Source organism: Etheostoma spectabile, chromosome 12, assembly GCF_008692095.1.
Source record: "Etheostoma spectabile isolate EspeVRDwgs_2016 chromosome 12, UIUC_Espe_1.0, whole genome shotgun sequence".
Classification (NCBI taxonomy): domain Eukaryota; kingdom Metazoa; phylum Chordata; class Actinopteri; order Perciformes; family Percidae; genus Etheostoma; species Etheostoma spectabile.
In genome coordinates this window covers 23,312,288-23,384,376 of record NC_045744.1, presented here as the reverse complement: position 1 = coordinate 23,384,376, position 72,089 = coordinate 23,312,288, and the positions used below count along the sequence as shown (strand labels likewise).

At 41.5% G+C, this 72,089-nt stretch overlaps 2 protein-coding genes across 2 annotated transcripts in view; one reads left to right on the top strand and one right to left on the bottom strand.

The window, feature by feature from the left end:
• gtpbp4 (GTP binding protein 4) overlaps nt 1-20,050 on the bottom strand; it is a 26,684-nt gene extending 6,634 nt beyond the window's left edge. Inside the window, 15 exon segments of the mRNA XM_032531537.1 lie at nt 1,477-1,674; nt 4,125-4,225; nt 4,321-4,372; nt 5,476-5,553; nt 5,641-5,723; nt 5,726-5,750; nt 6,870-6,959; nt 7,195-7,260; nt 7,612-7,803; nt 9,120-9,212; nt 9,346-9,446; nt 11,503-11,639; nt 17,520-17,623; nt 18,669-18,839; nt 19,907-20,050. Coding sequence (XP_032387428.1) covers nt 1,477-1,674; nt 4,125-4,225; nt 4,321-4,372; nt 5,476-5,553; nt 5,641-5,723; nt 5,726-5,750; nt 6,870-6,959; nt 7,195-7,260; nt 7,612-7,803; nt 9,120-9,212; nt 9,346-9,446; nt 11,503-11,639; nt 17,520-17,623; nt 18,669-18,839; nt 19,907-19,954 — 1,539 coding nt within the window. The 5' untranslated portion in view covers nt 19,955-20,050.
• A 2,341-nt stretch (nt 20,051-22,391) lies between these two features.
• Nucleotides 22,392-60,240, top strand: larp4b (La ribonucleoprotein 4B). Its single transcript, XM_032532205.1, is given in 17 exon segments — nt 22,392-22,984; nt 28,928-29,061; nt 39,359-39,512; nt 45,423-45,605; nt 47,354-47,432; nt 48,468-48,604; nt 49,615-49,718; nt 50,506-50,616; nt 51,506-51,559; nt 53,383-53,589; nt 53,951-54,057; nt 54,368-54,631; nt 55,205-55,250; nt 55,562-55,729; nt 56,482-56,663; nt 58,231-58,330; nt 58,876-60,240. Coding segments are annotated over 16 exon segments (2,580 nt in total). The 5' UTR covers nt 22,392-22,984; nt 28,928-28,980; the 3' UTR covers nt 59,479-60,240.
• The last annotated feature ends 11,849 nt before the right edge of the window (nt 60,241-72,089 follow it).

The following is a 72,089-nucleotide window of genomic DNA, read 5'->3' as shown; positions in this document are numbered from 1 at the left end:
CACCGAGGACGCTCTACAACGTCCCTGTTAGTGATGGCGTTGCTAGTCTGTCCACCAGAGGACGCTCTACAACGTCCCTGTTAGTGATGACGTTGCATAGTCTGTCCCCCAGAGGACGTCTCACAACGTCCCCGTTAGTGATGGGTTGCATAGATATGTCCCCAGAGGACGCTCTACAACGTCCCTGTTAGTGATGGGGTTGCATAGTCTGTCCACCAGAGGACGCTCTACAACGTCCCTGTTAGTGATGGCGTTGCATAGTCTGTCCACCAGAGGACGCTCTACAACGTCCCTGTTAGTGATGGCGTTGCATAGTCTGTCCCCAGAGGACGCTCTACAACGTCCCGTTAGTGATGGTGTTGCATGATTGTCCCCCAGAGGACGCTCTACAACGTCCCTGTTAGTGATGGTGTTGCATAGTCTGTCCCCAGAGGACGCTCTACAACGTCCCCGTTAGTGATGGCGTTGCATAGTCTGTCCACCAGAGGACGCTCTACAACGTCCCTGTTAGTGATGGCGTTGCATAGTCTGTCCACCAGAGGACGCTCTACAACGTCCCGTTAGTGATGGCGTTGCATAGTCTGTCCACCAGAGGACGCTCTACAACGTCCCTGTTAGTGATGGCGTTGCATAGTCTGTCCACCAGAGGACGCTCTACAGCGTCCCTGTTAGTGATGGCGTTGTATAGTCTGTCCACCAGAGGACACTCTACAACGTCCCTGTTAGTGATGGGGTTGCATGTCTGTCCACCAAGGGACGCTCTACAACGTCCCTGTTAGTGATGGCGTTGTATAGTCTGTCCACCAGAGGACACTCTACAACGTCCCTGTTAGTGATGGGGTTGCATAGTCTGTCCACCAGAGGACGCTCTACAACGTCCCAGTCAGCTACACTGGATTTTTTTTTTTTAAGTTGTTGTGTTTATGTTCAAATGACTTTAAGTTTCATATCTTAATATCTTAAGTTTGTATTTCTATACATTTTATTTATCCAAACTTTAATATAAGGTGATGTTTCCCTGCTCTGTTGTGACAATTAAAAAATTATCATATTGTTATAGTGAGAATTCATACATAACTACAAATAACTAATGTTTGGGAAATCTCGTTTCTGGATTTAAAAAATATATATATATATATATATATATATATATATATATATATATATATATATATCGGCCGATATATCGGATTTTTAAATAACCAAATATTGGTATCATATCGGTCTTAAAAATCCTTCATCGTTCGGGCTCTACACAACACATCTGGTATTTAGGAAGGAGACACTCTGAACACCGGTTAACTTAAGAGTAGGACGGAAAACAACTGACACATTAACTAATATAGTTAATATTATGAGATAATTATGAAATGACACCAACATTTACATAAACTAGAGAATGCATTGATGTTTCCTGGATGGCTGAACCTCTCCATCGCCAGAGGTCCGGCTGATGTAGACTAACAGGATCCTCACCTTGGTGGCGGTCCTGGGCATGCGGGGCCCGTGCACATCCTTATCCTTGGACTTCCGGACCATGAGCTGCTTCTTGTCGCGGATCTGTTTGGCCAGGATGCGGATCTCCTGCATCTCCTCGTCCTCGCTCTCGTCATCGGAGTCGTACTCCCCGGCCTGCTCCTTCAGCTCCTCCTCCTTCTCCAGGAGCTCCAGTTTCTGAGAGAGAGGGAGGGGGAGAGGGAGGGAGGGAGGAGAGAGAGAGAGAGGGGGGGAGAGAGAGAGAGGGGGAAGGAGGGAGAGGAGGAGGGAAGGAGGGGGAGGGAGGGGGATAGGGAGGAAGAGAGGAGGGAGGGAGAGAGAGAGAGAGGGAGGGGAGGGAGGGGGAGAGGGGGAAGGGAGGGAGAGAGAGGGGAGAGGGAGGGGAGAGAGAGAGAGAGGGGAGGGGGGAGAGGGGGGGAGAGAGAGGGAGAGAGAGAGGAGGGGAGGAGGGGGAGGAAGGGGAGGGGGAGAGGAGGGAGGGGAGAGAGGGGGGGGAAAAGAGGGAGGGGAGAGAGAGGGGGGGGGGGAAGAGAGAGGGAGGGGGAGGGGGGGAGGGGGGGAGGAAAGAAGAGGGGAGGGAGGAGAGGAGGGGGAGAGAGAGAGAGGGGAGGGAGGGGAAGAGAGAGGGAGGGGGGGGGAGAGAGAGAGAGGGAGGGGAGGGGGAGAGAGGGAGGGGGAGGGGAGGGAGAGAGGGGAGGAGGGAGAGAGAGGAGGGGGGGGGGGAGGAGGAGGGGAGGGGGAGAGAGGAGAGAGGGAGGAGGGGAGAGAGGAGAGAGGGAGGAGGAGAGGGGGAGAGAGAGAGGGGAGAGAGAGAGAGAGAGGGGAGGAGAGAGAGAGGGGAGAGAGAGAGAGAGAGGGAGGGGGAGAGAGAGAGAGGCGAGAGAGAGAGAGAGGGGAGAGAGAGGGGAGAGAGAGAGAGAGAGAGAGGGGAGAGAGAGAGAGAGGGGAGGAGAGGGGGAAGAGAGAGGACGAGAGAGAGGAGGGAGGAGAGAGGGAGAGAGGGGGAGGAGAGGAGGAAGAGAGAGAGAGAGAGGGGGAGAGAGGGGAGAGAGAGAGAGAGGAGAGAGAGAGACGGGAGAGGGAGGCGGAGAGGGCGAAGGAGACGGAGAGAGGGGAGAGAGAGAGGAGCGAGGAGAGGAGAGAGAGAGGAGAGAGAGAGAGGGGAGGGGGGAGAGAGAGAGGGGAGAGAGAGAGGAGAGAGGAGAGAGACAGAGAGAGGAGAGAGAGAGGGAGAGAGGAGAGGAGAGAGGAGAGAGGAGAGAGAGAGGAGAGTCAAGACGTTTAGAAGATGGAAAAATAAATACAAATGATCCTTTCCAATTCTGTACTTCGCTCCTCTAGAATAACCAAGGAATCTAGATCGCTTTAGTTTTTGTTTAATCTTTGTATTACCAGGTACGCCTCAGTGTCCTGGTCACTCTACATATCTTCATTATCTGTATTTATATTTTTCCATTACAAGTACTTACTTTTTCAATATTATTTATGGACACAGGTGAATGTAACTTATATTAGGGTTACCTTCTTTTGCACTGCAATATTGTTTGTTTTTTTTGTACTATGGCAACTTTACTTTACAAAACCTTTATTTGACGCCACTTTACTTCAGTCTACCTTCTGCTCATTGTCTGCTGTTTGCCTGTTTTTCTTGTGTGTTTACTTGTTTTTTGCTCTTATTGTAGAGAATGATACTGTAACAAAGGAATTTCCCCGCTGTGGGATGAATGAAGTATCATCTCATCTAATCTAATGTAAAGCCATAAACACAAATTGACAAAAACAGATAATTTGAAATGGGGGACCTCAAATATTTACAGGCCGAGCACCCCTTAGCTGGAGAGAGACAGAGTGGGGAAAGTACAAGAGCAACGCTTGTCCGTCCCTCACCCCACCACCGAGGTGCTGCCAGGTCTGGGTGTGGGTGAGGACCCTGGCGACAGAGTTTTGGACTTTCTGGAGCCTGTCTAGGTCATGAGCAGTCCTACTAATTACCACTACTTCATTAATAGGACCAATGTTAAGCTATCTCATACAGCCAGGAGAGAGAGGGAGAGAGAAAGTTTAAGAAAGAAGAGCAACCCCCATAAAGACAAGTAATGGAGCCGAGTTACTCCACTGGTGCATTTGTTAAAATGGACGCATTCCTCATCTTAACACCATGATATAGATTTGTAGAAACGGCTCTGTGTCACCAACATGTTGTGACTGTTGTATACCAGCCGGTCTGTTTCCAGTTGCTAATATGAAATGGATTTTATTAACGATTTCAAGAAGATCGGCCTCAGAAAAACACAACATCCTGTCACTGTAGACAGCTGTATTTTGTTTCAAGTGCTTATATTATGGTTTCTGGCTTTCCCCCCCTTTCCTTTATTGTGTTATGTATCTTTTTTGTGCATGTTATAGGTTTATAAAAAAGCCCAAAGTGAGATGTCTCACTCTGTAGGTAAAAGGGAGCTGAAAAGAAGATCTACAGCAATGTGCAGTACAACAAAAATATTGTGTTGGTCAACCACAAAAACCTATTCTGGTACCACCTCTAAGCCCAATAATGAACCCCAACATGAAGATTATATGAGCACTTTAACTGAAATAGGCCAAGTTTCTTTCTAACTGCGGCGACTCACCGTCATGATTTCAGGATCGATGTAATCGGCGATGTTGTGGCCCTCCCACACCTCTGGGAGCCTATCGTTCTTCTCCTCTTCATTCATCAGATCCCAGTATTCTTTATACAAAGAAAAAAAAATATCAGCATTGCAGATTGAAGCATTTACTTTCTACGTATTCATAGTGGGGGGGAAAAATGAAAGCTCGGCTTACTCTGTAGGTCCAGAATGTAGTCGTCGCCGAGCTCAACCTCCAGATCCCTCTCCTGTGAAATGAACAGTAAAATGTTTAATGACACAGCCATTCATAGAGGTTTTATTTTATTAAGAGACCCGCTGTCCCTTTGACCTCATGCCTGAGGCTAACTCAGGGTTTCTGCAGGTCTCAACAAGTCAAATTTAAGACTTTTTAAGACCTTTATGAATGAAATTCAAGACACACCATGACATGAAAGTAAACCCCAAATTCTACTGGATGCGTCACGGCTGTGGATCGGCTCCGTGCTCCGCCGTACGTCAACACCCACCAGGTTCTGGATTTGTTGCGGGGGGGACGGCTGGAGCCATGACGGACAGCTGAAGACACAGGGACCCACGAGATCTCGCGAAATCACGTAGAATAGAACCACAAAACCAACAACATCTCCAGAGGAGTAGAGGGGAAACAACTCTAGTGCAGGGAAATATGATCCGACGTGAGCACAGTCTATTTTATTTTGAAAATTAACCGGATGTTTTATTTTGTATCTGTCCTTGACTTCCTGTCCCGCACCATCTGCCGTGTGCCGAGCGGATCCGCAGGCGCTACGCATCCAGTGGAATTTGGGGGTCAGCAAAACGCTGAGTCACAAACGTACTTGCAGAGTGAATAAATGTATTCATATAGAATAAAAGTGACAGAGAAAAGAAATATTCATCGGAACATAATTACACAAAAGAATGAAAATAAAATTGAGCATTGGAGACGTTACTTGGACGTAGGAAAATTAAGACCTGCTTAAAAATTGGGCGCCCGGATGCTCAGTTGGCACACACACACACCACACACACACACACACACACCACACACACACACACACACACACACACACACACACACACACACAACACACCACACACACACACACACACACACAGGTTTAGTCCTTGACGCAGTGGCCGCAGGTTCAACTCTGATCTGCGTCTTCAGCTGTCCTGTCAAAATACAGGCCAAACTCGCCCCAACAATTATAATATTTAAGTGTATTGATCTAGGACCCAATACTTTTAGAGATTTAAGACTTTTTAAAAGGCCTAAAATTTAGATTTTGAAATTTGAGACTTTTTTTTTTTAAAAGCCCCCGTGGAAACCCTGAAACCCCGGACGTACCGTTTTGCGCTTGGGTGCGTCCACCTCCATCGCCTTCTTGCGCAGCACGGCCCCCTCAGGGATGAACGGAGGCCTCTCCTGGAAACAGCAGACCTGAGATCAGCACTCAAACACATCAGCTAGACACGAGAGGAGGTGGTTTTCTGACGGTTTTAGTGCGTTTACCTTGTCGTCCCTCTTGGCGGGCATGGCCAGGTGGAGTCTGTTGAGGACATCGTGGACCTTCTTGCCCTTCATCTTGTTTTCACCCGATGGGAGAGGAGCCTGTCGCAGGCCTGACAAACAAACATGGATGACAACAACAACCATGAACCACGACAACAACGCTCACTCACAGCAGCAGCAACAACAACAACAACACTATGTTCCTTAACCCGTTTGTGCCGGATGCTTCTCGCCGACACATCTACCGCCGGTTACTGCGTTGCGCCACTCTGAACCTCCTGCCGGCACAGCATTTTATATTTGTCGGTCTTTTCATGACGCGTGCAGCAGAGAACGCACCGTCATTGGTTCAAAATACACATGAGGCGGGTCTTGTTGGCTATTTAAAGCCACGTGACCACCAAAATGTACCGTAGTTCGCTGAAAATCACGTCAATCAACCAGACACACGTGCGTTTGTTGATGAATTTTTGAGAGACGAGCGAGAAAACTGCTCAGACAGAGGTTGTAGTAGTGCTCATGTGCCCGCTGATAGCGACATATCAAGCTATAATAAGAAAACAACAACGCTACTAACACATTGCTATGACGATGCAGATGCAACTTGGCTTTTATTTGCCCTCCGGCACCGCTGCCAGACAACTCTTTTTAGAGACGTGTCTCGCTGATTGATCGCCTTCCATTTACCCCGGAGGACGTCCCACGTCTTGTGGTAACTTTTGTAGCCCATTTCCTTCACAAGTTCCTGATAAATTTGGGCATTTTTCTTTCATTTCTGCTATCTAAAATAGCCGTTATATTTTGCTCGTAAATTAAATTCAAAATGTCTCTCGTCCACTTCCATCTGTCTTTGTTGACACCCATCGTGTGTCCAAACAGAACGGAAAAAGTGGACAGAAATGAACTAAAACTTCTTCATTTTGTGGCGGGTTGCAACCATAAAATGACCCAAAACTTATTCGCAATTCATCATAGCGTTTATCGCATAAGCCGTATTTTGATCAGGAGAAAATCCGATGAGACCGAACGCATTTCCTTTGAGTCGATATTCATGAAAATCCATCAAACTTTACCGTTTCCATAAGGCATTTTTCATTCGATATCACTTAATTTGGATGAAAACGTGGGATGGAAACATAGCTACAGACACCGCGCACAAGTATAAACCTCAGGCCTCTTTCGTAGGCAACGGTAAAAACAAGCTCTGCGTGAAGTTTGCTGCGGCTCACCTCGTTTTTGACCTGCATGACTCCCTCCTCGGTCAGGGTGCTGGTCTCGATCACAGAGATTCCCTCGGTGGTGAGATCTGCGAAGATTTTCTGACAGCACAAACACAACGGTCAGAGAGATATATATTTAAAAAAACATGTTCTAATAAACAGTCCCGTTTCTGCAGTTTAATATTCAGGTTGCACTAAAACCCACCAGTGGTTCAAAGTGTTTAAAACTAACTCGGCAATTCACGCCTACAAATGCATCTCCAGATCACCTCGTCCACCTGATTCTGGGACAAACATCAGAGCCTTTGAGACATTTCGAAGGTAAATCCCCCACCTGGCTGTCCTCGGGCAGCTCGTTGATCTTCTTCACGTCACACTTGTTGGCCACGACGATGAGAGGCTGCGGGGGGGGGGGGGGGGGGGGGGGTGAGACGTCAACATCACTTTGATTACTCGCACTCTCACGCATGACACTGTCAAACCAATGCTCTTTCATCTTTTACTTATGGTTGGAAATTATATTTCCAATTCAGTTAACTTTTAGAACTGAATTAAAGTAGGGCCAATAAGGCCCTAAATTAAGGCAAAATTCTCATTTCCGTGATCCATGACTCTGTTAGCACAGAAACTATTGGGCTCTGCATGAATGATGCCCCAGCTGGGGCAACTTCTCTGGGGGGGGGGGGGACCCTGTGTTGTCTCTGCCCCCCCGCTGCAGAACACGCCCCCTGTAGCGTTGCAGGAGTCTGACCTTGTTGGCGAACAGCGGTTTGATGCTGTTGAAGAGCTCCAGCTGCTGCTGCAGGTTGTGGCCGCACTGCTCCGACACGTCCATGACGTAGAGGACCGCCGCTCGCAGGTGGGCCAGGGCCGTGATGGCCTGCATCTCGATCGTGTTCCTGTCCTCCAGAGGGTGGTCCAGGATACCTGGGGTGTCCACCACCTGGACACACACACACACACACACACACACACACACACACACACACACACACCAACACAACAACCACGACACTCCACACACTAAAGTTGACTAACTCATGTTGTCCTCAGGTCAAATTGGCCCACTTTCCTTTATCAATGTTTTTTTTTTAACTACCCAATTCCCCAAAATAACATGATTGATTCCACACAACGCTCTTTGCCAAGTACAAATCTCTACTTTCACTACTTTCAGGGCGTCTTATTCAATTTTATAGCATTTGAAAAACAAATGGAAGTGTTTTTGAAATAGTATTGAGTAGAAGTTGACATATTCCAGTCTGTGATTATCATCAACATCCATTCCTTTAATTTTAGTCTCAATAATTCCTAATTTCTGCTTTTTTTACTCAAACAACATTAATTTCCAATAAATGAGGTATATTGACCATAAATGCCAAAAAATAACTGTAAAACCAAAGTTAATGAGTTAGTGTTACGTTGTGTTGAAAATGTCAAAAAAGTGTCAAACCTTGAAGAAAAAAAGCGTTGAAAGTGATGAAAAAAGGGACAAAAACATTGATTAAAAGCCTCAAAAACAGTGTTGATTTTCTTTTTTTTTTAATGGGAAGACCACACAAGGGTTAAGAACAGTCTCGCAGTGCCAGACCTTCCTCCACAGCGCTGCAAAAGAAGGTCTGGTTAGCGGACACAGTGACTCTGCAAATTCTCTCTCTCTCTCTCTCTCTCTCCAGTTAGAAGGCGTAGAGTTACTGAATGCATCTGCCAGACCATTAACCCGTTTGTGCCGGATGCTTTGCGCCGACACATTAGATCTACCGCCGGTTGCTGCGTGGCGCAAAGGATCATCCAGCACTTCTTCATCATCAATCATCATCACCACCATCTACCACATCCTCCCTCCCAAACTCCTCACATGGAAGTGGACAACGGGTTAACCTGCACACTCGGCATGCGTTCTTTACGAGATGTGTAATAGTGATCTAGAACAGTACAGGCCGTTTTTAGGCAAAATTAAACCTCTTTAAAAACTCATTTTTATCCATCTGAATATTGTCCTCACTGTCTGTATCGTCTCGTTGTCGGCTTCAGCGAAGAAAGAAATAGTTCGCCACCAAAAGTTCAAAATTCAGATCCGCAACTATTTAAAAAGCTCCTTCAAGACAAATGAATGGACTTGCAGAGTGACACGAAGACATGAATCAGATGCTCAGAGAACGACAGGCTATTCCAATGACACCCCCCCAACCCACCCCCCCCCCCCCAGCCTTGCCAAATCCCGGATCCCTTTATGTGGTGTGAGCTGCGGCGTCTCACCTGCCAGCGGAGGTACCGGTAGTCCATGTGACCCACGAACAGAGACTTGGTGGTGAAGGCGTACGGCTGCACGTCCACATCGGCTCGGGTCACCTGGCGAGGGAACACCATTTACACAACGTTAACGCAGCGTAACCAAGGCGACGGCCACCTGAAAACATCCTGCAACCAATGGCGTGTACGAGTCTGGACCGTCGCACAAATTATTTCCCAGAGAGCCGTTCACCTTGTTGATGAAACTGGACTTGCCGACGTTGGGATAGCCGCACAGGAGCAGGGTCCTGGTGTTGGGGTCGATGCTCGGCAGACGGGACAGATGCTGGCGCACTGTGGGGGGGGGGGGGGGGGGGAGAAGGGGGGGTATTTGTACGTTAAAAAACAGAAGCGTGTTTATCGTGTGATTCCTTATTTTAAATTACAAATGCAATAAGGTGCAGTATGGATTGAACTGTAAAAACTAACAATTCCTCCTAAAGTATTGTTTATTTATGTTTATTATTTATGTATTTAATTTTCTTGAGATTCCTCCCTACGTGGATGCTCGTGATTCCAGATTTTTTTCTGGTGTTTGTTTGCCGAGTTGTGAAACATTATTTTTGATTTCGGGACAAAGCAGCTGTGTATAATACGTGTGAAGGAACAAGTGTTTACAACAAGCTTTAACCCCTATGTTGTCCTTTGTTGACCCGTTGTAAATTTGTTTTTTAACATTAAATTAACATTAAAAATATGAAAAACTTTGGAGAAACAGAAAAAAGCACCAATAACATTGAAAAATTGGCAAAAAAAAATTGGAAAAAGCAATAATAATGTTGAAAAAAAGTGACCGAGACGACACAAGGGTTAAAAACGTCTGTTGTGCTGAGTAAATAAAGCAGAATTTGATGTGATGCTTTTAGATTAGATTAGATTAGATTAGATTAGATTAGATTGAACTTCATTGTCACTACACAGGTACAAGGCAACGAAATGCAGTTTGGGTATGACCAGAAGTGCAACAGCAGCAGGTGCAGGAAATATAAACAGTGGTTCCATAAGTGCATAAGTGAATAAATATGGAAATGAATAATATTATAAACAGAATTTTACAGATGGGTTTGTCCTATGAATATAAAAATATAGATAACAAGTATTGTGAGCAAGATTTACATCTGGATATGTACTGACTATAATATACATCTGGATATGTACTGACTATAATATACATCTGGATATGTACCGACTGTAATATACATCTGGATATGTACGACTATAATATACATCTGGATATGTACCGACTGTAATATACATTGGATATGTACCGACTATAATATACATCTGGATATGTACGACTGTAATATACATCTGGATATGTACCGACTATAATATACATCTGGATATGTACCGACTAATATACATCTGGATATGTACCGACTAAATATACACATGGACATGTACCGACTATAATAGTACATCTGGATATGTACCGACGTAATATACACTGGATATGTACCGACTGTAATATACATCTGGATATGTACCGACTATAATATACATCTGGATATGTACCGACTGTATTATACTCTGGATATGTACCGACTGTAATATACATCTGGATATGTACCGACTGTAATATACATCTGGATATGTACCGACTGTAATATACATCTGGATATGTACGACTTATATACATCTGGATATGTACGACTATAATATACATCTGGACATGTACCGACTATAATATACATCTGGATATGTACCGACTGTAATATACATCTGGATATGTACCGACTGTAATATACATCTGGATATGTACCGACTATAATATACATCTGGATATGTACCGACTGTATTATACATCTGGATATGTACCGACTGTAATATACATCTGGATATGTACCGACTGTAATATACATCTGGATATGTACCGACTGTAATATACATCTGGATATGTACCGACTGTAATATACATCTGGATATGTACCGACTGTAATATACATCTGGATATGTACCGACTGTAATATACATCTGGATATGTACCGACTGTAATATACATCTGGATATGTACCGACTGTAATATACATCTGGATATGTACACGATAAATTACATCTGGTATGTACCGACTATAATATACATCTGGATATGTACCGACTATAATATACATCTGGATATGTACCGACTATAATATACATCTGGATATGTACCGACTATAATATACATCTGGATATGTACTGACTATAATATACAGCTGGATATGTACTGAATGAGCCATGTGAAGCCAACAAATGACCAATTAATCTACAAAAAAACCACAGATTATTTTAAATTTTCTTAATTTAAATAAAGGAAGAAAAGGCCCTGGTTCCAGCCCTCCAGCCACAAGCCCTGTAGCCCGTTCATTACCTTGTTCCAGATACTCCAGACTGGACTTCTGCCGTTTCAGGATGGTGCACATCCGGCCCAGAGCGGCTCTCTTCAGCTGCTTACACCGGTACAGAGAGTCTCCGTACTTCATCAGACGCACGTAGTCTTTGGCAACACTGGGGGTGGAAAGAGAAAAACACAAAAATAGAAATGTTACGAGTCCTCTTTTATCCCTTTCTAAGTTATGTTAAATTGCAGGTTGCGACAGTTTGTCTTTATTTATTTTGCTGCTCTTGTTTTTTTTCTTTATTGTATGTGCCTTTCTTGTTTTTTACTTTTCATATGGTTAACTTGAATGTTATGTTTGTCTGTGACCTAATTGGTAAAATATGTCTTGTCTCCACCGTGGGATAGAGGGAAACGTAATTTCGATCTCTGTGTATGTCTCGACATGTGAAGAAATTGACAATAAAGCAGACTTTGACTTATCCTTTTTATGTTGTGTTTTTTTTAAATGGTCAAGGGGTGCCAGCCGGGTCTCTCGTCTGACGTCGAAGGTAGTTTTAGTCTAGTCCAGGTGTGTATTGTTTGTGTTTTATATGTAGGATAAAGAACCAAACCACACAAGCGTGCACATACAGAAATGTACACCCTAAACAAGCAAAAAAGAACAAACCCTGCAAAACACCACACAGTTCGAGAATCCAATCCAATGTTCATGTGTTTAAACAGAAAAACGTAAAACACAAAACACTCAGAAAAAGTCCCACAGAATAGATGTAATGTCCAGTAATTCCAAAAATAAGAAAAATGCACAAAAATCCAACGAAAGACTCCACCTCTGGTTTTCTTATATCTTAGTTCGTTTGTGCAGCAGAACAGAAACATGAATTATTTGGGCTCAAGGCATCTTTTTAGTCCTAATCCAACTGTACATGCAACCCAAAACATGATAGATTAGATCTTGTTGCAGGCACATTTGTGTATATTAAATGTGAATTGACTGTTCTTATTTTGCGCTTTCCTAGTCTTAACGACTACTCAAAGCGCTTTTACACAGTACAGGAATTACTCACACAGTACAGGAATTACTCACACACACACTCACATTCACACACACTGTGGCCGAGGCTGCCGTACAAGGAGCCACCTGCTCTAGAGTGCGGATCGGGCCGGATTTTTCTGTCCGAGCCCGGCCCGCGTCCGACAGAGCAGTAACCGAGCCCGACCCGAGCCCGACAGGCATTAAGGTATTTCTGTCCGAGCCCGACCCGAGCCCGACACAGTTAAAATCACATTTGTTTCTCATACTAATGACACATGTACGTTTGTTTGTGTGGAAAGCCGTTTTATTAAGCAAGTGTAGGAAGGCATTCGGAAATGTCAACAGATGAGCGCATCAATGCACACGGGGCAACAAGCGCCATTACCTACATAATAAGCTGTTTTAAATTCTAAATGTTCAATGCCTTATCGCGCTGATGTGACCGAGCCCGACCCGAACCCCAGCATCCTTTCTAAAAATCTGTTCCAACCCGGCCCGGCCCGTCGGGTACCGTCGGGTCCCGTCGGGCTCGGGTCGGGTATCCATCCTTAACCTGCTCATCAGATACACCACACATTTACGATGGCGCAGCATCGGGGGGGCAATTGGGGGTTCAGTGCCTTGCCAAAGGACCCTTTTACATGGGACTGCAGGGCCAGGATCGAACCACCAACCTCTACCAGTGAGGAGTTGTTGTCCGTTAATAAAAGTGTATTAACAGACAAAGACACCTCAATAAGCATTGGCTGGCTTTAGTTTTCCAGCCAGTTTTACCAGCCTGTATCCAGTCGGACAACACAACAAAACTGCAACCCTCATTTTAAAAGTAACGGATGACGGGGATTGCTGTGGTTGTTGACATCTCATCATCATCATCATCATCATCATCATCATCATCATCATTCATCATCATGCTCGCATTGCTTCACTGGCTTCCGGTAAAGTATCGGATGGATTTTAAGGTTATTCTAATTGCTTTTAAATGTATCAATGGGCTTGCCCCAGAGTACCTTACGGACCTTGTCAGGCTGCATAGGCCCTCCAGAGACCTCCGTTCAGCCAGTCTGATGGTCCTAGAGGTTCCTAGATCCCACCTGAGATCCAGAGGTGATGGAGCCTTTCCAGTGGCTGCTCCAGCTCTGTGGAGCTCATTGCCTGCAGCTGTGTGGACTGCTAGAAGCTCGTCCACTTTTAAATCATTGCTGAAGACTTATTTATTTGAAAAAGCGTTGGGCTCAGGGGAGCCGCCTTGATTATTGTTGTGTTCTATTTTCTTAGTATTTGTTATTTGTTGTGTCTTCTATTGTATCTGTTTCATTTCAAATTTTTTTTTGTGCTTTTTACTGTAAAGTACTTTGGTAGGCCTCGGCCTTGGAAATGTGCTATATAAATAAATATGACATTGACATCATCTGTCTTCCAGCTGCCAGGCTCAACTAAATGTCCGTCATGTTGGGGTGCCCTCTAGCTCACCCAGTAAGAGTGTGCGCCCCATGTGGACCGAGTCCTCTGCAGCGGCCCGGGTTCGAATCCGATACGCGGCCCTTTGTCGTCTTAATTTCCCGTCTATTTACATCTGAATGAAGGGAAAAAGCTCCCAAAAAATAACCTCTAAAAAATGTGTTTTTAAAAAAAGCCATCTAGTTAACCCTTGTGTTGTCTTCCCGTTAACCCTGAACTTGCCCTTCCAGGTCAAAACTGAAAATGAATATTTTTTGGTTCTTTACCAATGTTTTCGTTGCTTTTTCTGATTTATTTCTCACTTTTTCCAGCTTTTGCCACTTTTTAAAAAACAACAACCCTGAGCTGGTTTAATAATTGGTTTTACACTTTTTCTTGGAATTCATGGTCAACAAACCTAAGTTATGTCAAATTATACATGATTGTTTTTAGTTAAAAAGGCAGAAATTAAGAATTATTTTGACTAATAGTTAAGATCAGAGGATGTTGAGTGGATCACAGATGAGTAAATGTCAAAGTTTAGTCTGCACACTGTTTGGAAACACTTAAAAAAAGAATTCAAATGCTATAAGATTAAATAAAACACCCCAAAAATTCAACAAAAGTAATCATTAATGTCACCTAAAGAACATATGGAATTATTATTATTATTTTTTTAACAATTTGGTTGAAAGAACCGAATGTCATGACCGAAAGAACGAGATCCAGGGTACAAGCGGCCGAAATGGGTTTCCTCAGGAGGGTGGCTGGGGTCTCCCTTAGAGATAGGGTGAGAAGCTCAGTCATCCGAGAGGAGCTCGGAGTAGAGCCGCTGCTCCTCTACGTCGAAAGGAGCCAGTTGAGGTGGTTCGGGCATCTGGTAAGGATCTCTCCTGGGCGCCTCCCTAGGGAGGTGGTCCAGGCACGTCCAGCTGAGAGGAGGCCTCGGGGAAGACCCAGGACTAGGTGGAGGGACGTCCAGCTGGGAGGAGGCCACGGGGAAGACCCAGGACAGTGGAGAGTCCAGTGGGGGGAGGCACGGAGACCCAGGACTAGTGAGGAGTCCACTGGGAGAGGCCTCGGGGAAGACCCAGGACTAGGTGGAGGGACGTCCAGCTGGGAGAAGGCCCCGGGACTAGGTGGAGGGATTATATCTCCAACCTGGCCTGGGAACGCCTCGGGATCCTCCAGTCGGAGCTGGTTGATGTGGCTCGGGAAAGGGAAGTTTGGGGTCCCCTGCTGGAGCTGCTGCCCCCGAGACCCGATACGGATAAGCGGATGAAGATGGATGGATGGTTGAAAGAAATCTAATATTTCTGAATATAAAACACTTTGAAACGGGTCAGTTTGACTTTCACTTTAAATACGGATGTCTATACTTTGTACTCCTTCCAACTTTATGTACCCAGTAGGGGTGTGACGAGACGCTTACTCCACGAGACGAGACACATCACGAGATTGGGTTCACGAGAACGAGACGAGATTAAAAAAAAAAAAAAAATTTAAAGAAATCCTCGATGAAATAAATGAATGGAAAATAGTTTTTTTATTCAACTGAAAAATCACAAAATGCAAAACAATTTAGGTGCATTTTGAAATCAACTATTAATGATGAATGTTATTTAACTTTTTTTTTTTTTTTTTTACTATTTTAATACCATTTTATGGCCTCATATCAGCTGCAATGAAATCGCCCATGTCCCTCGTTATTGCCGTGGCTCTTGCACTTACCGGTGGCAGAGATGCAAAGGCTTTTAGAGTTGTTTGCCCTTTTAATGTTCTCGTCGCGGGGGCAGTAGTTAGTAGAGAGCTGTGGTGGTGCTGGAAGTGTGTTTGCATAGTGCTCGTGTTAGCCGCGGTATACGGCATTTTTTTCTTACAATGTTTACATATTGTGTTCGTCTTGTCTGTCACTCTTTCGCCGTTTATCATTTCCGCAGGAAAACCCAAAATGTTGCCACACAAATGATTTAAAAGTGGCAGGGGGATCTTCAATAGTAATTTCACGCTCCATCACGCTGACGTCACATCGCCTCACGAGACAACTTTTCACCTCGACGAGAAATCTCGTCACGTTTTAATCTCGCGAGATCTCGTCAAACGAGATCTCCCGAGACACCCTTAGTATCTAGTATCTCGATATTTATAGTTTTCTGTTTTTTTAGGCGCTATATATTTATATTTATCACTCTACATGCTCTGCACACCCATAGAAGCATATAAATAACTAGACTTTTTCACTGTGTTTTTAATTGTTTCTGTGCTGTATTCTTTTTAAGCTGTGAACGTAATTGCACGTAATTTCGTACTACAGTGTACTGTGGTATGACTAAAGAAATCTTGAATCTTGGACTTAAAGTGCCTCAGTGTTTTCCCTCGCTTTGTGGAAGATTTAGGGGTGCATGTTTGGGCGGGAGGGGGGGGGGGGGGGTTAGGAGCCATTCTTCAGGAAGGTGTCACATTTTTCAGTAACATTAAAAAAAAAAGCTCCCAATGCGTGTTGTGTCTCTTTGTGGGGTTTTTGTGCCTCATTGTAGTCGTGTTTTCTCTCTTTTTGGTCACTTTTGTTTTCTTTGGGGTTGTTTTGAGTCTTTGTCGTGGTAGTTTGTCACTTTTTTTTTTACACCATTTTGCACCGTTGTTATCACCATATCTGCTTTTAAAACGTTGGGAAAGCTAGAGAAGAACGTAAATAACACCGGAAAAGCTTAAAGATGAAACTTAAAGCTAAAGAAGTCCAACTGCAGTCATTAGATCTACGAAAAGTCTTTTAGTTACATTCATTCGGCTTCAGGTGCTGAGCCTAAACCTTCTATAGCAGGAAAACCCCGACGGTCTTCTGGTTAAACCTGCAACTAAACCCTCATGTTGTCCTCGGGTCAAATTGACCCGTTTTCCTATATCAGTGTTCTTTTTAATTCCCCAAAATAACATGATTGATTTCAACGCTCTTTGCCAAGTACAAATCTCTACTTTCATTAATTTTGGGTCTTATTCAATTTTATAGCATTTGAAAAACAAATGGAAGTGTTTTTGAAATAGTATTGAGTAAAAGTTGACATATTCCAGTCTGTGATTATCATCAACATCCATTCCTTTAATTTTAGTCTCAATAATTCCTAATTTCTGCTTTTCTAACTCAAACATTAGGTATTATTTCCTATAAATGAGGTTTATTGACCATAAATTCCAAAAATAACTGTAAACTAAAGTTAGTAAGTTAGTGTTACGTAGTGTTGAAAATGTCAAAAAAAAGTGACAAACATGGGGGGAAAAGTGTCAAAAGGTGTTGAAAAATGGGACAAAAACATAAGAAATAGCGTCAACATCGATAAAAAACGTCAACAAACGTGTTGATTTTGTAATTTTGACAGGAAGGCAACATGAGGGTTAAAAATGTCCCTAACTCGCAGCTCTTTCCTGTCAGATTTTAACATGTCCATTTCTTTTAAGATCATTAGAACAAAAACGGGATTGTGAGCATGAACTGAAACAGAAAAACTGAAAGACACACCACAGTAACGGGCAACAATACGCAAGACATTAAACATCAAAGTTCAGACCCACTTACTTGTCAATTAAATTCTTGGCGATGTTTATCTGTCCCAAGGCCAACTTATAATGGTCTTTGTCATACAACACGTTCATCAGGTCAGCGTAGAACGGATGGATGTCCTGAAGAGAGACAACTCATTATCACATGTCACAAACGGATTAGACAACGCTGCATTACTGGTGTCAGGCAAAAGGAATCAATGGTTATTAACCCTCTGAGCCCGAGACACTCGCCCACGAGTAAAAAAAAGTACCTCTGATTCATAGTTTAATAACTTTTGAACCATACAAGCGATTTACTCACTTTCGGTTTTGTTTAAATCCTGACGTTTTCGCGTTTACGGAGGTCTTTTCCGGGTCTTTCTAGCCTCTACAGGGGATTTTCTATCCAGCCTGGAACTTCAGCCTCTTTGGGCTTTAAATCCATACTGTTATATCCAAGATTGATCCACTTTATGTCCATAATTCATCGCGTTTTGGCTCATTTCTGCCGCTGGCTCGCTCCTCCGTCTCTCTCTCTGTCTGTCCTGTTTTTTTTCCAGGAAGTGCATGCCCATATATGGGAGATAAAGGCACCCCTCTTGTATGGAAGGCCAGAGGGGACAAAAATGCCTATATACTCTATGGAAGGCCAAATAATGCACTATTTAGACACATATCTGCTTGTATAACATTGCTGTGGGTGTAATATCAATAAATATGACATTAGTATTTTATTATTGGCGTAAGTAAATGTCATGAGAGCAAAACGTCTTGACTTTTTTGGAAAAAATGCATGTATTTTGTCAACTGTATAAGTTATGATGATTATTTCTTCACAGTGTGACTCCCAAGACATATGAGAAGTGTTTTAGAGGTTTTACTTATATGTCTGTGATATCAATACATATCTGGAAGATTCATTTATTTATTTATTTATTTATCTTTAAGGCCCTACAACCATTTTTAACATGCAAGTGACCTCACTGCAACCCAAATATTCCAATAACCCAGTTTGTCCTAAAAAAAAAACAATGATGTTCATATCTTGACTGTAGACAACAGGGTTGATGTTTTACAAGCTTTTTTATGAAAAATAAATTCAGACGGAAATTAAACTGTAAAAATGCCCTCAGGGCCCCAGGGTTAGAGCACGCGGGACACTTTTCGGAGCATCTTGACTTACGTCGAGCTTGGGGAAGTCGGTGAGGATCTGCGAGAGGCGGTCGTGGTAGTTCTGCTGGGTGAACTTCACCTTGCGCATGTAAAAATGTCGGATGCGGTGGATCTGGTAATGTTTGTGTACCACCGTGGGCGTCTTCCTTTGTGTTTTGGATAAAGTGATGTCGATGAATTCCTGCAAAGAGGGAACACGTATGCAAGTTATTAGTGAAGGAAAAACACTTTTGTTTTCTTCAATTGGAAACTAGACAAACGTTTGTCTCAAAAGCTTATGATTGTTTTTCCCTTAAAAGAAGTTAGTGGATCTTAATTATTTGCCTCATTTGTAGTGTCTTTGGCCTTTATTGTCTTCACTTGTACTTACATAGCATATTACTAGTTACAGTTACTGTCATTTTATTTGTATTTCATATGTATATCCATACTGTAGCATGCATTGGATCCATAAAATACATTGTTTTCCTATACTTCCACTCAGCAAAATCTTCGGCAAACGGTTTTCCCGAGTCCTTCCAAACTTCATTAAGAAATCTATAAGTTTAATATATAATCGCTTGAAAGGCAAAAGCTGTCACCTTATAAGAACGTTTTGTGTTTTGTCCAAAATAATCCGTGTCCTCTTGTTAATTCGGCATACAAGTCATACAGATAGCAGATTTTCTTCTTCTGAAAAGAGGGACTAACTTTTGTGACTAAAGGTCGTTGTTTGCGACATGGTTTGTAAACCCACAGGAACTAACTTTTGTGACCAGAGCTCCCTGTTGGCGACATAGTTTTTAAATGAAGAGACATTGTTGGAGTAACAGTGAATAAGCACGAGTTTAACTTGATTTAATACGAGCTAGGCCTACTTGATGGATAGCGGATCCATGCTCACAGGATAATCATATATCTCTTAAATGTCCAGGCTTTTGAACGGAGTTTGGTGCGTGACATATCTTGACTCACGTCAACTGGACTAAAAAGCCTACTTATAGCCTAATACCGGTCAGATCCAAAGTCAAATCTTTGATCTCCTTTTATACTAAAACATAAGTTGTAAACACAACAAAGCACGAGGACATAAAGATAATTTATTAGAGAGCAGCTGCCTACGTTACAGCAGCTCAGCACGTGTTTTCCTGCCCAACAGAAGCCACCATGTTTGTTTTTTTTACATCTTCCACTGTCTCTTAACTCTTAATAATACGACTGAGAAAACGACACCCGGTTAAAAGCCTAAAGACGAGGAACACAACGTACCTTCGCGGTGGGAACCACCATAATCTTCTTGAAATTATAAAGTGCCATTTTGTCGCGACACGTTGTAGTCCGCTGACGGCACGGGGAAGGAAAGCACCTGGTTCCGGTGGAACCGGAAGAGACGCTGAAAAAAACACTTGGGCACCATTTCCTTCACATCGCCCCCTTGTGGCCGAATTCAGGTATAGCAAAGAAAAACAATACGTATATTTTTTATTTTTTATTTTATTTTTATTTATTAACAGATAACAATACAAACATTTAGACAACGCAGATCAAAAAAAGGAAGATCACATGGAAAAGGGATTGCAAGTTATATGAATCAATAAACAATAGTAATAGAAATAGTACAAGATAACTGAGAGCATGGAGTAGACAACAGCAAAATAAAAAAATAAAAATTAATAAAAATAAGAATGTGACAGATTTGCAAAGGTGTATCAAATGTGAAAACAGAAGTATTTAATTAAATAGATTGGGGTATGTATCAAAAATAAATCTAGCTTTTTTATTAGTTGGGAAATTAATAGACTCAATATATGTTTCAATTTCAATTTGGAAAAAATTTAAAACAGGGTGTAGAGTTGGAAAACTTAGATTTGTGAATGTGAAACTTCCCCAATAAAACAAAGAGATGAACAATATCACATATATTTCTATCTTTATAATCAAACAATGTGATGATGTGTTTCCCCTCCAGTGTGATTCTATGTGTTGTTTTACACAACATATAACTTTCTAAACTTTTCCAGAATGCGATACTAAAAGATCAACCATCAAAAAGATGGATTTACAGAAACTACAATACTTGTCGATGCAAAGAAAAACAATAATAACAACGTGTCACTCTGTTGTTGTTACACATTACACGCGGGCCATGCACTGAATGGACAAGGGCCAGGCCCAGGACGCGAACTAGCATCTCTCCAGGTCCGTATGGGGACTTGAACCCATGGTTTGGTTCAGGGCGTTCAAGATTGGGTTCCAAACCCAACTCCCTACCCCCACTCCCACTAAATGGAGAGATGTCAGAGTGGGGGGCTGAGCAGTTGGGGGTTTGGTGCCCAACCCCAGGTCAGTATGGGGACTCGACCCAGCGACCCTCCGGTTCCCAACCCAACCCAACTCCCTACTGACAGAGCTCCTGCCACTCCCACTAAATGGAGATGTCAGAGTTGGGTGTTTGGTGCCCAACCCCAGGTCCGTGTGGGGACTCGAACCCACAACCCTCCGTTTCCAAACCCAACTCCTTACTGACAGAGCTCCTGCCACTCCCACTAAATGGAGATGTCAGAGTTGGGTGCTGCCCAAGCAGTTGGGGGTTTGGTGCCCAACCCCAGGTCTGTATGGGGACTCGAACCAACAACCCTCCAGTTCCAAACCCAACTCCTTACTGACAGAGCTCCTGCCACTCCAACTAAATGGAGATGTCATAGTTGGGTGCTGCCCAAGCAGTTGTGGGTTTGGTGCCCAACCCCAGGTCCGTGTGGGGACTAGAACCAACAACCCTCCCAACCCAACTCCCCACTGACAGAGATACTGCCACTCTCACTAGATGGAGATGTCAGAGTTGGGGCTGGCCAAGCAGTTGGGGGTTTGGTGCCCAACCCCAGGTCCGTGTGGGGACTAGAACCAACAACCCTCCCAACCCAACTCCCCACTGACAGAGATACTGCCACTCTCACTAGATGGAGATGTCAGAGTTGGGGCTGGCCAAGCAGTTGGGGGTTTGGTGCCCAACCCCAGGTCCGTGTGGGGACTCGAACCAGCGACCCTCCCAACCCAACTCCCCACTGACAGAGATACTGCCACTCCCACTAAATGGAGAGGGGGAGAGTGAGGGGGGGGGGGGGGAGCTGCCCATGGAAAGGCGCCCCAAGCAGTTGGGGGGTTTGGTGCCTTGCTCAAGAGCCCAAGAGGTGAACTGGCACCTCTCCAGCTACCAGTCCACTGCCATACTTTGGTCGGTATAGGGACTTGAACCAGCAACCCTCCGGTTCCCAACCCACCTCCTTACTGACTTTTTTGAATTGTAAGTTTTGTTTATCCCCATTAGTCATCACCGTGGTCAAGGTTATTCTTCCTGGGGTCCAACACAAGACAAACATAAACAAATATTATAAAAGAAAAACACACATTATTATATCAGAACAATTAAAACATCCTTCTCCTCCTATCTATCTATCCATCTATCTATCTATCAATCACTCTATCTATCTATCCATCTATCCATCTATCTATCTATCTGTGTATTTTTGATGTTTTTTCACTATCAACTAGTCTGAAAAAAGACACGTTATGGAAGCAAAATAGCCCAAAATCTCAAACGTGAAAAAAAAAAAAAAAAAAAAAAAAAAAAGATTGTCTATAGTGTCTTTCTGATAATAAATGACACAGTTGGAGACCGGATGTCTGGCCCTTTTTTTTTTTTTTTTTTTTTGGAGTGCTCCATCCACACACCATAGACGATCTTTGCACTGCACACGAAAGGGAAAGGAAACGGCGACTTCTCCATTCCCCCCCCCCCCCGCCTCTCTCATCTTTAGCTGCACCGAGTGTTTGATCGATCGGAAGCGTTGAGACCTCGAGTAACCTTTAATTTCTCGGTTTCAGGGCTTTGTATGCTGGTTTTTGACCCCCCCCCTCCCTCCTCCCCCCTCCTCTCGTGCAGCCTGTTGTTGACCGTGAGGAAACTGCTTCGCGTGGAAATTCCACGCGCCGGATTCATCGAGTCCGACTGCACAAAGTTGACACTGGGCAAGCTAGCTTAAGCTAACTCTTAGCTAACTAGCTTGCAGTGCTGGTCGGAGGAGCTCGTTTTTTTCGGAGTTAGTTTTTGGGGGACGTCGTTTTGTCCCCTGTCCTGCTACAGGTCTTGGCTCCCCCCCCCCTCGCCCCTGAAATTTGACGTATTTGCGGTGAGGTTTAGGGAGATAAGCCGGTAGCTCCTAGCTAGCGTGCTCGATATAGCCTGCTAGCTAATACCCTGCGTATTTAAAGGCCTCAGACCAACACCACCACCGTCAGCTGCCACCACAACACCATCATATTTGCATCGTGCTGTACGACAGTCGACAGGTGAGTAAGAAGCTGTTTTTCCTAACTTAATTGTCATGTCAAATTGGACGTACGGTCAACAAAACACACGGGTTGTACACTTGTTATATTTCCGCTCTGGGAAGTGGTTAAGTTAGCTTGCATGCTAACTAAAAATTAGCTTGATTCAAAACGATGGATGGATGGATGTGGGGGGGGGGGGAAAGAGAGAGAATCCGCGAAATCACGCCGGAGGTCGCCATCTTTCATTGGATGCTGCTGTGAGCCAGCGTACTAGACATGGCTGCTACTTTCTAGCCCGAGTCAACTTTTAAACAACATGTCATGGCGTGGTAACGGTTATGAAAAGCCTCGCCATTTTGTCCATTTTTTTTTTTTACTACAGAAATCCAGCGTGCACTTAGCCCCTCGTGAGGCTGCTTATAGCCCGGTGACGAAGGAAGGAAGTGTCGCTGCTGTGCCTGGCCCATGGGCATGGCATGTGGGCTGCAGTCTTTCCACGGCTGTGTCAGCTACTGAACACGTCTGCATTGCGTCTTTACTAAAATTTCCAATGCTTTCCTTGTGAAGTTGTGACAAACCAACGCATGTGAAGCGCGCGGCGGCCTTGTTAGGATGGAGAGATGGGAGATAAACACAGGTGCAACACCACCATCCCACCCCCTCGCGGGGCACGTAAGATGCCCGGTGAGTATCCTCCACCAGCGGTGGTTACCCACCGACTTAAAAACCAAACCCTTTTGGCACCCTGTTGCATTTTTCACAAACATGCTTATTTTGGAATAACAGAGAAATTTTTGAGAACAAATCACCTTTTCTTGAGGTGGCAGTAGCTGAGGCCCTAGGGAGTCGAGTTGGGAACCGAAGGGTCGTTGGTTCAAGTCCACATACGGACCAAAGTATGGTGGTGGACCGGTAGCTGGAGAGGTACAAGCTCCATGGGCATCTCTCCATTGGTGCATGTATAGGTACTGAGCATGTGTGTAATAAAACAACAGAGGGTACATTGTAATTTCCCATGTGGGATTAATCAAGTACACATTATAGTTATTACATTATTGTGATTATGCAGGGTGGAAACAAGGCAGTGAAGGGGGTAGGACGGAGGAGCCAAGCTTGTGTTGTGGTTCTGGCCTTGTCTAGACCTTGTGATTGCCCCACTTCATCTGTAGAGCACATGGCATGCTCTGTGACCAGGGTCAGTCTTTTTAGGGGATGTATCACAATCAGGTCACGCTGCATTACTAAAGGTTATCTTGTGATTGCCCTCTAGTCTACACCGTGTCTTATCAATACCAAGACTTGGTCACTTCCAGTGTTTTTTTGTAAAACGTGTTGACTCAAACGAGTGGAAATGTGGTGTGGGAGGCTTGTGTACGTATTGCTGCATTTTTGGTTAAACTCATGGATCTCCAAACCAAACTGTTTGCTGTTTTATGGTTAAAATTGAAAAAAAACAACAACCTTGTTTTAAGGTGAACATTGTGAGATAACATGGAAAAAAATGAGATTTTGTGACTCATCAGAATCCGCTTTATTTGCCAGGAATGAGGACACATACGAGGAATTTTTCTTTGGAGCATCGTTGCTCACACTGTGCTCACACATACAAAACAAAATATATATATATATATATATATATATATATATATATTATAATATATACATACCTAAACAAACTAAACAGAGCAATGTGCAATGAAGAGTTCAATAAAATTGTTTAACCCTTGTGTTGTCTTCATGTTAACCATGAACTTGCCCCTTTTTTTTGGTGCTTTTCCGATGTTTTTGAAGCTTTTTCTGATTTATTTGTCACTTTTTCCAGCTTTTGGTGCTTTTTTTTTTTTAAATCCTGAGCTGGTTCAATAACAGGTTTTACACTTATTCTTGGAATTCATGATCACAAACCTCATTTATATTAAAGTATACATAAGTTTTTTTTTTTTTTGATGAATTATTTTGACCACTAGTTAAGATCAGAGGATGTTGAGTGGATCTCAGACGAGTAGATGTCAAAGTAAAGTCAGGATACTGATTGGAAAAAGAATTCAAATGCTATAAGATTAAATAAAACACGCAAAAAAGTTCAATGAAAGTAATCACTAATGTTACCTGAAGAACATATGGAATCATGGAGTTATTTTTGTGCAATTCGGTTGAAAGAAATCTCATATTTCTGATGTAAAACACTGTGAAACGGGTCAGTTTGACCCAAGGAGAACACGAGGGTTAAATGTGGAGCATAGTGCAAATGATACTGGGATAATTAGTATTATGTTGTTATAGGAGGATACAACGCCCCCCCCCAAATGAAGTTAAAAAATAAAACCATCTATTGACGCTGTTTGTACATGACACTAGCAGTTGTTTCCAAAACACGTCAAACTGTGGGGATTTGTAGCAGAGTGGGGTGTGTATGGCCATGTTTAGATGAGTCGCTCCGTTTGTTGACAGGAGGCCTTCGAGTGGCTCACACAACCTGGTCTAAGCCTACATGGAATTAGGGGGGGGGGGGGGGTGCGGGGGGGGGGATTGATAGAGCATAGTAACGCAATATTTTCAGTGGCAATACCATGTCAATACACCGGCGCCAAGTATTGATCAATTGTTATATCCCACATATATATGTAGTATACTGTGTGTTTTTGTGTGTGGGGGTGTATATATTTTATAATTGTGTGTGTATATAGTTGTGTGTATATATGTATATGTGGTGTATATATGTGTGTATATATGTATATATTGTGTGTATATATTAATTGTGAGTGTGTATAGTTGTAATGTGTGGTAGTTATTGTGTGGTTATATTAATATATTTATGTATGATATGAAATTAAATGTATATATGTATGTATGTTATATAATATGTATGTGTATGTATGTGTGTGTAGATATTATTAGTTATTAATATTATATTATGATTATATATATATTATATATGATATATGATATATATTTTATATATATTTATATTATTCCATCATACCATAATTATATATATCTCATATACGTACATCATAATATACTATACATATCATATAATACTACATATATAATCATAATACATATATATATATTATGTATATATATATGATTTATATATTATGTATGATTGTGTGTGTGTGTGGTGGTGTGTATATGTATGTATTTATGTTTGTGTGTATATATATGTATGTGTGTGGGTGTATGTTGTGTGTGTGTGTGTGTGTGTGTATATATGTATGTATTTATAAACTTTTTCTCATGTTTTGGATGTTTTTATTGCTGTTTTTTGACACTTTTCCTTATGTTTTGTTCTATTTTTTTTTTACTTTTCTCATGTTTTGATGTTTTTATTGCTGTTTTTTGACACTTTTCCTTATGTTTTGTCACTATTTTTTTTAAATACTTTTTCTCATGTTTTTGATTTTATTGCTGTTTTTAGTTTAGGCAACAGAAAGTGAGCGTTATGCGACGATGGTTAACCCGTGTGTTGTCTTCCTGTCGAACATGGAGATGTTTTTCTTTTTTTCCAACATTTGTATTGTTTTTTTCTGACATTTTGTCACTTTCTCAACTTTTTTTTTACGTTTTCTTAATATTTTTTCACTTTTTTTTGACATCCCTTTTACCTTTTTGTCACTTATTTTGACGTCCAATAATTGTGACATAACATTTGTTTTTTTGAATTCTTTGTTTTTATGGTTTCCAAACAGTATCCAGACTAAACTTTGACATCTACCCATCTGAGATCCACTCAACATCCTCTGATCTTCACTATTAGTAAAAAAAAAAATCATAATTTCTGCCTTTTTAACTAAAAACTTATGTATAATTTGATATAAATTAGGTTTGTTGACCATGAATTCCAAGAATAAGTGTAAAACCTCTTATTAAACCTTATTAAAAAAATTGACAAATAAATCGGAAAAAAGCGACAAAAACATCACAAAAGCACAAAAAAATAGTCATTTTCAATTTCGACCAGAATGGACAAGTTCATGACACAATGGTTGAAGGCTACTGGTCAGAAAAGCCTGTCACACAGCAGCTGTGCTGCTAGCTGCGTGGTATTGATGCAGAGATGTGTTTAGCCCTATTCATCGCGGTGGCATGACACACACACACACACACACACACACACACACACACACACACACACACACACACACACACACACACACACCACACACACACACACACAGACACAGACATGCCGTGTATGTGTGTGTATCAGTATGTGGATCAGAGGTCACCAGCTTTAAAGCAATGCCATTCTTTTTCTGCGTTGTATGCGAACACAGCGAGGGCCTGTGTCAGAGACGGGCGTCCGATTGTTGTGGCGGATTATCGCTGCTTAACAAACGGCTCCACCGGGACAGAAAAAAAAAGTGATTCCCAGTGATGTGTGGACTCGGTGTGTGTCCTCCTCCTCACTCTTTTTCTCTGTGGATGTGTAGCATTGAGGTCAGATGCAGCCTAAGGGATTAGCCAATCAGTCTGATGGCGTTGAAATTGCAGCCTTAGAGATGCAAGAATGATGTTGAGCACTTGTCGCCTACTGATACAAAAAAATGAGAGTGCAGAAAAGGGGGTGATGTCCCCATAAATTGGCATTTGACGATGTTCACCGTAAAAAACATCAATGATATCGCTCTAGATTCTGAATGCATGGGAATCGCTGATTAGCTGCAAACTTGAACCATAGACAATTTTGCTGTTACTTAAAGTGCACATATTATGAAAATGTCACTTTTTCTGGGATTTGGGGGTGTTATTTTGTGTCTCTGGTGCTTCCACACGCATACACACTTGATGGTTGGTACAGGTTGGTAGTTGAGTTACCTGAGAGCAGGGGGCTGTTGATTCAAGTTAAGGTTATGGGTTACGTTAAGTTCAGGTAACGGAAAGTGAGCGTTATGCGACGATGGTTAACCGTTGGGTTGTCTTCACGTCGACCATGGAGAAAACACTTTCATTGTCCCAATTTTAACATTTTTATGGCTTTTTTTTTCCTGACATTTTGTCACTTTTTCAACTTTTTTTTTGACGCTTTTCCCATATTTTGGACGTTTTCTTATGTTTTTGATGTTTTTGTTATTGCCGTTTTTGACACTTTTCCCTCAGTTTTGTCACTTTTTTTGACATCCAATATTTCTGACATAAAAAAAAAAAAAACACTTAAATTTGACCCGGGGACAACGTGACGGTTAAGTTTAGGCACCAAAACGACTAGTTAGGTTTAGGAAAAATATTACAAACAACCGAACTACATGTAGAAATCTACCAGGATTCTCCATTAAGTGACGGTTTTGCCGGTGCAACACTGTTTGTTTGGTTGTTCCTGTTTTTATAGGTTTTAAAACCTGTCTCTCCTGCAGCGTGCCGATTGAGTCGGACCATTGTCTTAGCAGGAGATTACTTTGCACATTGGTTTAAACATTTCCTTTTTTTTTAGAAGTATTGTCTCTGTGTTTTGGTAACAGAGTGCCAGTAGGATTTGTGTTTAGATAAACCAACACGAGTCCCGGTCAACACGGCAGATTCAGAGGTAGTTTTTGTATTTTTAAATACATTTTAAAGTTCACCGTTCCCAGAAAGGCTTTTATAAAGTAACTATCGGACACTGCCCCTGGCTTTTATCATCATACACGTTAAACAACTGATATTAAGCCACAGGTCTGTGATTAACCCTTGTGTTGTCTTCCTGTCAACTGTGGAAAAAAATGTCATCGCTTTTTCTGACATTTTTGTCTCTTTTTCAATGTTCTGAGTGTGTTTTTTTTTTTTCCAAAGTTATTTGATATGTCTAACGTTGACATTTACAGCTTATTTCGAAGGCCCATTTTGTGTGATGAAAAACTGAAAATGGGTCAAATTTGACCCGAGGGAAACATGAGGGTTAAAAACCTTTTTTTTTTTTTTTTTTTAATCAAACTGGTTTGTCCCCTCTGCCTCCCCCCCTCCCTCCCTCCCTCCCTGTAGCTTACTTGGTGACACAGAGACTTCTCCCTGAGGAGCCAAGAAGCAGACGGCTCATGACTTCTGACCAGGACACGAAAGTTGTAGCCGAACCACAGGTGCAGCAAGTACAAGAGGCAAAAGACAACTCTCATTTGGTGAGTTCTTACACACACAGACGCAGTGTTTCCTCCAGGTTGATTTTGTAGTGGCGGCCCGCCACGGCATCAGAAATAGGGCAGACGCACAATTTAGACGCTGTTGTCTTTTTAAATTATCCTGCCGACATAATGCACCCTCCCGTTGGCTGCCGCTCACGTTGCAATTTAACAAGTAGAACCATTCAGAGGTTGTAGTTTAACTCCATCTACTGTTGTGTTGAAGGAGTTTATAGACAGACCTGCACCCGCTGCTAAAGGAAACACTGAGATGCGAGTTTTTCACATGTTGTGCTGCTGAATTTTGTATGCATTTTAATACAGGAACATCCCCAACATGTTTTCAAGTGTGTGTGTGGTTGTCGAATTGTATTAGAAAAGTGTAAAATATCACAACAAATGGGTAAGAAAAATCTAATTGTAGTGATAAATGAGTCTGTCATAATATTAATATTATAGTGAAGCATTTTCCTCTAATACGTCATGGTTGTCTGTACAAACATCAATCATAAACAAATGAGTAGATTACCAAAGAACTACTCAGTAATATGTTGTATTGGAGCGTTTCCCATTACGGAATAAAATCACACACACGCACACACGCACGCACGCACGCACGCCCGCCCGCGTGTGCCATGTGTAGCGTCTGTGCCGAAAACCTGTACATTCAGGAAGTAAGAATGAAGCGAAAACATCCCAAAGTTCAAAGTGTACTACAATGAGGAAGCCCTATTCATTCTGAGGTGTCTCTTTACTCACAGACCTCCCTTTTGTAAGTAATCCCACATTCCCAAAGGCTCGGCAAACCATTTGCCCCGGCTGTGTAGGTTGTGATTGTGCCGGGGGGGCTGCACAGCCCTGCTGGTGTGATTGATGGTAGCACATGTGGCACTTTAGGAAAGACCGACGGGGCTAAATACAGACACCAGGGTGGGGATACTACACCAGCCACCAGCCAAATACTGTAAATTCTGTCTGTGACAAGTACACTTTCCCCCTCTACCAGCCACTTAATAAACTGTCTAGATTTCGGGATCTTTCCTGAGAAAAGACACGACTGAAAGAAAGTTAAACCCGAAGATTGATGAACTACACTTTCATGTCACTCCCTGTTTTGGTTGCAGTTTAGTTTCGAGCTCCAGCGCCTTACATCATTCTACCTCACGTCAGAGATTATGCTTCTTTCTGTTTTTAGAGGAAAGTCTTTTCTTGGTCTCAACCCTTTCTTTAGCAGTGATGGTATGTTTTACAACTGCTGCTTCAGGACAGAGAAGATGAATCGAATCGGGGAAGTTAACCTATGTCTGTCACAAAGCGAGCACAGGGACGTGCCTTCTTGTTTCCTTGATGGGTTTCAGTCCACCTCTTCAAATAGGAAAGAATGTGGAACTAAGGAAATGGGTTATGAATAAGCAGATGGCCTTCAGGCAAAGAAAATGGTTAGTCCGGAGCGCTCCAAAATTAGGAAATGGAAAGAGCCTGCTGTCTCTCTCTCTCCCCCCCCCCCCCCACACACTGTTATTTACGCACGCTCGAGATTGGAAAGAAGATTGGCAGTGAAGAGGAAGGGACCAACTCCAGTGGGCAACCGCTTCAGGCTGTAGGTCTCATTACAAGCCGGGATTAGTGGTGGGAAAAGCAGTAAGAGAACCGAAATACTGCTTCCAGGGTTTAATACACACAGTCCAGGATGTAAAAGTTCCTGTACAAAGTCTGAGATATGACAGAAAATACCTCGCCCTACACCTTTTTTGTAGTTTTTAAAAAGTCAAAAAATGCACAAGACGTCTGCACAGAAGTTGCTATTTATACAACATATTCACTTTTTTGGTGAAGGAGTTTAAGTACCTTGGGGTCTTGTTCGCGAGTGAGGGGACCATGGAGCGTGAGATTGGTCGGAGAATCGGAGCAGCCGGTGTGGTATTACATTCTGTTTATCGCACCGTTGTGACGAAAAGAGAGCTGAGCCAGAAGGCAAAGCTCTCGATCTACCGGGCAATTTTCGTTCCTACCCTCACCTATGGTCACGAAGGCTGGGTCAGGACCGAGAGAACGAGATCCAGGGTACAAGCGGCCGAAATGGGTTTCCTCAGGGGGGGGGGGGGGTGGCGTCTCCCTTAGAGATAGGGTGAGAAGCTCAGTCATCCGAGAGGAGCTCGGAGTAGAGCCGCTGCTCCTCTACGTCGAAAGGAGCCAGTTGAGGTGGTTTGGGCATCTGGTGAGGATCTCTCCTGGGCGCCTCCCTAGGGAGGTGGTCCAGGCACGTCCAGCTGGGAGGAGGCCTCGGGGAAGACCCAGGACTAGGTGGAGGGACGTCCAGCTGGGAGGAGGCCTCAGGGAAGACCCAGGACTAAGTGGAGGGACGTCCAGCTGGGAGGAGGCCTCAGGGAAGACCCAGGACTAGGTGGAGGGACGTCCAGCTGGGAGGAGGCCTCGGGGAAGACCCGGGACTAGGTGGAGAGATTATATCTCCAACCTGGCCTGGGAACGCCTCGGGATCCCCCAGTCGGAGCTGGTTGATGTGGCTCGGGAAAGGGAAGTTTGGGGTTCCCTGCTGGAGCTGCTGCCCCCAAGACCCGATAACGGGTAAGAGGATGAAGATGGATGGATGGATTCACTTTTTTTGCTTACAGACTTGTTGCTTTACATGCTGCTCTGCTGCGGTCTGTATACTTTTTTAATATTTCCAAAATGTGGAATATATGAAGAAAGTGTTGGAGCCACGGGAAGTAAAAGTGAAACGTCGACAAAGACACAAATGTCAGTAGTTTCCCCAGAGTAAAGATAGAAAAACCTGTTGCTAAGGCTGCGGCACACTCATTTCTACACATAGAACATGATTAACCCTAATTACCCTAATAATTGACCTGCAACTTTGTGTTTTTCTGGGTTGAAATTTCAACATTTTGTTTTTCTAGACTTTAATCAATGTGTTTGTCACTTTTATTCCTATTTTTTGTCACTTTTTTGACTTTTTTAAAATTGTTTTAATCCATTTTTTAACAATTTGTAACTTCTTTTTTTTTGTGGTCACATTTTTAGCGTTTTAAACAAAGTTTTTATTTTGTCCTGCTTTTTGAAAGTTTTTTTTCAACGTTCTTTTCTGATATAGAAAGTTTTTGTAAACCGGTCAAATTTGACCCGAGGACAACACAACAGGGTTAAACTGGCACAATCATTAATTATGGAATATTAACTTGGAAATATTTAAACTTAAAGCACTAAGTAGATATTCAAATTAAGAATACAGCTTATGTAAAATCCAGTTATGAATCTTTGAAGTACATTAAAATCTAGTGTAGCCCCAAATCAAATTGATGCCATAGTAACACAAGCCATGTGTTGCCACCAAACTCGTGTTTTCCAAGTCATTCCTTATTCACACACACACACACCACACACACACACACACACACACACACACAAAACACACACACCGAGATGATGCACCATATGCTTTGCACATATGTGTTAGAAACCGAGTAGAAATTGAACATGACCTATTTAAAAGCCCTGCATGTAGAATTCACTCCGTGTGTGTGTGTGTGTGTGTGTGTGTGTGTGTGGTGTGTGTGTGTGTGTGTGTGTGTGTGTGTGTGTGTGTGTGTGTGTGTTGTGTGTGTGTGTGTGTGTGTGTGTGTGTGTGTGTGTGTGTGTGTGTGTGTGTGTGTGTGTGTGTGTGTGTGTGTGTGTGTGTGTGTGTGTGAGAAAATATGGCCGCAGAAACAAAATGCCGCTCATTTTTAGTCAGTAGTCTAGCTCTGAAAAACCAGAAGAACTTAAATAGCTCGTTTCCTCCCCATGCAGCTGCTAGTGTAACGTCACACTGATTTTAACAACTTTAAATGGCTGAATCAGAAAGTCTGAAAATATATGTATGATATTCGTCTTGGGCTCAATAGCGTGTGTGAGAGAGCGGGTGTGTGAGAGAGAGAGAGAGGTGTGTGTGTGAGAGAGAGAGTGTGTGGAGAGAGCGCGTGTGTGTGGGGGTGTGTGAGAGAGCGAGTGTGTGTGTGAGAGAGCGAGTGTGTGTGTGAGAGCGAGTGTGTGTGTGAGAGAGCGAGTGTGTTGTGTGTGTGAGGAGAGCGAGTGTGTGTGTGTGTGTGTGTGAGAGAGCGATGTGTGTGTGTGTGTGTGTGGAGAGAGCGAGTGTGTGTGTGTGTGTGTAGAAGAGTGTGTGTGTGTGTGTGGTGTGGTGTGTGTGTGTGTGTGTGTGTGTGTGTGTTGTGTGTGTGTGTGTGTGTGTGTGTGTGTGTGTGTGTGTGTGTGTGTGTGTGTGTGTGTGTGTGTGTGTGTGTGTGTGTGTGTGTGTGTGTGTGTGTGTGTGTGGTGTGTGGTGTGGTGTGTGTGTGGGTGTGTGTGTGTTGTGTGTGTGTGTGTGTGTGTGAGCGTGTGTGTGTGTGTGGAGCGTGTGTGGTGTGTGTGTGTGTGTGAGAAAATATGGGCGCAGAAACAAAATGCCGCTCATTTTTAGTCAGTAGCCTAGCTCTGAAAAACCAGAAGAAACTTAAATAGCTCGTTTCCTCCCCATGCAGCTGCTAGTGTAACGTCACACTGATTTTTAACAACTTTAAATGGCTGATTAAAGTAAAACGTCACACGACACATTCGTTTTAACAGTTTACCGCACAGGTGGGGTGAAGGATTTTCAGTGTTGGCTATTTTTATTATGTCAGAATTATGATTTTAAAACCGTGTTGCTGTTAGAGATTGGGCTGAAATCCGATTTGAAGTTGTGAAATTTTATCAATTTCTACCTTGGTCACAAGGTTCAAGTCACTCCCTATTTTGAGTTGTTTGGTTGAGATCCTCGCTTTTGGGCAAAAACGTTATGTCACTACATTTAAAGTAAAAATTTAGTGGAACGAACTGTTCCAACTGCCCTGTTTTTATCAGGTGAAACCTTAAATTAGGTTTTTTGTTTTGGAGTTTCTAACTACAAACTGTCTGGAAACATTCATTTTGACTTTGTAAAAGGATAACATAATATCACAATGTGATTTCACCTTAAATTGGTCAACAATAGTTTATACCCCAGCCCTTTTTGCAGTAGCAAGATACTGAATTCATTAACCCTTGTGTTGTCCTCCCGTTAACCATGAACTTGTCCTTCCTGGTCAAAATTGAAAATGAACTTTTTTTTTTTTTTTTTTTGTGCTTTTACAATGTTTTTTGTTGCTTTTTCCGATTTGTCACTTTTTTCCAGCTTTTGGCGCTTTTTTAAAAAATGGTCCTGTCGCTCTCTTGAAGCTCTGAGAACTTCCCAGGTAGTGCTATAGGTTTCAGATATTGCAAAAAGAGTGTCTTAATAAACTTCATAAATATCATTTATTGAAGTAATTAAATATCCAACCTATTCAATGGCATGGAAGTTCAGGACAGGAAAACATAACATACAACATAAACACAACCTGCTTAACAAGGACAATGAGAAAAACAAAACATATTCAAAGGGCTAAAAGAGCAAGAACCAAGGCCTGTAATTTCTACAGTTATTGTACACTGACATTTAAAGCACAGACAAAATCACAGGTAAGCAAGAAAGTAACAGTGTTTGTTTGTGGTAAAGTATTTAGTTAGTGTCTTAAGTGAAAAGAACAAGACACATGAAATGCATAATAAGAAGCTGCATTATGAAGCTATGAGCTGGTTTAATAACCGGTTTTACATTTAGTCTTGGACTTCATGGTCAACAAACCTCATTTTATCAAATTTATACGTACGTTTTTAGTTAAAAAGGCAGAAATAATTTAGACCAATAGTTAGGATCAGAGGATGTCGAGTGGATCTCAGATGGGTAGATGTCAAACGTTGGTCCGGATACTGTTTTGAAACCATTAAAAAATAAGAATTCAAATGCTACAAGATTAAACAAAACACCCAAAAAATTCAATGAAAGTAACTGCGTATGGAATCATCAATGTTATTTTTGGGTAATTTGATTGAAAGAAATGTAATATTTCTGATATAAAACACTTTGAAACAGGTCAATTTGACCTGAGGACAACACGAGGGTCAAGACTGAAGCAGGCTTATATTAGAGACAGACCGGTTTGATACATATATTTTGGGATATTTTACTATGAAGCCTCCTTTTTCTCATTTGCTCCCGTTGGCCCTTTTTTAAATTGCTGTGGCTGCATTATGCTCGTCCTGTATTGGTTTCAAATTAAAAGTTTCAGTGGACGGAGCGATTGATTTCTAAACAAAGATGTCAGACATAAGCAGGACAGTTTTAGTGGAAAATTCAGCGTATTGCACGGTTTCCATACACTAGTCAAAATGTAGTTCTACATTTTTCTTGTGGCACAGAACAAGTAAGGCTGGAACATTGTAGATTTTAACCGACCTTGGCAAGTTACAAATCTGTCCAAAAGCTGCCGTTACTCAAAAGAAAAATCCCAATGCAAGTGTTGTCATTTCTATAAGCGAAGAACCTTTTACAGATGTATCGCTCTCACATCTGTAATTTGAAAAGTTTGTGGTCATTTCCCCAGCATTTTGTTCATAAATGCAGATTGTTAGCTTGTGCATTAGAAGAAAGAGGATGCCCCCATTTTTAATCCTGCATTCAAAGCTCCGATTGACTGGTCGATTATTTTTCCTTTTTTATAGCTGAAACTGGCATTAATGAGCACTCAAAGCTCATTTACATCGATCAATAAACCAATGTGGAAAAATCTATTTTTGCAGTCTTAAAAAAGGGGAAAATTAGTGTTGGAAAGCGTTTTTCACAATAAATCTAATTACACATATCGTGCTTTTACCATAACATGTTGTTAACTTTGCTTGCCAGTGGCGTTTTTTCGTCGTGGGACTGAATTGGTAAAACCTCATCAGGTTGAACCACTTCTGTTGATGCTAAATTAGACTTATGCAGCAGGAAATGGTGCACGGGACGTGGCGTTTTACTGTAATTGTGATGCGTTTGAGTCCCGATTGCTCAGCACCGACCTGGCCCGCTGTTCCCTTCAGCTCTGCAGCTGTCAGAGTGAAGAAGAGCGACAGGTCTGCTAACAGACAGATATGTCCAAATTCAGCTGTTTTTTGTTTTTGTTTTCTCCCCTGAAGGACTGTTGCAAGCCTGCTGTCTTTCTGTTTTGTTTTTTTTTGTCTGGTGCTGTGAGCTCACCTCGGTCAGACAGGCGGAGCAATAAACCCAGCGCTACACCTGCTGCTCTGGCAATAACTCGTCTCTGGCCGCGCTTCGTGATGAATCGCATCTTCTCGTCTTCTTCCCCCCCCCCCCCCCCGAAAATACACCCTCAATCAGGGAAGCGGATAACCTTTTCCTCCTCGTTTCATAATAAGGAAGGGAGCATTAAAAACCAAAAAAAAAAAATGTAAAGGTCAAGTGGTGGCCAGAACGAACACATCCGGTGATGTCAGCAACAGTTTCTATGGCAGCGAGCTTGGACAGGAGTGGGAGTTTTTCTAGTGTGTGTGTGTCTGTGTGTGTGTGTGTGTGTGTGTGTGTGTGTGTGTGTCCCCGACCAGACACATCCTGAATGATCTCGTAGTGCCGCGTTTGAAATACGACCCAGGACCAATGTTGTTTGCTGCTCATCTTGCATTAAGTCAGTCTTATCTCCTTAACTTGTTTCCTTTTGTAATTGTTCTTGTTTTTCTGTGACAAATTCTATATTTAACTCTTAACTGTTGCTTCTCAAGAATAAGAAGCAGGATTTCCCAGCCTTTCTTTCGCCTCAGCAACCCGACTCGTTAGCAGAGTATCTATTAAAACCGAGGCTCAAGGGGGGCTGATTTAATTTAAGTGATGCCCCCGGGTTGATTTTAGCGCATGGATCAGTGGAGCAGGCTCAGGTGTGAAACTCAACACTCTCCCTCCACAGCTCCAGTGTTTTTGCTGGAGAATGACTCAGTGCTACAGCGACAAAACAAAAGCCGAGACGGCTGCTCACCAGGAGCGAGACAGACAGCCAGTCAGCTTCTGCAACGTCAGCCTAGCTCCAGCGGGGCAGTGGAGCCTCAGTGCTGTCATCACATTTGTTGAATCCACCCAGCACATCGGCGAGTGTCGGTGCTTGTGATTTGACGAGGACGATTTGGAGAGGTGCGGCGGTCGCAGCTACGCTTTTAAGGAGCCTGGCTTAAGGGCGTGTAATGTTGGTCGAGAGTCTCCCGCCGCCTGCCTGTGGATATACTTAGTCCGTCTATGTGTGTTAATCATGGATTGGATGCAGTGGAGCCTTATATCACCACCGTCAGGGAGCGCCTGGCCTGCGTTGCCTCAGGACTTGAATGAGACGCTGGCTCTGACCACGGCTCTGGGCTACAGTTTGTTAGCCTGTGAGACGTGCATGCTCAACTGCTGCTTTGATCCTGTGAGTATGTGCAGCAGCCAGCTGAGGTTGAGGGCTGGAGATGATTGATGAGCATCTATCAAAGGATTTTGTTTTTGCTCGTCATGAAATGTATTACAATTGTGGACATTTCTGTGCCGTATTTACTCATGCAGCCCCTCTTTTTCTTTTACATTTAAAGTAATAATTTAGTGCAATGAAGTGTTCCAACTGTAGTGTTTTTATCAGGTGAAACCTTAAATTTGCTTGTTTTTGTTTTGGAGTTTCTAACTACAAACTGTCTGGAAACATTCCTTATGACTTTGTAAATGGATAACATAATATCACAATACGATTTTACTTAAAACTGGTCAACAATAGTTTTTTACCCCAGCCCTTTTTGCAGAAGCAAGATACTCAGACTGAATCAAGACTGAAGCAGGCTTATATTAGAGACAGACCGGTTTGATACATATATTTAGGGATATTTTACTATGAAGCCTCCTTTTTCTCATTTGCTCCCATTGGCCCTTTTTTAAATTGCTGTAGCTGCATTATGCTCGTCCTGTATTGGTTTCAAATTAAAAGTTTCAGTGGACGGAGCGATTGATTTCTAAACAAAGATGTCAGACATAAGTAGGATCGTGTTTTCCATACACTGTTTAAAATCTAGTGCTTGATTTTTCTTGTGGCACAGAATAAGTAAATCTGGAACATAACAGACTTTAACCAACCTTAGCAAGTTACCAATCTGTCCAGATGTCTTTTTTTTCTGGTTTTTGCCAGTAGGCTTTGCAAAAATGAAATTACGTGGGTCATCACCTGAAACTTTCAGTTTTGCTTTAGAAGATTTTGCTATCGTTGTTTTCTTGATTATGCGGTCTGAGTGTAGTTGAGCAATAATAAGCCACTGTCTGGTTTCCTGGCTGATCTACAATCATTTGTTAAAAATGATAATGATAAGCAAACACGACTTGTAAGCACAGTGTTGTGCATGTATAATGTTTGAAGCACCTTTTCAGTTTTTTTAAGCATGTGTGGTAAAATGAGTGAAAGTTCAGTCCACAGAGATGCTGATAGAACTGAAATTGCGCTAATAAACTATGTAGGAAAACATAAAATATAGATTAAATAATACAAATGCACTGTAAAGTAACTTATTACTGACGAGATGTAAAAGGGCATATACGTACAACAGTATAACTTGTGATATCCCATAACTGTTTTTAACTGGGTCTTTAAGCAGGTCAATATCATAGATGGATGGATGGACGGTGGATGGATGGATGACGGATGGATGTGACGGATGGATAGATGGATGGATACGGACTGGATGGATGGACGGATGGATGGATGGATGGATGAGATAGACGGATGGATGGATAGATGGATGGATGGATGGACGGATGGATGGATGGATGGATAGACGGATGGATGGATGGATGGACGGATGGATGGATGGATGGATAGACGGATGGATGGATGGACGGATGGATGGACGGATGGATGGATGGATAGATAGACGGATGGATGGATAGATGGATGGATGGATGGACGGATGGATGGATGGATGGATAGATGGATGGATGGATGGACGGATGGATGGATGGATGGATGGATGGATAGATATTTATTGATCCCAAAAAAATGGGAAATTACAGAATAAACATTACAACATTACAGATATCAAACTTTAAATGACTAAAAACAGTTATGATTTCAATATTTCAATTTTGTTTTAATACAAAATCTGTTACACTGTGGTCTATTTTCCTCATCCCCAATTACACGTCAATTTGTCAGTGTAATATGTTGTATATTATAATTTCATATATTGTATTACAAATGTATATAATTACTAGAACACTCAGTACATTAATGAAGTCAAAAAAAATAAGTACAATGACTTGGTGAATATTTGTCTCTTTTTTTAATCATCATGCAGGTTTGCGTAGGCTTACATTGACATCTATGCTTGATGTGTTTTTTCACAGGAATCCGCCAAGGTTTCAGACCTCAACCCCAATGCGAAAGCATGGGCCAACCACATGTTTAGCCTGGACCACAGCGGGAGTGCGGACACCACAACTGCTGCCCTGCAGCCATGGAAGGAGGGCTGCGATAGTTCGGCCGACCCCGGCCCAGAAGGTCAGCCAACCATTTGGGGTGCAACGTGTGTGTTTTTGGGTCATTTCAGTAAAATTAAACGAGATATAAATGCACTGCATCTGCGATACACACGAGAGTAGTAAGTCAACAAAAGTAATAAAGTAGTGAAAAGTAGATGCAGATAGCAGTTAAAAAGATTCATGCCACTTTTTAGTAATGGGCTCTTTATTAGACTGTCAAAGTATTGATCACATGACGTCCATTAAAGATGCAAATGGTAGAATAAAACTACAATTTAAAGTAGAGTGAGACCTCTTTCTGCAGCTCTTCTTTGTCTAGTGCCACCTATCAGGCATTTACTTCATAATAGATTATGAAGTAAAATTTTATTTCAGAATTGTTTTAAAAAAAACCAAATAACTCACGGGTCAGTTTGACCGAGGGATACGAGAGGGTTAAACACAAGGGTTAAATATATCCTAGGCTATATATTTCAGATATTTTTTATTTACATGTGTTGCAGCTGTATGTAGGTATGGTAGGTAGGTAGGTAGGTAGGTAGGTACAACTTCAACATAAGAGGAATGTGGCACAATATGGATGTGAAAGCAGTTATAAATAGCCTATGTGACAATAAAATTAACAAATAATCGTGATAATTAATCGTGATCTCAATATTGATCAAAATAATCATGCTTATCATTATCAAAATCGTGCAGCCCCAACAATATATCTGTAATAATCTAGTAGTCTTGTTGTTGAAACCGTGGGCCGGTACTTGGAAACCCATTTATTATACTTTGCAGCCGGCATCTGTCCATTATCGTCACTTTCTTCGTCATGGCGAGACGCCTCCTTAAATCATTCATGCTCAATTTGGTGTGAGCTATGAATATTCCAATCACAGTCACTGTTCCCTTCACACAAATGACCGTAATTACTCACTTTAATGTGCCTAGGCAAGTAAAGCCAACGCAGAAGCAACAAGGATGTGGTTGTGAAACAGAAATTATTGATTAGTCTGCGTTTGACTCTGATTGATGCCCCGGTCTTTTTCATCTCCTAAATCTGCAAGGACATTTATGGAAAATGAATTGCATAAAAGTGGCGATGTAATGTAGTCTGGCCGCTCACATAGTGACCTTCTTTCAGCGCTACAGACTTATTGTGAGTTTGCCATCAGGGAAGGATACTTTTGTTTTCCTCAGCGCTTTGAGTGGCCAGTTCCTCCTCATTACTCAGTGTCACTATAGCTACAGTGGTGCTCATAAGTTTACATGCCCATACTTAAGTTGACTAAAAAGAGGAATAAAAAAAAAAAAATCATGTTATGGAAATTTATCTTAATGCCTTAATTAAAAAATGAGGTAAAATCCAACCTTTAATGACACCAATTTTCTTTGTGAATGAATAATGTTTCATAAATAAATAATGTTCTTCCTTAAAATACAGGGGGCTAAGTATACACCCCCCTATGTACGGCCCCTGTATTTTAACATAGGGGGTGTATACTTAGCCCCTGTATTTTAACATAGGGGGGGTTACTTATGCCCCCTGTATTTAACATAGGGGGGTGTATACTTATGCCCCCTTAATTTAACATAGGGGGGTGTATACTTATGCCCCCTGTATTTTAACATAGGGGGGTGTAATTATGCCCCTGTATTTTAACATAGGGGGTGGATACTAAATCCCCTTGTATTTAACATAGGGGGTGTAATATATGCCCCCTGTATTTAACATAGGGGGGTGATCTTTGCCCCTGTATTTTAACATAGGAGGGTGTATCTTAATCCCCTGGGATTTTAAATAGGGGGGTGATTACTTATCCCCCTGTATTTACATAGGGGGGTGGAACTTATGCCCCTGATTTAACACTAGGGCGTGTATACTTATGCCCCCTGTATTTTAACCATAGGGGGTGTATACTTATGCCCCTGTATTTTAACATAGGGGGCTGTATCTTATGCCCCTGTATTTAAGCCCGATTTGAAAATATTTACAATACATTATTCATTCACCAAAGAAAATTGGTGTCCTTTTTAAAGGTTGGATTTGACCTCATTTTTTAATTAAGAATTAAGATAAATTTCCAAAACATTTTTTTTTATTTATTCCTCTTTTTAGTCAACTTAAGCATGGGTACGTAAACTTATGAGCACAACTGTATATCTGTTGGAAATAACCGGGAGTTGTATAAGTATCTGTTGCTCCCCAAGGCGTTTTGTGTTGAATTCGGGCATTTAAAGTGGAAGCTTCCAACATTTTAACCTCGCTACAATCCCCACTCTCACACGTTTCCTTTAACATTCATACTAGTTTTAAATTTTTTTGGGATCATATTTTGGTAGCAAATAACTTTGTTCCCATGTCAAAATGTTGACAATCCTAATAAAAGGTCAATATATTTGGGGGTATATTAAATTAGTTGCATCCTCATTTGACAACTCACTTTTACAAGGTGTTGCACAATATTTTGTGTTAGAAGCTTTAAAAAAATCTAGTGAATTAAATACAATTTTTGAAAAAAAAAATATATATATATATATATATATATATAGAGTGTACATCTCTGTGCACTTTGTCCTTTAACTTTAACTTGTATTGTCTTCGGTTTCGGGACCCTCTCGTGTCCCTCGGGTCAAATTGACCCGTGACTTATTTGGGGTTTTAAAAACAATTCTGAAATAACATTTTACTTCATAATCTATTAACAATTAGTCGCTCAATTTCAAAAAATTGAGATAACATACAAATGTTTAGGGAATGCTATCAGTCTCTACTAGCACACAATTAAAAATGGAAGTTTTTGTCATAAGGTTATAATTTACGTTATAAATCCACTATGGAAACAACATAAGTGTCATATCCTGAATAATGGTCTGAATTGAGTCAGGAATACATGTTTATCACAGGAAATAAGTTAAGACCATTGATTTTCAGGTAAAAAAAATTTAGCTTGTACCATTTTTGTTTATGTAAAAAATTTTAAATGGGTGAATTTGACCCGAATATCTTTACAAGGGTTAAATACCTCCCTCTCTTACCCGGGAAATCCAAAGTTCTCGCGGGAGCGCAATTTGAATTAGCTCAGCGAGTCACTCTGGCGTCGAGTAATGCTGCTCATTAACTATGCCCTGGTAGCCGAGCTGCACCAATCACATCGGTGTATCTGGTGTAGGCGGGACCAGAGACGAGCTGCACCAATCACATCGGTGTATCTGGTGTAGGCGGGGCCAGAAACGAGCTGCATCAATCACATTAGGCTCGTTCGAGATGAACTGCGCCTCGCCTGTAAAGTGGACGAGAGCAGGCGGCAGCAGCGGGGGGGCGGTGACAAAAAGCTGCGGTACAGACGGACAGTTTCCAGCCGCCTTCAGACTGGACAGGAAGTGACGAAAACACTGTGGTGCGATTCCGATTTAATAAAATATAATCAGACCCACACATCAGCTGGTACACAGTCTCCAGTTGTTTTAGTTATGACAGAGTAGCTGGCAAAGTGCTCTACATGCGATCTGTTGCTGATTTTAATGAACAACACACTGTAGATGATCCGTGATCTGAACGGATTTAGTCTCTCTGACTTCTAAACGTCTCTATCAGCCACACAACATGTGTTCTGGACAGAATAAGTATTTAAATCAGACAAATAGCAATTAAAATCCCTCAGATTCAAAAACAGTAAAAAGTTTATATAAAACGTCATCATGTTGTAAACCAATCAGGTGTTAAATCAGCTGAGAAGCCGGCGTTTCCCAGCATGCTCTGGGTCCGCCTGGCTCTTGCAGTCGGTGAAAAGCTACTGCGCCCCCCTGGTCTCTGACCTGCCCCCCCTGGTCTCAGACCTGCGCCGCCTGCGTCTCAGAACTGCGGCCGCCTCGCTCTCGTGAGATTTCCGTTGCCCACGTGTGCATGACGTCAGAGTGAGTCGGGATCAAGTCGGACACAAATCTAACCGGCATGCACCGATCGCCGATCGCCGGTGATCGATTCTCCGCAGACCTGGCTCATCTCCAACGAGCCTATTGGTGTATCTGATGTGGGCGGGCCAGAGACGAGCTGCACCAATCACGTCGGTGTATCTGATGTTGGCGGGGCCAGAGACGAGCTGCACCAATCACGTTGGTGTATCTGATGTAGGCGGGGCCACAGGCGGGCTAAACAGATGAGGACAGTTTATTCTACCAGTTAGCTCCTTTGGTAGCTAAGCGTATGGGGGTCTGGATACATCCGCTGTGTGTTGTTGTGATTGGTCGTAGCGTTATCCAATTGCGTGCAGTGAGATTTTCATGAGCAACTTTCATTACTCAATGCCAGACCCTTAATCTTTAGGATTCGGGTCTGGATTTCCAGGCTATCGCTCTCTAAAGATTAGTCTTTATCTGTGTCTATGTGCATTTGCTCGATTAGATTAGATTCAACTTTATTGTCATTACACCGGTACGAGGCAACGAAATGCAGTTTAGGTCTAACCAGAAGTGCAGCAAGTGCAGGATATACACTGGTTCCATAAGTGCAGGAATATTATAGAAATGAATACTATTATAAACAGAGTTTTACAGATAGATTCGTCCCTCTGAATATAATATATAGATAACAAGTAATTAAACTTCAGGACTTGGGGATATTAACTTTGTATTCAGTGTTTTGTGTTGCTCTTTTAAAAGTCATCCTCTTGAAGAGAATTTAGATCAGATCGTTGTCTCTGGAATACATGAAGAGATGTCTGCAGTTTTTAGACTGTTGTGAATGTGAAGGGATGTCTGGAGGATTAACTTGGGTGTCTCAAACAGTTACACAGCAGGTGATTGCAGGTTTACTAACTAACTGCACGAAACCAGTGTGACAATATGACGCACACAGAGATCGCCTGCCAGTCAAACAGTGCGGTGTTAACCTGCAATGGTGACTGTTGCTCTAGAGATTCAAGTCTTGCTATTTCATTCCAAACAATCGAAAAGTTCAAATGAATTGCTTCCTGCGTGTTGGAGAGATTAGATTAGATTAGATGGTACTTTATTCATCCCACAGCGGGGAAATTCTTTTGTTACAGTAGCATTCTCAACAATAAGAGAAAAAACACAAACAAGTAAACACACAAGAAAAACAGGCAAACAACAGACAATGAGCAGAAGGTAGACTGAAGTAAAGTGGCGTCAAATAAAGGTTTTGTGAAGTGCGGTTGCCGTAGTACAAAAAAAAACAATATTGCAGTGTAAGTGACGTTAAAATTAAATTGAATATGTAATTAAAGTAATAAAGCAAAAGTAGGTAACCATAATATAAGTTATATTCACCTCCTGTGACCATAAATAATATTGAAAAAGTAAGTACTTGTAGTGGGAAAATATAAATACAGATACAGAGTGTGTGTGTGTAGTAAATGGAAAAAGAAGAAGGTTGTTGCTTTGGGTCTTTATTGAACCGGCTATATATATATATATATATATATATATATATATATATATATATAACATAATACAAAATGATGTACCTGGCATTTGTGGTACAAGTTACTGAATTCATTGTATGAAGATGTTGGCTTATGAAATGGCTTTTTAAATGTATGTTTCACATCAGAGACGGATCTTTATTTCTAATTTCCATTGTTTTTATGAGTGTCATGTTGCTCCATCTCCCTATTTTCGTGGAAAGGAGTTAGATGGGCGGGTAGGGGGTTGGGAAAATGTGAGTAATTGTTTTCAGCCTGGTGGTATTTTCTCCACCGTTTTTAGTTTTGTATTATTACTTCTTTTGCTTTGTCTTGTTTCTTTTTTACCTTAAAAAAAAAAAAAGGACTCAGAATGTACAGCCAAATTGTATGATGAGGATGATGATTCACATTCTTTAATAAAAAGACGTTTTGATAAATTATGCTATTGAGATTTCCTATCCTTACACCTTTTAGTAATTATTCTACCCCTCTTTGTTTTATTTTTTCCCCAGGCTATGAAGCCAGTGAAGACAAGGCTTTCAAGGAGCCCCTTCTAACCGACCCAGATGAGCCTCCACCCGTGCCAGTAATGCTGGACGAGCCGGCCCCCGTGGCCCCCGTGGCACCCGTCACCCTGGAGTGCTCCGAGCCGGCCTACACAGAATACCCCGAGCCTGGGCAACCAGGGCGCACAGGTGGGCTGGTTAGTGATTGGCTGTTTGACGGGGCCGGCTGCAGATCAGTGGGGGAGTAGCCATGTGTCTCGAAGGTCTACGGCTCCCAACCTCACGCTGTATACGTGTTGGTTGTGTGGGACACCCAGTCAGGGACAACTGGACAATAATTGGGTTAAGGGTTTGAATCAAAAACCTGGACCAAAATGTCACGTGCTTGTGTAGGTTTTCAGTAAAGCAAACCAGATTTGTGTTACTCTGTGTGCTTTGTGGCTGCAAAGTAGACCGATAAAATCACGTTTTTTACATTTTATTAATCAGAAATGGTTTAAATCGCGATAACAACAATATTAATAAACGATAAATAAACCGATATTAAAGCATTCTCAGTTCTGCTGCTTTCCGTATTCCGGTAAAATACAACAAACTGCTTGTTGAATTCAAAACAAATTAAATGAAATCATTTCAACATTATTTTATTGAGAACATTGAATTAAATCTAAAAGGCGCCACTCAAAAAAAAGAGTTGACGTTATGTTTTGAAGTGCAGATTTCTTTTGTTGGCTAATACGAATAATGTCTTTCGTGATGTGTTCATTCATCAGTTGATATCGTGAGGACAATTAAAACAAAACAATATATTGTGCAACCTTAATTCAATGGGATTTTTTTTTTTTTTTTTTTTTTTTTGTGGTGACAATGCTTTCAATGTCCCGAGTTGTAAATCCCCCGTCGAGCAGTAATGGCTCTTTAATTTTCTTGGTAGTTGGGATAAAATGGCGTCATGTTGTTAAGATCTGTGCTCAATCTCAAGCAGCAGAGTTTATAGACTGGAAGCATACAGTGACCATTTAAGAGCTTTTTGTTGTTTGTTTTATTTATGATAGCATTAAAGTTTAATAGGCCAGTAGCAGACAATATCCGGGACAAGACATGTCTCTAAATGCCCTCCACCTGAAAGAAATGTCAATACCACCAAAGCTGAAGGGAGGCGTAGCGTCATTAAATGTTAAAAAAAAATATTGTACAATTGTTTAATGATCAGCTGCAGATTAACCTGAGCTCTGGTTGTTCTATGGAGGCCGGCAAATAAATAAATAAATAAATAAGTAGAGATTCAAATGTGTAAATGAGCCATTAGTACAGCTCCGAAAGTTGTGCTTCAGAAGAAGACGTCAAAATTAATTTTCTTTAACAAATTAAAAATGTAGGCGCCCAGGTAGCTCACCTGGTAGAGCGTGCGCCCATATACAGAGCTTTACTCTCAATTTATACCTGTGGCCCTTTGCTGCATGTTATCTCTCTCTCACTCTCTCTCTCCTTTCATTTCTTCTGCTGTGCTACAAATAAAGGCCTAAAATGCCCAAAAAATGTATCTTAAACTGAGTTTGTGACAAGAACCGTTCCTTGTTTAAGTCTTGGTCCCGGTTTAATTCCCACTCCACTTTCCCTTGATGTGTAAATTTGCTTTTGAAACAAAGGTGGTTAACCTGAAATTACACTGCTTAATGTTTTGTTACACTACTAACAAGCATTTTATATGTTTTGTGTACGAATACACGTTTGTGTGGTGTGTACTTTTTAACTTCAAATAATCCTTGAAATATTCTGTTTCTGCGCTCCTCGTCCTCTTCCTGCTTTAAAATTCAGTTTATTTCTTCCCGCCTTCCATTTCTCTCTGTTTTTTTAATTGGATGTTGTACTCCCAGGGTCAGGGATTAGTTCAGGTGCTCTTTAATTTACTAAAACATTTCCACCTGTGTCAGCAGGCAGCGACCCCCCACAGGAGAGTCCCCAGGAGGGCTTGAGGGAGCACCTGAAGAAGACCTTGGAGTTCTGCCTGTCCCGGTGAGTTCAGTAAAACCTAACGAGGAGCTGGACGTGGTGTTAACGAGTAGGTTTGCTTACACGGAGGTTTCAGCAAATTGTTTTTCTTGGAAACCAAGACACTGAATGGTGAGGTTAATCATTCATGTTCTCTAAATTATAGATTGTAGTCATTGTGTATTATTTGGTAGTTCTTTTCTTTGTACTATCAGTGTTTTTTTGTTGTTGTTGTTTTTTTAAAGAAGTTCTCAAAATATAGAAGCATTTTCCCTACAGTATGTCAGAGAAAGGAAGGAGAATTTTATACTACACCGCAAATTGTTGAGGAATATTTGATTTTATGTACAACAACACTTCTCATGTTGTCCAGCAGCTGTTTTACACTTGTTAACGGGGGAAAAAGCCACTTAATATGAGCCACACCTAGAAAAATGTGATAGAAGAAGAAAGGCTCTTATGGATGACCTGGAAAGGGAGTCTTTCCCCTTCTCTGGTTACTATGACTCCTTAAGTGTTATCGATGTATTAATAAGCAACACAATACGGTACATGTATCAACGGGAAGAAAAAAGGGTTTTAGGGAAATATCAGTGATGTGCTGTTTAATATGCTCCCAGCTAATCCTGCCTTGGACTGACCAAAGCTGGAGAAAGAGTTATCTAGCTGATGGGATCTTACCGAGCTACTGAGCATGTGCAGCTCCCAACAAAGATAGTATAGAAGGGGGATTTCTCACTATGGGGCTAAAACAGAAACCCAAACACAAAGGGTGAAAACAGGATCTGCAGCAATGTGCAGTACAACAAAAACATGGTGTTAATTCAAAATGAAACCATGTAATTCATTCTGGTACAACCTCAAAACACTATTATGAACCTGAGAGTGAGCAGAATATGGGCGCTTTAATGCTACATTAGACGTAGGGTGCAGTTTAACCAGGACACTGCAGGTGGTAATCAGAGAAGTGCACTCAACTTAATCTGTGTAAATAACGGTTTAGTTTCACATTGGCACATGTCACCTGAGCTAACACCTCTGGCTCTTCTCTTCCATCAGGGAGAATCTGGCCAGTGACATGTACCTCATCTCCCAGATGGACAGCGACCAATACGTGCCAATTGTAACGGTGGCCAACCTGGACCACGTCAAAAAGCTCAGCACTGACGTGGAGCTGATCGTGGACATTTTACGATGTGAGTAGAAATTGTGGTTAATTGTTTGCCTTATTATCCACTTGAGGATTTCACCTGCAAACTAGAATCCTGGGAGTGAAACCAGGACTTTTTAATGCTGATGTTTACCTGCTCTGGAGGCTGTAAAACGACACAAACCTACCAGGCTCGGAGATTTTTTTTATTTATTTTGCATCAGCATGTGGTTGGGGTTGATTTCCCAGGAGGGGCTGTTTAAAGTGCATTCAGCAGAGTCATACCTGCTTGAGTTTGATTTATCCGCATACTTAATTTACTACGTAAATGAATCCTGTCTGGCAGGAAGCGGCACTCTCATTTGGCTCAGTGCCAGGATCAACAAACTGTAACTTATTTGTGCTGCTGTTAGGCATCATGTATGTATACGTTTTTCATCTTTTTCACTGAGGTTTTAGACATCCAGGTTAACACTCACGGACATTTTACAGTTTAAAACATTAAACCTTGTATAGTCCGGACTTTCTGACTTTTTCAGTGTGATCTGAAATCCAAATTACAGGTGTAAAACCTCCCTTTGACAACGGATCAAATTGAAACGTGGTCGTTAGTTTCTAGTGTGAAAGCGACGATGATTCAGACTATTGTAACCGGACGCACCAGAACCATCTGAGAAGAAACTCATTGGAGACGTTTTTTAAAATAATACCTTGAAGGCGATTGGTTGAACCACCTGAAACTAAGATGGCGCCGCGTGAGTGGCACCTCGTTACAGCAGCTTTTCTACATCTTTTTAATGTTTGTTTTTTTAAGGCGTGTTTGTTTTTCTTTATTTTTTCTTTGTCACATCAACACTTTAAGCAAGTGGGCAGCTATGGATGTTCATATTGTTACAGTCGTATCTTGTCTCTTGCTGTTTTTGGAACTTTTTGACACGTCTATGGGAAACTCCTCCAACAAAGCACCCCATTCAACAACAGTAAATGTGTGTTTTTCTTTGTTTTTGATTAAACCCAAATCTGTACATGCCTCCATCCTGTCGTTCTAATCTCCAGCTCTGCCATTGGTCCAAGTGGACGAGAAGGGGGAGAAGGTGCGGCCCAATCAGAACCGCTGCATCGTGATCCTCAGAGAGGTTCCTGAGAGCACGCCTATAGAGGTCAGTGGAGGTCGGATGGTGTTTGATTTGCAGGATGATCCTTATTGTTTCTAAACGTCTGGCAGGGATTTGATTCATTGAATTTATTTACACACAAGGAGCATAACATATGTGCCTTGAAGGTACCAAGCATGTCTGGATGTGTGACTGATAGTTTGACTTCATGGTCGTCTTTCTCGGTATGTCTTCAAGTAGATGATCAGGATATTTATTTACAAATGTATGTGACACTTGGCTGAAATTAGAACTGAAATTACACTTGTGTGGTGTTTTTAAAGTGTTTCTGAAAATGTCGTCTCTGCTTATCTGATTATTTAGTTTTCCTACATGCGTAAATTTGCCATGTTAATGAATCCAGAATAAAAAAAAAAAAATTATAAACAGAATTGCGAGTGGATTATTTGTGTAGTTTATATCGGTGCCTTGCCCAATCCTAGCTCTTGGTGATGCTTGTGGAATCCAGAGACTATTCAGTCTGCAGAACACCATCTGTATAATATAATCTGTTGAATAAACCATGACTGCAGGGTGGTGTAGAGAGAATGGAGCCCATCCTGCATTCAAGTTAAACATCTCATCTGTGGTTCCCTTCACCCCGTCAGTATTTCAATATAGAGCCACAGTCTTTCCTTTTTCCACTAATGCAGCCACAGACTAAGTTTCACCAACACCACAGTGCAGATTTTTAAGATGTCATTCTGAAGCCTTTTGCTGCTACAGCAGCAGACACTGAAAAAGACTGAACAGTCACTATAAAAATACCTTGATTTCCTGTCTTGTTCTGCAGGAGGTGGAGGCTCTTTTTAAAGGGGACAACTTACCCAAGTTCATCAACTGTGAATTTGCCTACAACGACAACTGGTTCATCACCTTTGAATCCGAAGCAGATGCACAGCAGGTAACGACAAAAGTGACAAGAAATCCTACATTTTCTTATTTCTTTTTTTTTTTTTTTATAAATATTTTTATTGTTTTAGAGAAGGTATAGTGTACAGTGCAACATTACACTGACAATTTTAACAAGACCCCCTTCTATTAACCCTGTCCCAACCACAACAAACCCTTATGCCAAGAAAAAAAATATATATACATATATAAAAATAAAAACAAAGTAAACAAATACATTTTCTTATTTTACTGGTATTTATTCTCCTTAAAGTCACAGTCTGCCACAAACACTCTCTCACCTGCTTTGTTGGGTTGGGAGAATTGGGATGAGGGTGAAACTGAATCATATCTTTACTACTACTTCTTTTTCATTTTAGTTTTTGCCGAGTGACATCCAGACGTACACCTCCAATCGGTGTTTTAGTCGAGTCAACAAAGATGTCTGAGTCTAGGACACAAAGTTACCATAACAATTACACATATTAGTCAGAAACGTCATCCATTTTCTAGCTACTGCTCAAGTGGGTGTAGCTAGTTTTACAGGAAGAGAAATTAAAGATTTATTTTCAAAATAAATTGTTGATCTTTATTGGGCATATAACACGGGGACTGTCTGTTAAACTGACTTTAAGCCCTTATTATATATTCCATTTGTCTCTCAGGCCGTTATTTTTTTTTTTTATATGTGCAGGATTGTTTCCCATTTTACTTAAATTGCATCCCCTCTTTCTTAAAACTCTTTCCCCCCGATGTGCTTTGTTTTCCCAACATTATATGTTACCCTGTTTGAGTGGTTGTACTGTTACTAATTTATTCCTTCATTCTTCTAGTACTCAGATCAATCAAGTTATCATTCATGTTTCTGATTCTGACACCGTGTTGTCTTTCTCTTAATAAAGGCATATCAGTATCTCCGTGAGGAGGTGAAGACCTTCCAAGGGAAGCCTATTAAGGTAGGTTACATTAGACCACGTTCCTCAGTTCCTCATGGGGGGCGACAGAAACCACACACTAGAGCTTTAACCCTCATGTTGTCCTCGGGTCAAATTGACCCGTTTTCCTATATCAATCTTCTTTTTAATTCCCCAAAATAACATAACTGATTGCACCCAACGCTCTTTGGCAAGTACACATCTCTACTTTCATTAATTTTGGGTCTTATTAAATTGTATAGCATTTGAAAAACAAATTGAAGTGTGTTTGAAATAGTATTGAGTAAAAGTTGACATATTCCAGTCTGTGGTTATCCATCAACTCACATTCCTTTAATTTTAGTCTAAATAATTCCTAATTTCTGCTTTTCTAACTCAAACATTAGGTATTATTTGTGAGGTTTATTGACCATAAAATCCCCAAAAAACTGTAAAACTAAAGTTAGTTAGTAAAAAAGCGTCAAGTGTTGAAAAACGGGACATTTATTGATAATAAGCATAGATTTTCAATTTAGACAAGAAGACAGCACAAGGGTTAAACAATAACCTTTTTTTTTAAAAGAGCATCACGTACTTGGGACATAACTTGGGTTAATTGTTGTCCGATTTCAGGAAAAAAAGTCTAAATTAAACACACTCATTGTTCCATTAAATTCCTGGTTTCAAGTGATGGGCGGCCCTAATAATGAGAATGGCGAGTGGTGGCGAATAGTTAGAGGACCCGCCAACCTCTTGGGTTTCCCAGGCAAGAGAGTGGTGGGTAAGACTGCTGTTGTAGATTAGTGTTGCGTTTGTAGTTATTTATGAGTTCTCCCTAAAATAATAACAGAGGAACATCTTAATATATTAAGGTTCTGATAAATATGTGTAAAAACACAAACTCAAGATAATGAACTTAGATAAGTCCTTTGAATAAAAACACATTAACAAAAAAAAAAATCTATGTTGTCAACAGGGACGTTGTAGAGCGTCCTCTGGTGGACAGACTATGCAACGCCATCACTAACAGGGATGTTGTAGAGCGTCCTCTGGTGGACAGACTATGCAACGCCATCACTAACAGGGACGTTGTAGAGCGTCCTCTGGTGGACAGACTATGTAAAGCCATCACTTACAGGGACGTTGTAGAGCGTCCTCTGGTGGACAGACTATGCAACACCATCACTAACAGGGACGTTGTAGAGCGTCCTCTGGTGGACAGGCTATGCAACGGCATCACTAACAGGGACGTTGTAGAGTGTCCTCTGGTGGACGGACTATGCAACGCCATCACTAACAGGGACGTTGTAGAGCGTCCTCTGGGGACAGACTATGTAACACCATCACTAACAGGGACGTTGTAGAGCGCCCTCTGGTGGACAGACTATGCAACGCCATCACTCATAACATGGTTGACCGTCCGTTTTTATACATAAATATTCACATATCAGAATCATTCATTTGTCATGATGAGTGAATATATATGTATATTTATTATATAAAAAAAATGTTTTACCTAGATTGGGAAATGTCCACCGATATATCGATCGGGCTCTACTCTTTACATCTTAATTTCCACACTTTAGGCTGTTGCAGCTAGCTCAGGGGACAGAGTGTAGGACACTAGGTGGTACAGCCTGAGACTTGAACAATAAAAACAAATTGCCTTCTGCATTTTTCTTTCCCTTTCTCTCGATTGTACCGAACCGTGATGTATGAACCCAAACTGTCAAATGCTGATGTAGGCTCTTTTTTAATGTGTAGTTCTTGTAAAACCCAGCTGCGTAAAACATGCTTAGAAATGTGCAATGCATCCATGTTGCCGACTGCTGCCAATTTTATCTCTCCCCCCCCCCCCCCCCCAGGCGAGGATAAAGGCGAAGGCAATCGCTATCAACACTTTCATGCCAAAGAACGGCTACCGGCCGGTGGAGGTAAACCCGTACGCCCAGCAGCGCTACACCTCCTACTACATCCCGCCGGTGTACAGCCCCCAGCAGCAGTTTCCCCTGTACAGCCTCATCACGCCGCAGGCCTGGTCGACCACACACAGCTTCATCGACCCCTCCATGGTAAGAGGAAGTGGGGACATTTGAATCGGTAAAATAACCGGGAAATTTAAAAATTGTAGGCCTTAAAGCTTTAGTACGTAACTTCTGATGTTTAAGATCCAGTGTATAACGTGTAGTATCAAAATCTACGTTGCCCGCTCACAAACTTGTTATTTTTCACAAATATTTACCACCACTGTTGATTCAAAGTATTCCTTTTGACTTGAGATTTTATATTTGCATTCCGGTAAACTGGGGGTAGACGCTCCATATTCACGCGCCATCTTGAAACAGTCCTCTTGTATTCAAGATGGCGCATGAATACAAGCCAGTGCTTCTGTTAATGTTGAGGGTGACTGTTTGAATGTTTTCTGTTTACCAGGTTTCCCCATTTCACAACAACCGGTTCATCAATGGATTTACCACATCACACAGTTTCAAACCAGCGACGTCCCCCCTCACCGTCAGACACTACTCGCCCAGGAACAGGTTTGAATCTGTTGTCATTTTGTATCCGTTCTACACTGAAATTGGGAATTTCTCAGGTCATATTATCTAACCCCAAAGTCCTGAATAAGGTTTAATGTCTGAATTTATTTTCAGAAGTGTTGGCTTTCTCCTTCGACAAATGGACGCAAACCGCAGACCTATCTGATATCTTTTAGTTAATTTCATTTTAAAATCTCTCTCGATATTAAAAACATCCTTCATCCTACGAAGCATGTTGTTTTCATTGTTCTTGCGGAGTCATTTTCCACACGTTCCCACCTGCTGAGTGAAGTGTTCCTGTGTCCTGCAGGAACCACAGTAAACCTCACCTGAGGCCGACCCTCCCCACAGCGGACCGCAGCGCCGGGCTCCTGGACAACCCGGGTCTCTTCCCCAGCTTCCCCAGCGAGCGGCTCAACGGGATCCGCAGCAGCCCGCCGACACGACTCCCCGCCAGCCAGCCCAGAACCAGGTTACCCTCCACCGCAGCCTTCCCTCGCAGAGACACCGTGGGCACGGGGCGCGTGACGGAGCCCGTAACCCCCGACTACTCCCTGGGTATCGGCAGAGGAAGGTACGGCACTGCTGTGGCTCGATGGTGGCACCGTGCTGTCCTGATGGTGCACTTTCTCTCTCTGTGGTTTTCAACACCTGTCACTTTAAATATTCAGATCTTTGCATCTGAGGGAACATTTATAGATGTGCGTTTTCACCAGGTAGATGAAGAACCATCGTCACATTGAACATCGCTAGCTACAAATCTAAACATTAGGGCTTTTACATCAAGATTAATTAATTTATTGTTGATTTCTAATCTTACGTCCAAAAGGCTTTAGTTTCACCAAAGTAGCGACCACCAGCTACTTTCAGTCACTCACACAATCCTTCTATGTGGACAAAGACGTGAGATCACTATAAAATAAAGCTTTGCTGCTCATCTGCATTGACAGTGAAAATTAGCTCTAACTTTGTCAGTCAGCCTTGAGACATGAACTGCAGTCCGTTGAATCAAATGATGTGAATACTCTGAAATAAGGTTAATGTGGGGCAGAAGTCGTCTTCTTTTCTTTTTTTACATTGTGCAAGGTTAAATCATTGCCACAGGTAGACTGGATGTTTGTAAAGTGAAGTGTTCTTTTTCTTAAAGGAAAAATGTTTCTGCTTCTAGGAAAAAGAGGGACGAAAAGTTTACAGTAAGTACCTTTTTTTTGTTGTTGTTGTCCTCATCTTTCTAATGTAGCTTTTGGTATGAGTTTAGCTAATTTAGGCCAATGTAAAGGAAACAATGGCAGCAGGATTACATTGGTCCTGTAATGTCATTACGTACATTATTGTCATTGGTTTCTGTTTTTAAGCTCATTGTGGGTCAAGAGCTATCTGCAGGTGCAGAGCTGTTGGCTGACTCCCCGTTGTCTGCATGATTAGAGTTTGACTCTGTGTTTGAAAGACATCCCCCCCCCCGTTAAAGTTTTGCGCTGACTCTGTGTTTGTCGCTGCCGTTTAGAGAGTGACGCCTCAGTCGCCTCCTCCTCCCAAACCCCCGTCTCCGAGCTTCGAGCTAGGCCTCTCCAGCTTCCCCCCCCTGCCCGGAGCAGCCGGCCAGCTCAAGACCGACGACGTGTTCGACAACCGGCTGGCCAGCAGCGTAGTCATCGGCAACGCCAAGGAACGGGTAAGGACTGGCACTGAGACTGAGCTAACTCACTAGGTGTTGTCTGTATATTACATGGATATCATTCGGGCCTTTACATTGTCAAGAAATTAAGAAGAGTTGAGGAATAGTCTCTTAGATTTAATAATCCAAGTTCCGCACACACCGTAAAACTGTGTGTCCTCGCTCATAGCTTTTCTGTCGAGCCTCCTTTCTTCTTGAGATCATTTTAGGAATTGAGACATCCTTTAACACTAGAACAGCCATGAAGTCATTTTCACAGTTTTTTAAATGTATATATGTAGTAACTTCGCTGGATAATGAACTATTAAAACCCTTAAGTGCACAATTAAACTTGTTAAATTGTGTTAAATCGTGTTATTTCGTTTTTCTAAAGATATTCTGACACAATACCTGCATTAATATTGCAATTAGGTATTTATCATGCAAGATCATGGAGTTTGGAATCGGGCGGTCAAAATGACGCAGTTATAGCGTTAACATGGCGCGCTAAGATCAATTTCTGGGTCACAGGCAGGAGGACAGAGGAGTGGAGGAGGAGTAACCACAACCTTTAGATGCTGCGTTTCAAACATTTTTAGTTGTGAGAAGTCAGGGTTAAAAAGCTGCAGCACCAAGACTGTGAATTTATCATCAAATACTCCTGTTCCCTAAATATTGATGTAGTATAGAAAGTTAAACTGATGCTGATTCTACTAGAAGAACTTGCATTAATGCTTTCGTATCTTCCCGTTGGTGTGTTTTCCTTGCAGAATGTAAGTGCTGATTCCAGTGCTGGAGGAGCGCTGTCTCCAGCCGGCCCCAAAGAGCCACTTCGGACCTCCACGTCCCCGATGCCCACAAGCTTCCAGCCCTCGCCGACCCCAGCCGCAGCCTCGACTCTGACCCCAGCCGCCGGCCCGCCACACAGTCCCGCTCCCTCCCTCCCAGCTGCGTAAGAACCACACTGACCGCGATGAATGTGAAGTGTAACCGTGGGAATTTGCAGTAACTGCAAGAGAAAATGGAAAGAGTGGCAATGGCAGGAGGGGCAATGTGTTCTAAGAGGCTGCAGATAACAGCTGATCTGTTTTACGGACAAGCGTAGAAGCCAATGGCATTTAAGGATACACCTGACAATGAATGGTAAAGGGCAAGACCCTGGTGACTTATGAGGTGTGTCAAAATGAAGGAGAGAGAGAGAGAGAGAGAGAGAGAGAGAGAGAGAGGAGAGAGAGAGAGAGAGAGAGAGAGAGAGAGAGTAGAGAGAGAGAGAGAGAGAGAGAGAGAGAGAGAGAGAGAGAGAGAGAGAGAGAGAGAGAGGAGAAAAGAGAGAGAGAGAGAGAGGAGAGAAAGGCCCAATAAATAGGGAAATGATAGTGTTACAGCAGCAAAATATCAGTCACAAAGCACAGAATATAAATGAAAAACTAGGATACAATATACATGAAATAACAATAATAGGATAAAATACAAGAACAAATATTTGAATATTTTAGTTAGGGCCAGCATTTCTATAGGTGAGACTTCCTTAACTGAACTTGGTTCCTCCCTCTTTTGTGAGTTATGAAATAATATTGAAAAAATAAAAACGCTGCTTTTTCAGTAATATTTATTTTTATTTTTCTGTAACAGTGAGAAATGCTTTGTTAGTCATGGCCTCGGCCAGGTGGACGGCCCTACACAGAGCACCTGCAGCGCTAGAACAGCTTACGCATCAAGCATCGAGGCTGATTTATGGTTCTGCAGAGGCTCCGTGCAGAGCTTTCTCAGTAGCCTGCATAAGCGGCCTGAAGTTTATATTTGTGCTTCGGTGTGCGCGTCGATCTCTTTAAGATAATAGCAGGGCCTGCGTGTGAGTGAGAAGGTGACAGTTATTAGCTTTGGAGGGAGGACTCTAGAGAGGAACAAAGTGTCTCCCCTGTGCTTTTTCACCACGTTTTGGAAAGCTGTAGCAGGAGGCGTTAACCCCTTCCCCTGTTTTCCCGTTATGGGAAGGAAACCCAAAAAAGGTCGGGGAAGAACTTTAAAACAGGACTCCTCAATTCTCGGGGCAATGAGTTTTTTAACCTTAGCATTTTACCCAGAGCTGATTCTCTGTTCACTTCACCTGCCTTTTTTTGGCCTTCTCTTTTTCATTTTGAACGCATCATATCATTCAAAGACGAGACAGGTTTATAAAACTTGTATCCATCATGTTTTTGTCCGTGTGTAAATAACACAGGGGCACATTGCCCCCCCTGACAACCCAGGAAAAGCAGTAATTTCGACATCTGCCCCTGATCGCGGCTCCCTTACATCGAACTACTTTTTTTTTGTTTGAGTGCCCGTTGTGAAGCTCACATTTGCGGGTTTGTTGCTTTCTCTTTTTTTCCCGTTCACAAAATAGCTGTTTTTCCCCCCCTAAATATCTGACAGACCCCCGGGGCGTAATTCAGTGATTGAGCCTGTCATGTTTGAAACCTTTCCCACCTTAATTCCCGTTTTTCCCCTTTTTTTTTTTTTTTGTTCGGGGAGGTAAGGCAGGAGGTGAAGGCGAAGGAGGTGCAGTTGTCCGTGGAGCGGGTTCCCGGCACGCTGTCCACTGCAAGCAAATCGGTGCAAGTCAACGGCGCAGCCACAGTCAGTTTTGATTTCTTCTTTAAAATTTTTTTGTGTTCCCCTCATGCTTTTTTTAAATGCTAAAAGCTCTCGAACAAACAATTCCATGCCCCAAGTGGGGGGGAATTTTCCCCCCTTAAACCCTGAAACCCCTTTCTTTTTTTTTATTGCAAAAAAGTAACCGGGGAAGAAAATTTGGGCTTTTTAATGGTTCCTGAAAAATTAGTGCCTTTTTTTTTTTTTAAGGAAAGGGGGCCTGGAAAAAAAAAACAAAAAAATCTCTGCTTCTTTGGTAAAACCCCTTGGCTTTTTTTTTTAAGAATTGCAGTAAAACCGTTTTTCCCTTTTTTTTTTTAAAAAACCCTACAAAAAAAAAACCAACTTTTTTTTTTTTTTACTGCTAGAAAATCTTGGGAACGTGGTTTTGTGTTGCCAAACTATGGTGGAAAAACCCAAATGATTTTAGATATCATTAACCTTGCAGGAAGAGTGGAGGCCATAGACTATATTCCCCTAACTCAGTGTTTGTTGTTTTGTTGTTTTTTTCCCCCCCAGGGGCGAGGAAGCCCCTACGCTGAGAATCCAGCGGGGAAGGACATGGCGAATTAAAACAACCCGCCCATCCCCAAAGGGAAGCTAAGCCCCCCGCATGCCCCCCCGGGGGCGAGGAGAGGAAGTGCCCCGACGCCACCGCCCCTGCAGGGGAGGCCAAGGCCAGAGAGACACACCCCACCTCCTCCAAACCCGGCTCAGCTGCTGCCCCCCCGGGCAGATCCCGAGGGGGGCGGGGGGGCCCCCCGGTGGGGCCCCCCGCCCTCAACCCGGGAAAACCCCCCCAAAAAAATCCCCCCCAACCCCGCCCAAAATCCCCCAGTAGGCGACTCCCCGCCCCTTTACCGAGTCCTCCAACCCCCTCCTCCCCCTTCCTACTAAACTCCACGGATGCGTCTAAAAAAAACAAAAAAAACGAAAAAGAAAAAACAGGAAATATAAGTCAGGGCTACTCAATACTTGTATCCCAGAATCAGCGGTTCACAAATGAGAACAGAGGACACCTTCTTTCCTGGATCAGGGCTTGCAGACAAAAAGCACTTTACTGTGCATGTAGAGCAACGTTTCATTCTTTTTATTCTATTTATGTGCTTTATTTCTTTTTTCCTTTTTTTTAATTTCTGTTTTATTTCTCCATTTCTCTGTCTGCATTGCGTAGTAGTGTTGGCTTCTGAGTCAGCACAGACGACACTGAAATTTGTCCCTTCTGTCCAAATGGCCTGGTGGGGTTAGATTAGTCTGGTCTGCGAAGCATCGGGGTCTTGTTGGAGGCCACTCGGGTGGATGAAGGGAGGGCTTGCGTACAACAGACTCCACCATGTTTGGCTCTCACAGCGAGGGGTTCGTTTGCATGTCGAGTGGCACAGTTGTGCATCCTCATGTAGCTTAATTATGGGTCATACTTAGCTGATGTGTTTTTTAAATACATAATCGCATCCATATGCAAGACTTAACACCTGACTCTCATCAAAACAAGACTCTGATCTTTTGGTGTATGTCGCCACAAACACATTTTTCTTTAGGTTTATTTACACGAGATGATTTTCGTTTGTTGATGGGTTTTTTCCTCCAGCAGCTCAGCTTTGACTGGACTATCGGTACTGTTCCTCCCGGTAATGAGTGTCTCATCTGCGATTTTCTCTAAAGCATCACCTGCCTCCACTGTGTTGTTTTGTTTGTGTCTTACTGTGTGCTAACACTGCTAACTAGCTAGCTGTATTGCATAGCTTTTGTCTAACGACTGGGATGTGACATCAGATCAGACGTTAGGTGCATGAGGATATCTGCAAGAAAAAGTTATTCTTCAAGACAAAGTAGGCCTTGAGGCAGTTGTGTCTGTTGAAAATGTCTGGAAGTGGGTTGAGGTGTTTTTGTTTGGTTTCTCGCAATGTTTTTGTGTGAAGACATGAGTCGGGGACGGGGGGGGGGGGACGGGGGGGAGGGGCGGGTGGGGCTGCATTTTCTTGGCATTACAATTTTAGGAAAAGCAGAGCAAGCTTTCACAGCTACGCATCCTTTCTTTTCCTGTTAAAAACTGTGGACTTTAACTATCGGCGGGCACATACTGTCAGAGGAGGGAGGGGGGGGGGGGTGTGTGTGTGTCATAGGCTGACATTTAAAATCCAGTTGTGATGATATAACGTCTGCTTCCTGTCTGAAGCGGTTCGGTTCCCTCCGGAGGCGAGGAAACGCGGGCGAGCCGCGTTCAGGCCGGAGGAAATTTAACACTAGTCGCGAGGGTTCGGATGCTCGGTCAACCGCTGTCACGGGTAACGAACGGCCCACGACAACTGGGGCGTTGTTGTTCTGATCGTCCGCTGAGACGACGTGACTCTTCAGTGGACACGAAGGGTTACTTCCCTCCCTGAGGTGCACCAAGAGTTCAGAGTTTTGGGACAGTGAGGTGACGGTGTGACGTTTCTCGTTGCTTTCTCCTAGACACGGTGCTAGACTCCCGGGACCTGTTGCTACAGCTCGACTCCCAACGCACGTAGAAAATACTTGATTTACATCGACGGGACTTGATTCGCACCGTTGGCTGTTTTTCGGAAGCTCGCTGGCAAAACGCGTTAATTGATTATAGTACCCGAAGCGAAGAAGGGAATTGATCCTGATGGTCAAGGGGAGAGAAAGAAAGAAATAAGTTTTTCCAGGAGCAAATTAACCCTGTGGACACCGTCGCTGAAGTCTTTTTTTTTCTTCTTTTTTTTTGTTGTTGTGCCTTTTGTGGATGCCTGTTGAAAAACACACTGTGGTGAGGATGGACGTGTGTGTGTGTGTGTGTGTGTGTGTGTGTGTGTGTGTGTGTGTGGTATTATATATATATAGATATAGATATAGAGAGAGAGAGATACGGCGTCAAATGACTTTACAGATGTATATCCAGCTTGTGTTTTTTTCGCTGAAGGGGTTGGTTGCTTCTTTATAGGCATGCAGTGGTGTAGATGTTGGCCTTTGGTTCCTTATCAATGAAGATTTTCTTGGAGGGAGTGCTTGTAAAACTGTTGAATATGGAAAGTTAGACGGTGGAATAGACCCAGAATGTTTAAAGAAAAACAAAACCGATCAAGGTACATGACGAGGGTTTCTTTTTTTGGAGGGTAGTTTGCCGCGTTGGAGTGTGTAAGACATGATGTTGGGAGTCCCGTTGGGGCTCATCTGAACGGCGTTGAACCAACCGAGCTTTTAAGAATTCATGCTTTGAACAAACCATTTAAAGGCAGATGGGAGCGGGTGGGTTTACAGCACGGATGCGATCAGGGAGATCTGAAACCGTCGTATCCAAATCCCTCCATCTTCTGGTCGACGATGTTCAGCTTTCCCTTCTTCCTTCGCGGCGAGTCGTTACCACTCGGGTTGTTTTTTTTGTTTCTCTGTCGGGCACGCTCCCTCGTCGGCTTCTCCTAGTTTGAGTTTGCACGCTTGGATTAATCCTGAGTTGTTTCTAGAAGATACAATTAGTAAAAACAGATTTACCAAAGCACGCGGTCCTTCTTCCTGCTTCACTCCTGTGGTGTCGGGGATGAATCGCGCCTGACGGGAGTTCAATTTAAAGCACAGTGTGTAGAGGACAACGAGCCTTTTACATCCTTAACTCGTCCGTTTGACGGAGGCGCCAACACCACATCAGGCTCAGTGGGACTTTAAATCGATGGTTGCCGATGAGCTGGTGGGACGTTTTCATCCCTTCGTCAGAGTGAAGCAGCGAGAATTCGGCTACAGGGAGGAAACCAGGTGTCAAATTTAGCTTTTTAGTTGGGAGGTCCGTCTACTGTAGCAGCCACACGTTTGGCAGATAACCAACCGAGTCTCGGATGTTTCACTGTATTCTACAAATGGACGAAATGAGTTTTTTGGAATGACACCCGAATGATAAAGCTGTAATTATGAAAATGTCGAATGTTTTTTTTTGTTTTTTTGTGTGCGTTTCCCGCCCTGATCACCGCGTGCTCGGGTGCAATCTCCTTTAAAGTTGCCACCTTTTTAGATGCAAAAACACCCTTAAAAAAAAAAAAAAATAAATAAATAAATACCACTGTATTATACACACACTGTTCTGGGGTTAAACACAAACTTAATGACGTGGGACCTTGCATGTCTCGCCAAAAGTCTTCCTGCAACAAGGAGCATTATGGGTAATCCCACTAAGTGTAAAACAGGAGCCCATCTGGAGGGGAGGGGATGGGGGGACTTCCTTTAGAAAGCCTGTCCTCCTGCTCATAGCTGCTTTTGATTTGGACGCGAAATCTTGAGTTTGCTAAAGAAAACCCTTTTTTTTTTTTTTTTGAAGGACTGAGATGCACTTGGATGGTTTGTTTATTTTCTCATGGGTGGAAATGGTCGAGGAGTGCACCATGTCCACCTATTTATGAACCAACGCTGGTTATTTCATGAGAAATATCGTTATGTTTTTTTTTTCTTTTTAGGGAGAAGAACAGAGATAGAGATGCATTGAAGTCTCTATGTAAATATAAATATATTTACACACACGCGCGCGTAAAAATGTATAAAAAAACAAAACAAGAATTTCCATCCAGTGTTTGAGAAACTTGAATTTTATTTAAACTTGAAAAATGACTTTGCCTTAACTTTTTATACAAGACAAGCATAGAGTTTATTTCTTTTCACACAAACAAATCCCCAAAATGTTAACGAGGCATGACACGTTGTGGAGAATATTTAGTCTTACAGAGAGAGAGAGAGAGAGAAGAGAGAGAGAGAGAGAGAGAGAGAGAGAGAGAGAGAAAATCTAGCAGCATTTTCCTTCTTTTGCTTTTTTTTTGTGTGTAAAATGTACGGGAAAAAAAGATTGTTCTTTTGGTTTCTTCTAGTTTCAGGTTTGTTTTTGTTTTTTTTTGGGGGGTGTGTGTGTGTGTGGGGGGGGGGGGGGGATATAAACCTTGTAAATGCAAAACTAGTCAATACTGTATTCAATTTGTGCACTTTGAAGTGTGTGCTTTTGCTTGTACAGTTGTAAATACTCAGAAAAATATAAGAGGTACCTTAAGATGATGATGATGATGATGAAAAATATATTGACCTTGTTGAACTGTTAATGTCGCTATCGAGCTGGATGTAGGATGTTGGAAAAAAACACAAAAAACTGTTATGCTTTTTGGAAAATATTTTGTTTGACGTTTTATTTTGTAGTTTTGGGGGGGGGGGTGCGGAGGAGTTTGAATTCTGCTCATCGCTGCAGGTCGAGCAGCTCGTCTGATTGTACTTAATTCTTTTTTTTTTTTTTTTTTTTTTTTTTTAAAGTTGTTCTTCATTCCATTTTTTTCCGTACCTGGTGTGTGTGCACCTGGGTGTACAGGTGTGTTTTATCCCCCCCCCCCCTCCTCACTGTGCACTAATTGGAAAGAGCCGCGCTCCTGGCATCTCATTAATGAACCTCACAAAGCTGCGTGTCCACTCAACATCCTCTTAAACGCTCTGGCTTCTTTTCCTCTGCTGTTAATACGCCTAAAATATTATTTTCTCTTTCCAGATCCAAAAATCTAGAGGACACAACGGCAAAAAAACAAAGCACTACTTGAGATCTGTGTCAGTCGTTGCTGTGGCGGTAGCTACTTACGCAAGGTATTTTTTTCTACATCTTTAAATACCAAGACGATGACTAGATGTAACCCCAAAATCGACAGTAACCGAATCGTAAGTATCCCCATGGAGGCGATGACACTAACGCTGAACAGGGACGTATACGCCGATGATTTATGACACGGTTCGTACGTGTGTGTGCAGCTGCCGTTTTGCTCTCTTCGATGGTTTTCTTTCTTTTTATCGGTTTTGCGGAAAGTATTTGGGTTTTTCTTCTGTCCGCATTGTTGAAAGATGAATGAGAATCATTTGCTGTGCTGGCTGGTCACATGGTCACCTTTGAGGGACTAAGTAGTTCACAACTTCTTTCTGAGTGACAAGAGGATCAATATCACTCATTTCTGTATGGCGCAGGATGCGATTAGCGGTTAGCTTAGCACGGGGGGGGGGGGGGGTAGTTAGCCTCGCCCTGTTCAAAGTTTAACCCCCTGAGGAAACTAACCTTGTGCTCAAATAGAGATATTACAACATTTAATTTCAGACATTTATCCCTTTACGTACTATTTACATATTTAGCTTAGCACAAGTATCCAAAATGGAGGAGGGGGTGTAGTAGTAGTAGTAGTAGTAGTAGTAGTAGTAGTAGTAGTAGTAGTATAGTAGTAGTAGTAGTAGATTACAAAATTTAATTTCCGACGTTCATGTACTATTTGAATCACATGTATCCCTAAAGACTTTAAACTCATTTCGAGCACCGAAACAATTAGTACACATCTGGTAAAGTTGGTTTTCAGAAGAGATTTGAGGAATTTTAAAAAAAAGCTAACGTCAACGTTTCAGCTTACAGCGTCAAATTATCTCTTCACAATTCACAGATTTAGGCGTCACTTTAAGAAAAGCTGAATTTGCTCTGAACATTTTGATCTGAAACACACAGGGGATCAGTTAAATGCAAATACCCTAAAAATGTGAATTTAAGATGTGAGAAAATGCCCTTAAATACACCTCTACAGCTCATTAATCAACATATTTGTTGTTTGCCTAATTTGTACCCAAACGCAACGGTTAAAAATGCCAATTTGTGTTTTGTATTCCTTGACAAATAGCGACTAAGTATTTCCAGAACGTAGCGCTTAAACATCGCAAATTGTCGCGTTCACGTTGCTGTTCGTTGACAGATTAAACAAACGAGGTGCACGTTAATTAGTGAGATGTAGAGCCGCTGGTATAGGTGTGTTTGGACAGCGCTATGCTAGCTGTTTCCACCCGTTTCCAGTCATTGTGCTAAGCTAAGCTAATCTAATCACATCCTGACTCCATTGATCCACTGACGTTCTCAGAAAGAGAGTGGATTTACGTGATGAACAATTTGGATAAAGACCAATGAAAATGCTAATTTCGTTAGCATACAACCGGTACAGCTCTCATCCTATCTGAAGTTCGGCAACTAGTCCCTTTTTTTTTTTAAATAATATCTTGAGTGTTCGGTACCTTACTTAAAATTATTTTTCCCATTTATCTAAGGACATTGAAGTACTCAAATGGGGGGGGGGGGGGGGGGTGTTGAAGAACTTTGCTCAAATCTAACGAATGTAAATCAGAAACTTTGTGACCAAATCAGACCTCCTACGCCAGCTTTTGGTACTTGACGTAGTTGGGCTATATGGCAAAGACTCATGGGAGATGTAGTTGTTGAATGCTAGCACGTTTTGAGTTGCTTTATTTAATTGTACGATAAAGGTCTTCAGAATATAGACGGACCCAGGTTGTTAACAGGTTGCTGGTTCTGGTTCCTTCTTACAATATGGACAGAAAAAAAAAAAACTACAGGAACTTTTGTTTTAACCCTCATGTTGTCTTCGGGTCAATTTGACCCGTTGTCCTACTTAATTACCCAAAATATCATGATTGATTCCACACAATGTAGTACAAGTACAACTCTCTACTTTCCTTAATTTTGGAGCGTCTTATTCAATTTTTATAGCATTTGAACGAGTGTTTTTGAAATAGTGTTGAGTAAAAGTTGACATATTCCAGTCTGTGATTATCCATCAACATCCATTCCTTTAATTTCAGTCCGAATAATTCCTAATTTCTGCTTTTCTAACTAAAACATTAGGTATAATTTCCTAATAAATGAGGTTTATTGACCACAAATTCCAAAAAATAACTACAACTAAAGTTAACAAGTTAGTGTTACGTAGTGTTGAAATGTCAAAAAAGTGACAAACATTGAGAAAAAAGGGACAAAAACATAAGTTTAAAAACATCGATTAAAAAGCGTCAACGACAGTGTTGATTTTCAGTTTTGAGGGAAGACGACACGAGGGTTAAACCGTTCAGAGCGATGAAAGAAACCGTCTGAGACAGAACATGACGACCGAAATCTAGAGAGGAGGAACGACAACAACAACAAACAACAACAACAAAAAACAACAACTGGGGCAGAACCTTTTGTCTCTCCACATTAGCGCGACTTGTCACCGCTGAAAGAGCGATGCGTGATGGACACGTCCCAGTTTTGTCTCATGGACGGACGGACGGACGGACGGACGATACGTATCAATATGAAGCGCACGTCACAACGGTCGGCTTGCTCTGCACAGAGCACTCCACGTGGGATTTTAGGTTGTTTGGGAGCCACCTGCAATGTTGATGACACATTTTTTGGGCCCTAACCCCCTAATTGGACGGGTTTTTTCATTTGTTAAGACACTTTTTGGGAAATTAAGTGAAATGTCGAAGCTGTTGCAGGTTTAGCTAAAAGTTCCCCACTCCGGTACCACGCGAGACATCCACTCAGCCGTTGGAGACCCTGCTCTGTGTCAGGTCTCTACCTTTTTTCCAGGTGTGGGGGGGGGGGGGGGGGGGGTCGTCATTTGTTAAGACACTTTTTGGGAAATTAGGTGAAATGTCAAAGCTGTCTGCAGGTTTAGCTAAAAGTTCCCCACTCCGGTACCACGCGAGACATCCACTCAGCAAAAAAAAAACGTCGTGGAGACGCTGCTCTGTGTCAGGTCTCTACCTTTTTTCCCAGGGTGGGGGGGGGGGGGTCGTCATTTGTTAAGACACTTTTTGGGAAATTAGGTGAAATGTCGAAGCTGTCTGCAGGTTTAGCTAAAAGTTCCCCACTCCGGTACCACGCGAGACATCCACTCAGCCGTGGAGACCCTGCTCTGTGTCAGGTTTCTTTTTTTTTTTTTTCAGATTTATCCATTTGAGGTTTATTGTTCATGTTCCTTCCGCTTTCATGACTTCCTTTCCTGAGAAATAAATGTAAATATTTTTTTGTTGTTTTTTTTTGAGGGGTGTTGGGAACCGAAGCAGAGGCTCAACTGGAGTTTTTTTTTTTAAAGTTTTTCTTAATATATACACATGTTTTAGAGGGGACTTAATTTTCTGGCACATGCAGTAACGTGTGCACATCCCGATGTCTGTTTAAACACCTCCAATCAAACATCTGGACTGCATTGTGACGTGGCAAAGAAAACCAGTAACTGTGCCATACTACAGCTGTTGTTTTGTCTTCACGGGGCAAGTTGAACCTGTACATCGCTGAGCGCTTGACATCTATTGGCTTTTTTTTTTTTTTTTTTTTTTTGTATAATTTCTGGGATCCATCAAAGACTTTTTTTTCTTTTTTTTCTTTTCCACATCTGGAGAGATTTTCAATGTAACAGCACTGACCGTAGGAGCGGATTTCGTGCAGCGTTGGACGACTGCGGTCGACGGCGTGTCGACACGGTGTCGAACGCAGACTTTTGTATGAAAAACACACGCTATTATTATCCAAAAACTGGGCATCCCTGAACTGTGAATGTGTGCATGTGTGGACCGTACCACCCAGAAACCCAGACCGATGCAAAGTGCAGGTACCTCGGACTGTACCGTACCGTTTTCAAAGGGAGCTTTTATTTTGGCGGGGAAAGACAGCCGGCATTAACCTAAACGCACCAACATCTTGGTGTTCTTGAGCTTTTTTTTTTTTTTTTTTTTAATGGACTTCTATGCGGAGCCTCATATCAGTCTCAGCTCGTCTCTTGATTTTTTTAATTTTAATTTTTACATTTTTTTTTTTTTTTTTAAACAGTGCCATTTTGTTTTCTTCCTCGAGGGTTGCATCTTGCGTTTAAAAAAAAAAAAAGTGGTTTTTTTTTTTTTTTTTTTGATTTCTCAAAGATAATAAGATATAATAACGAATGCAACACCAAGCTGACTGGAACAAGACTGGATGTCTCTTATCAGAACTCACTGTGGTTTAAACTCATTAACACTTTTAACTTCTGTAACAGCTGTGGACAATCGACGACTTCTGTTGTCTGACACCTTTAACACATGTGGAACGGCGGGCTTTTTTTTTTGGTTTTGTTCTATTTCTTTTTTACTTTTTAATTATTTGTGTGTGTGTGTGTGTGTGGGGGGGGGGGTTCTATCTTCCATCGAGACTGGAATCAAGCGTACGTGTGGCTTAGATAATTTAAGTTACTCTGTGTCATGATGTAAAACTGTAATTTGGAGGAGAGAGAGAGAGGGGAGAGAGAGGGGAGAGAAGAAAAAAAAAAATGTAGCTTACTGAAAAATAAAAGATTTAGGACTGTTGAGGAGCCGCGTCTTTTTATTTTGGCTTGTGCATCTTTTTGTTTTTTTTTTTTTTAATCTTTAAATGGATTTTCTCTCTTGACCATTTGTTGATTTTTTTTTTTTTTTTTTTTAGTGCTGTCAAACAATTAAAATATTAAACCCCGATGGATTGCATTAATGTCATAGTTAATTAATCGCAACAATTTTTGTCTTTTCTCATGTCCCTTGATTCTTTTGTCAACATTTGCATATAAAAAACCCCCCCCCCCCCCCCCCCCCCCCCCCCAAAACCCCAGATCACTTTGTCTTGTCAGTGGGAAAATTTGGCAACTTTTAAAAAGTCAAATGTGTTGAAAAAAGGGACAAAAACATAAGAAAAAGTTAAAAAGTGTCAACAAAAGGGTTGATTTTCAATTTCGACAACCCTGCAGATTCGGGCGCGAGCCAGTTTAACGTATGAGGCTCCTGTCCAACGTGCTAGTAACTCTCTCAGACATTTACAACTATTTTAGGATTTCACTAACCCAAAGAACTGGAGGAAGACTTTCTTAGTTCAGTCAGATATACAGCGAGCCATATTTGCATATTTGCTTGAAGTTTGTCCGAAAGCCAAAACCACAGTTACAAAACAGCTGTAGTGTCGGAGAGGGGGGGGGGGGGGGGGGGTGCTCAAGTCCCTCCTTGTTTTGATCCTTTTGCAAGGCCCTGTACCCGTCACACCCTCATAGGGGCTGAGCCCCCCTACAGGTCTGATCCTAGGACGGCCCCTTCTCTCTGCTCTCGCTCTTCTACACCTCCCTCTCATCTCTCTGTTCTCTCTCTCTCCCATCCTCCTCGCCTCTGCGCATCTCTCCCTTCTCTCGCTCGCTCAGCTCGCTCGCTACTCGCTCTGCTCTCCTCTCTCCTCTCCGCTCTATCGCTTCTCTCGCTCTCCCTCTCTCCCTCTCGTCCCTCTCTCGTTCTACCTCTCCCTCTCCTCCTCCGCCCGTCCCTGCTACTCTCTCCTCGTCTCTACTCTCCTCTCTATCATCCTCCTCTCTCTCTGTCTCTCTCTCTCCTCTCTCTCCCTCTTCTCTCGTCGCTCTCCTCTTCTCTCCTCTCTCTCTACTCTCCTCTCTCCGTCTACTGCTCCTTCTAGCTCTCTCCCTTCTCCCTTCTCTCTCTCCTCTCTCGCTCTCCGTTCTCTGTCTCTCTCTCTCTCGCTCTTCTCCTCTCTCCCCTCTCTCCTCTATCTGCTGTCCTCCTTCTACCCTCTCTCTTTTCCTCTCCCTCCTCCCTCATCCTCCTCCTCTCGCTCTCTCTCCCCCTCTCTCTCTCTCGCTCTCTGCTCTTCTCTCTCTCTCCCTCTCTCTCTCCTCTCTCCTCTCCTCTCTCCTCTCCTCTCTCCCGCTCTCTCCTCTCTCTCTCTCTCGCTCTCTCGCTCTCTCTCTCTCTCACAGGCACATGTCAATCAAAGTGACCACGCCCTAATTTATGCAGACCTTCTAGCCTGTAGACTGAAACCCTTAATCATGCGTTTATAAATAAAATAATTCAGGACTAACAGTTTTATATTACTACTGATTTATTTTTTATTTGAATGTGTGACTTGAGTTTCCGGTGTCAGCTGTTTCCCAATGAGGGGGAACCGCCACAAGATGGCAGCGTGTTCCCACGGACACTGCTTCTTCATCTGCACTGTCTGAGGGGGAGGGGGGAGGAGGGGATGATATGAAAGAGATGATGAGGACACCTGGACTTGACGTGGACTGGATTAAGTCGGTCTTGACTCCGGTCCCCGATAGAAAGTTCTAGCTCGATGGTCCAGACCTTTGAATCCACTCACTCCACCGGGGGAACCCTGTGGACTTTGTCTTATTATCTTTTCTATATATAAATTTTATTATAATTATATTATAGTATTAAGTTTAATACTATATTGATAAGATATATAATATAAAATTATATATCTATTTTAATATTTTTATTTAAGAAAAAAATAGAATAATATATTTCTATACATATTATAGATTTGTGGTGTAATTATATATTTTAAATTATTATTGTGTAATGTTATATTTTTTTTATATTTAATATGTGTATAGTATTTAGGGTTAATTATGTATAAAATTTTGTTATTTTATATATTGTATATATATATGTGTATTTTAATATATTTATATTATATTTATTATATAATATATTATTTTTAATAATATTGTATTATATATATATGGTTGTAATATATATTTTAAATATTATTTGTGTATTATATTATATTGAAATTTTATATATTGTTATTATAATGTGATTATATAATTGTGTATAGGGATATATATTTGGGTTTTATATATTGTGAAATAAAAATTTTATGTGTATTAATAATATGTGAAATAATTTATTTTTATTTTTATATATTATATTTTGTGTAGTAATATATGTTTTGTGTAATGATTTAATAATATAGTTTAATTATGATATAGTGATATATATATAATTTTATATTGTATGTGATAAATTTTAATTGTTAAAATTTTTGTTAAAAAATTTTTTGTATATAATATTATAAATATTATAAAATATATATATATGTTATAATTATTTTAATATGTATATATGATTATTTAAATGTGTTTATATAATATAATATATATTTATTTTATATGTGTGTATTATATATATTGTGTATATTATATATATATATTATTGTGTATATATATAATTAAATTTTTTGGTATATATATATATTGTGTATTATATAATATATATATTTTAAATATATGTTTATATAATTTTGTGTGAAATTATATTATAATTAATATAATATTATATTTTGTGGGGGTAAAAATATATATGGTGAAATATATATATATGGGTTTTTAAATATTATAATGTGATTATATTTATTTGTGTATTTATGTGGTAATAAAATATATTATTGTGTTTTATTATAATATTATAATATAATGTGTGTATAATATATATATAATTATTATGTGTGTATAATATTTATATTTGTGTTCTATAATATATTTTTGTAATATATAATATATTTGTGTATTTTATATATATTTTGTGTTGAATATAATATATTGTATAGTAATAAATATAATAAATGTGTATATATGTGTATAATAATATATATAATTTTAATATAATTATATTTATGTTTTATATGTTATAATTAATTAATATATATTATGTTTATAAATTAGGTATATATTATTAAAATATTTTTTTATATTTTATTATAATTTTAATTTTAATTATAATTGTAATTTATATTATAAGTGTTTTATATATATAATAGGGTGTATTAAAAATTATATTATATATGTGTATGTATATATATATTTATTATATTTAATATATTTGTATATATATAATATATAATTATGTGTATAATATTATGTTTTATATAAAATATATTGTTATATTATATTGGTTTAATATATATATATGTGTTTTTAAATATATATTTTTATATTTTTATATTATTTTTTTATATATATTTTATATATATGTTATATTTTATATATAATATTGTTATTATAATTATATAAAAGAATTATAATTATTAATTTTAAAATAATTTATTTGATTATATATTTTAAAATTTGTGATAATT